The sequence below is a fragment of the Sciurus carolinensis genome, chromosome 19 (genome assembly GCF_902686445.1).
Source record: "Sciurus carolinensis chromosome 19, mSciCar1.2, whole genome shotgun sequence".
Taxonomy (NCBI): Eukaryota; Metazoa; Chordata; class Mammalia; order Rodentia; family Sciuridae; genus Sciurus; species Sciurus carolinensis.
In genome coordinates, this window is record NC_062231.1 from 19492800 (window position 1) to 19564888 (window position 72089).

A 72089-nucleotide genomic window follows, 5' to 3' on the forward strand; every position below is an offset into this window, starting at 1 on the left:
CAAGAAGTGTGCTGGCCCTGAGTCAGGTTCCCTCTTCCAAGAACTCCCTGGACCCCTGGGGACATCTCTTGTGACAAAACCATTTCTCATGTAACTGTCATGAGAGCAGTATTGATTTATTTTGTTTTATAGTGTAGACAATAATATATTGGCAAAGGGGTCAAATGCTTTACCCTGAAAAGGTGCCTTTGTGGGAAAATCGGGTTTGGTATTTAAAATATTTTCAATCTCAACAGAATTTGGTAAATAGGCATGTCTTCAAATTTTAGTTTACAAGTATTTTAGTTTGATTTTTAAAACTGTTAGAAAATGCTTTTCTAGCTTCTGCCATTTAAAAGTCCTAAATCTTTTCTATCGTGACAGTTTGCAAGATGTAGCAAACCTCCCCCCAACAGAAAGGAATCACAAAAAACAACTCTGTGAATATTTTAAAAGTTTATTTCTATTTTAACTAGCCCACAGACCCAACTCTTTGAGGGCTGAGTTGATTTCTTTCTAGCACATGGTCCATGGACCCTCTTGATGGTCATTTTCTTTCCACCTCCTTCCAAAGATGTCTGCATCTTTCATCAAGATGCACATTTTACACTGAAATTGCCAATACAACCCTCAAAATGCAAGTTTATTGAATAAAGCTGAGAAGAGCAGTAAACCGACGAAAAATGCATCCACCTAAATAAAAAAAAAAAATCTGTATTTACAAAGTTCCATAACTGTTAAGTTTTCACATGCAGAGATTATGCACAGGAAAATGTTGGTAGTAGTCTTGTGATGTCTTGAAATGCTAAAAGCAATGAACAGACACACAAACACATTAAGGTTTAGCTATAGGTTCATGAACAAACCTATGCAGATCCCACATAGTCGCACATTCTAGTTCCAATTTCTTTTAGGCACAAGCAAGTTGTCACATTGTTTGAAATGGTTCACAGTGACCATTAATGATGTCGAACTACAGTAGCAAATTTGTCCCTTCCTTTACAGAACCACCCATCCCATCTCGGAAGTATGCAACATGCCTTAAAGAATAAGAAGAGAACTTTAAAAGCCTAAATTCTCATTTAAAATGTGAATGTAGAAAAACAAATAGCATGTGTGCAACACAGTGCAGTATTTTGTACAGAATTTTCTTAAGGCCATGGCAGTCTACAAATTAAAACTGATATTCATGGAAAGAACTGACTGTTGACTACACTCTCGTGCTCAACACATCCGGAAAGCACTATCTATGTAAGTGCTGCTTAACAGAAGAAACAAAGTCACACACAGTGTGAGGCAACACAGAGGCAAGTGTAGCACAGAGCTTTATCCACTACAGCAATCTCAATAAGTAACGATTTACAAGTGAACCAGTATTAATATGTCCCTTTATGTATATGGAGATCACTAAACTACAAAACATGTTCGTTTTCAGTTTTTATACATTTCTGTATCACAGAAGCGAACAATAGACAGCCTCAATTCCTCAGTTCTGTGTGATTATTAAACAACCTGTAGACATTGTGTGTTGATTACATTAGATAAAGCAGGCAGGTCTAGAGTTGTCACAATAACCAAGATGTCTAATGGCACCAGACAAAAGAGTGCCAAACCTTACACTGGTAAGAGAAAAATAAGAATTTATTTGTTTATAAGCATCTTTTGTGCTGAAAGTCAGCGTTATGACTGGATATAAAAAGTCAATAGTTACAGTGTCATGCAGCAGCACTGATTCAATGACTAGAGATAGAAAGAACAAACAGGTGTTTGAACAAGTCTGACATTCTTAACAGATTTTATTATATTGGTTGGAATGCTCTAAATTCATGAAAGCTTTTGAGAAAATCTTCAATTCCCAACCCCTTAAAAAAGTGTGTTAAAAGGAAAAAAAATAGTAATGATCTGGACAGATACAAAACAGCATGCTCATCTCTTCCCACATCCCCACTGCCATCTGCTGATAAAAGATTCTCAGAAAGCAGAATGTTCTTAAAATTCATCAGGTAGGATGTCTCCAATATAAAGAACCAACATTGATCTGGTGCCTCTGCTTATTCTTTGCAGACCATTTTTAAATTTCTAAGGTGTAGTTATACATTTCACATGCATTTGTGAGACATATAAACATTATGTTTATATCTCACATAAGTCAGGCTTAAAGTTTCTCTAAATACTGTGTGTGGCACTAGAAATTTCATGCTGTATCAAGTCCATATCAGTATTAAGCTACTGGACTCTATAATGAAATATTATAGATATTTACTGAAAACCAATATAAAACACTGGCCCAGAAAGACCAGTCTGGAAATATGCAATTTTCTTGATTTTAAGATGGCCGTGTGTGTGTATGTATGTGTGTGTGTATGTGTGTGTGTGTGTGTGTGTGTGTGTTTAAAAAGCTCTACACACTGTTTAAGACAATTATGTGTGAGAAGCCTTTTCATGTATGCCGACTTTATCATGACAACTCTAGCTGATTCTTTATGAAGGATTAGGGATACACATCTTCAGCAGTGCACATGAGAAATAAACTCTGAAAAAGGCAATTTCTTGGGTTTAGGAAGGACCGTATTCTGGGAAGTACTTCAGAGGAACGGACAATAATTCTAGGATTATAGCCAAGAAGGACTGGAAGACTTCGGGAGATTTTTCAGCTTCTTCTAGATTTTGAATGTTGAATAAGCCACTGAAGTGTGATATCTAGAGACAGGAGGAAAAGTGAAAGTGTTAAGATACCAAAATTAAAAAACGAAATGTCAAACAGAGATAATACTTAACATGCAGCCAGTTAAAGATACATACTGGTCTCTTCTGCTTTTCTGTAGCTGTACTCTATTACCTGAGTTTCATGAGGATAATATGAAAAATTAGCAGAGACTGAAGAGTCTGCTCATTTACAAATTAAATTGTGTACAGGACAGCTGGAGCCATCTTTTACTCACTGCCTATAAGATCAGGAATTGCATGAAAATTGACAGGAATGCAAAGATGTGAGAAAGTCCTCTATAGTCCCAAATATTTAAGTATGATAGATGAGAGAAATCATTTGGGTTGGGAGATACCTCATAGAAGGTCAGCAAAGAGACTGCAAAAGTCAAAGAGGGCAACTAGGATGGGCTCTGAGTGACGATGTGGCTAAAGCACAGGTCTGGGGAGGGCGGTCACTACAGCACAGGCCAGAGCAGGGGTGCCACAGCCTTACCCTTTTGATACTTTAAGCTGTATAATTTTTCCTGTGTTGCAGGGTGAGCCTTTCCTGTGCTCTGTAGAATGTTTTGCAGCATCCGTGGACTTAACCACTACAATTCCATTATCACCCCTCCCCCACCATGACATCTAAAAACATCTCCAGGCATTGCCAAATGTATTCTGGGGAGCAAATTCATCCTGTGTTGAAATCTACTAGACTAGAGAGGGACAGATAACTTTGTATGCCATTCTTAGATACTAAAAAAGATTCTATTCTTAGGTCAATAGGAAGTCACTGGAGAATTATCAGCAGAGAAGGTTTATCAGTTTATTTTATTTAGTAGGCTAGCAATGTCAACAGAAGGACAATGTGGAGGTTTGCCAAGATGGAGGCTGAGTATTCCAACTGGAACAGGAAAGATATAAAGGCCTGAAGGAAGCCAAGCACTGTATGGATGGGGTAGAATAAATTGAAGAACAGATTGAGGTAGAGAATTTAGAGACCTGGTAAATGACTACATGTATTAAGTGAGAAAGAATCTTCTGAACTGAATGAATATGTCAGTCATGTCCCTGCTAAGTAAGGCAGTTGCTCAAAAACAGCTACGACACAAAAGGATAAAGAATGCAGTTACAGGCACATCAAGTCTGATGGGGGGACCGAGTACCACATGTCAAGGTGTCCAACAGGTGCAGTAGCTCTGAAGATGTGAGAAGACATGGAGACTAGCAAGGTCTCATCACATAGGTGGCAGATAAAGCTACAGCAGCTGACATCAGTGAGGACAAGAACACTGACTGAGGAGAAAAGGCAACAAAGTCAGGATGAATTATTGTTCTGTGTTCTTTAAAATATGTTCTCCAAGACTGAAGCAATAAGATTAAAAGTTCAAGGTCAGCCTGAGTAACTTAGCAAGACCCTGCCTCAAAGTAAAACAATAAAGGGGTAGGAGCCTGGGTATGATACAGCTCAGTGATAAAGCACTTTCCTGGAAAGTGCAAAGCTCTGGGTTCAATCCCCAGCACCACAAGAATAAATAAATAAATAATAAAGGAGGGCTGGGGAGATAGCTCAGTTGGTAAAGTGCTTGCCTTGCAAGCACAGGGCCCTGGGTTCGATTCCCAGCACCGCCAAAAAAAATACAATAAAAATAAAAATAAATAAAGGGGGGATGTCACCCACCTAAAGGATATGAGAATCTATCAGAAGCAGATAGATTCTCTTAGGCCCCCAGACTAGGAGAAAAGTTTAAATCCCATCTTCCCATTTCCCAACTAATGCATTCGAGAAAACTTAAGTGGGACACTATAAAGAACAGCCTAAAGCTGAGATCTGCACAAACATGACCTGCTCACAGGAACAGAACTGTTTCAACACAACTGTTGAAACAGGTCCTTTACATCCCTGTCACAGCAGTGTGTAATAAGAGGGAAAGGTAACTCTGAAGTGAACAAGTATAAATGTTTAAGAAATTCACTAAAAACCTAACACTGGACAGACAGTAATGCCCTAAAGATAAAAGGCAGAAAAGAAGTGTTCTCTGTAGGTGGAGATTCATCTTGGGGGGGTTGGGGGGGGTGTCACAGTATAAAGGGTCCTTGCAAAGAATCTGTCCCCATGAGATCTGAGGACATTCCAAATGAAACTGAGGTACTTCATATGCGACATGAGATGTTGCAAATGTACAACCATGTGCACTGAAATAACTTGTGGAGCAATGCAGATAATTCAAAACCCTTTGAACCAGAAATGCCATAAAAGCAGAAATCAAAAGGAATATCCTGCCTGATAACCCAAAAAATCTAATGTGGCTGTTAGTTGTATTTCTTCTTCAAAAAAAAGAAAGAAAAGAAAAAAGCATTCTGATTTACAAACTACTCACTTTGATTCTAATTTCCTTAGACTTGGTAACACTTTAAGTGAATCAAGAGTTCTGAAATTACAAATCTGGTGACTACTGACCCATCTAACAAACTATGAAGACTGGCCTCAAACAGCAGAAGTTCTCACAGCTCTGCTGTATCTCTTGCTTTGAGTTCAAGAGATCCCTCCCACCCCTCAGGTAAGTATTTGGCTAGTTTGGACATTGGTAAAATAAAAGATCATTTTCCTCCCTTCAAAAGTTTTTTTTTTTTTTTTTCTATTTTAGGAAATATTTGAGAAAATAAAAGTGAATAATGGCTTTACAGTATAGCAATGATGTACTAAAAATTAGTTAATATAGAGCAAGGTTTCTTACCCTTGCAACTACTGATGTTTTAGGCTGGTTAATTCTCTGCTCAAGTTAGCAAATCTTTGATCTCTACTCACTAGCCAGAATCACTTCCCTATACATGACAACCAATTAAAAAAAAAAAAAACCCAGACACGGTCACATGTCTCCTAAGAGGAAAATTCCCCATTAACAAACGAGGCGCAGAACAAACGTTCCCAAGGGAGCATACCTTAAAATTTAACAAGAGTTTTCTCCACTCACACAAACCACATAATATTTTTAAACATAAACACTAACTTTGTTTTCAATTAGCAATCATCACGCCTGGGCTAAACCTCATTGGCTACTATACTGCCACTGCAAAGCTAGTCTAAGTACTTGCAAAGGCTTTGTAGTGTCTGTTCTCAAATTGAATGTTCTGATATAACAAGTCACTCATTCTATCCACTTAATAAAGGAAAATTTGTGTCCATCAGTAGAATTACCAGGGATTACACTGCTTTTAGGTAATCTTTAAAGGAAATGGCCAGAACAGCTATCAATACAGAACTCATTAGAACATGTCTTGGAAGTGGGATGAGGGGGTCGGGTAGGGGAGTAGAGGACAGACTGGAATTAACCTGAAAAAAATGCTGTGATGAGAACCAAGACATACTGAATTACAGTTTAAGAAAACAATTAGAATTATTTTTAAATGTACTGCTTATATACTATTTATTACATTTATTTGAATACATATTTGTTTAAATAATAGTCCCTCATCAAATTAGTTAAGAGACTGAAGTTGAGCCATAAGTATATATGTATGCATGTACGTAAGCAGGTAGGTACATGACCCAAGGCCTTGAGGACACAGCACTAAACTGAAGAGTGCCCTCCTAAAAGTTCATGTCTACCTAGAATCTCAGAATGTGACTTTATTTGGAAATAGAGTCTCTGCAGAAGTAGTTAGTTAAGATGAGATCACACTGGGTTAGGTGGGTCCTAATCCAACAACTTGTGTCCTTTAAAGAAGATGTCATCACGCATTATGGAAAAAGCCATGTAAAGCATGACCATGAGGCAGAGACAGGTGCAATACATCTATAAGCTGAGGGTTGGCGAGCACTGTAAGCATCCAACACAAGCTAGTGAAAGGCAAGGCTGGATCCTCCCTGAGCCTTCAGGTAGTGCATGAACCTGCCAACAACTGTGATTTTGAACTTCTGGTCCTCTGAGCATGAGAAAGTAACTTTCTGTTGTTAGAAACCAAATACTTTGTTTTGATAGTTCTAAGAAATTACTATAGATATTTTTTAGATAAAGAATATTGTTGGCTTATGCTTCTAGTAGAGTGCTAACATGTTACAGTAATATACTGGCTCAATAACTGAAAAATTGTTACAATGCCTATAGAACAATTTTTGTAAAGTCTTATTTCAGAACTGTCGTTTTGTTGTAAAGCACTGCTGGATACTAGCTCTATGAAAATTAATATAATTAATTGGTATCATATAATGTTTAACCTCATGACTTCACTGCATTTATTTAAATAGCACAGAGAAGATTTAGGATATTATATCTGTTGTCAAAACATATAATGTCTAAGTTTTTTTCTTGAGGCAAGAAAAAGTCAAACAAATAGAGAAAATGAACAGCAATAAGCATTATATATTCCTTCCAGTGATACCCATTTCTTCCAAAAACACTAGTCATTTCTTACCTATATTATCCTTTTCTTTGCAAGAAATTGAATAGCAGCAAATTTCTCTATCCTGAATAGCAGACAGATTCCTATAAGAAACAGAAATCAGAGAATAAATGTGTACTTAGAACAGCTGTCATACTGACCACTCTGCTCAATTTTACTTGTTATTTTCATTAGTACACTGAAGAAATTATTTTACTACTACTAAATTTTAGGGATTCACTTCCCTGGTGTGCCAAGTTTATTTACCTAAAAATCAGGACTATAATAATTCCTGAATATGCTAAACAATACAGTGGGCAAAATACCTAATTTGGAACCAAATTTTTTTAAAAATATTACTCATTCATAAGACTTACATTTTTTCAATTAGCTGTTTCTCATCCAAGGCATTTGGAAGATCTCTCTTGTTTCCAAGTACTAGTACCTTTAAAATGAAAAGATATGAAAAGATATTAAGGATAAACTTTTATTCATGAAAATATTACAGAAGCATATTATTTTGATATCTGAAGATGTAAAAGTTAATGTTAACACATGCCTCAATAATAAGGCATATTTGCATGACTGGTGGCCTATCTCATTCAATTATTCATATTTGGTATTCACTTAATACCTACCCACATAGATGCCTCTAATTCAGTATGCAACTGCCAAGTTCTATTTAAAATATTCTAAGTTTTGGGCTGGGAGTGTAGCTCAGTGTTAGAGCTCACACATGTGTACAAAGCCCTAAAAGAAACTTCTAAGTTTATGTTGTACATTGTTGTTTCTTAATAAACCATAACTAAAATGAGAATATAATCTTATAACCAAAAGTAGAAAGCCTTTTTTTTAAAATCTGTCAATCATTCTTCATTTAAACATGTAAACAGGATTTTAATAATTCAGGATCCTGGAGCTGGGGGTTTAACTCAATGGTAGAATACATGCTTAACATGTACAAGTTCCTAGGTTCAATCTGTAGCGCCTACATAAATAATAAAATAAAATTTCAGGGTCCACTCTATAGAATATACTTACAGTGTATACTTATACACTTAAAAATACTCTAAAACAATGGATAAGTATAGACATCAGGAATAAATACAGTAGTTATATACTCCATTATAATGACTGTTAAATAAACATGCTTTCAAAGACAGCAGAGACAATGTTCTCAATTACCATTCTATCTTTCCCCAATACCCTTAAATCATTCAGTCCTTCATCGCTTTGTGGTACTGGGGACTGAATCTGGGGCCTCACACATGCAAAGTGCATGTAGCTCTACCACAGTTACATCTCCAGAAGCCCCCAAACACACCTCATTTTTGAGTCAGGGTATCACTAAGTAGCCCGGGCTGTCCTTGAACTTGCAACTTTCGTTCCTGGGCCTCCTGAGTCACTGGGATTACAGGTGTGCGTGGCCATCACACCCAACCTTAAATCAGTTTTCTATTGCTTGAAACTAAGAACACTTAGTTCTTAGATGACCAAAATAAAAATGACTTTTTATTTGTCATATACACAATCAGTATTTAATAAAGAAGAAAAAGAATAAGATCTGAAGTCAGATTCAAACCTGGCCTTGTGATCTCAAACATCCAACAACTGCTATGCAGAAGGGATAATAACACTAACCTCAATATGTTTCGAGGAGGATTAACCGATTCAGAGTGACGTAATCAAACCCTAAACCTGATTCTCGCAAACACTTCAATGGTTTCCCACAGTCCTGCCCAGTGCGGCCTCTAGTGTCCCAGCTGCAGCATGGCAGCCTGTACATAATACCCTGCCCTCCCGACTCTGCTGAGGTCTAGAGCCTACTTCCTACCACCAAAAGGCCTTCCTTGGCCTGCAATTCTCTTCCCCTCCAGCTGTCACACCCCACACACTCCTACATATCCTTCAGATCTCAATTCCCACATGACTTCCTCAGACTCCTTCCTCTGACCCTAAAACTAGATAAACTCTCCCCTCTAAATTTCATCACAGTAATTATCAGAGCTGCATTATTTAGCTGTTTCCAGATCATGTACCTTTCCCACTAAGCCGCAAGCTCCATGAGAGCATGCAGTATGTTTCTGCTGACTTCTGTGCACCACCATATCCCCCGAGCACTACTCCTGCTGCACAGGAGTTTAGCAGACACCTGATTAAGATGTTCATAAATAGGGCTGGGGAGATAGCTCAGTTGATAGAGTACTTACCTTGTAAGCACAAGGCCCTGGGTTCAATCCCCAGCACCACAAAAAAAAGAGAAAAAAAAAAAAAAAAAAAAGATGTTCATAATAACAATGCCTAGGATATGGCAGATACTCAGGAAATGTAAGCCTTTCAGACCTTTAGAAAGAACACATTTTACTAATTTCAATCATAAGACACAGTCAGGCCTCCACATCCACAGGTTTGACATCCATAGATTCAAACAAATGGGGATCAAAACTTTTTTTTTTTAAAAAGTCAATCTCAAAAAACAAAAGGCCGAATGTTTTCTCTGATATGCAGATGCGAATTCACAATGCTAATTATAACAAATTAAAAAATGATTTAAAAAAAAGTGAAACTACTGAACATGTACAGACTGTTTTCTAGTCATCAACACTAAACATTGTTAACTATTTATATAGCATTTATAATGTATTAGGTATTATAAGTTATCTGGAGTAGACTTAAATAACATGGGAAGATGTGTGTAGAGTACATGCAAAATAATAGGTACTTTTACAGAAGGACTTGCTGGAAATGGTGTAACACACCTGTAATCCCAGCAACTCAGGAGGCTGAAGCAGGAGGCTTGTAAGTTCAAAGCCGGCCTCAGCAATTTAGCAAGGCCCTAAGCAACTAGCAAGACTGTCTCTAAATAAAATATAAAAAAGGGCTGGGGATGTGACTAGTTGTTAAGCACCCCTGGGTTCAATCCCTGGTACCAAAATATTACTACTACTACTAATAATAATAGGCCATTTTATGTAAGGACTTGAGACTCCTCCAAGTCTGTAACCACGGAAGCCCTTGGAAACGATCTCTGTGGATCCTTAGTGACAATTATTATCCTAAAATTATAAATGTACTCCATACTTACTGGAATTCCTTGTAACTGTGGTTTATCTAGAAGATTATGTAGTTCATTTCGAGAGGCTTCTATCTTATCACGATCTGCAGCATCTATCATGTAACTATTAAAACAAAAGGAAATGATCCCAATATGCCTTTTCCATGTGCATTGATGATGACTAGGATATAGATTTTTAATTTTCTCAAGATTTATGCTATTGAAATTGTTAAAGTCCTAGATAAAGAAAAGCTCAGCATTTATAAATACTTTCAGCAAGAGTGCTGGTAGAGGCTAATGCAGGCTCTGTACAGTCCTGTACCTGTTAGCTGCACAAACAAACAAAAAGCTTTCATTCCACAGTTAATTTTTTTTAACTCTCATTTTAATGAAATTACACTAAGAAATTAGACAATAAAAATTGCCTGACATAAAAGACCTAGACTTTGGAAGTATTAAACAGCCTTCTCCTCAGAAGCCTAAACTGACATAAATTTTTAACAAGGCTTACACAATGGCGTTGACTCCTCTGCAATACCGTTCCCACATGCTCCGGAATCGGGGTTGTCCTCCTATGTCCCAGATCTTTAAATCAAGACAAAATAATTCTCAATAAAGGTATTTCAAATACTTTACTGAAGGAAGAATAGGAGAAAGATTAGGAAGATATATTTAATCTCACAGTGTGTCAAAGTGCTCCTAAAACTCAAGATGAAACAAGCTCAATCTGGGAATTCTTGGGGTCACTTCTACCTTTGAAGTCCATATTTAATATACTAACATTAGATCTAAAACTCTGCTTGAGCAAAGACTTGGTTTATGTGCAATAATTTCTTTCTTTGCCTGTTAACTAATACATTTCTAATACTGAAAATGTATCTAACAATTTCAAGATCTATAGAACCATGCATCAGCCAGATTTCAAAGCCAAAACAGAAAACAACAGTTTAGAATCTATTATAAAGTTCAACTGTCTGACTTACATTAATGCCCAATTTTTTAAAGATACCCTGTGAACAATACAGCCAGCATTCCTACCTAGGTGTTTTTCAGAGAACTATTAAGCGTACTCTGTATGGCACCATGCTGGTCACTGAACTACATAAAACTCTTGGTACTTACTTTCAAGAGGTTTCCAACTTAGCCAGAAACTGGTAAAATGTATAAAGAGTAAATTAGGACTAAATTAGGAGCTTCATCAGAAAAGCCACAGAATTTAATGAACAGATTCTGCAAACCACAAGAATTAGGCAAAACAGTCATTATGGTTCAGGTCATTTTTAGAAATAAACGTCCATGAAAGACTGAATCAAAGCATCAAAAGTAACCCCAACAAAAATACTAAAATATTATCTCTAATAATGGTCCAGGATTTAAGCCTATCAAATTCATTCTAAAAAGATAATCATGTTAAAGAACTTTTTCCTATTTTATAGTTTCAATTTTAGGCTTAGTAGTAAAGGAAGAAAAACTGAGTCATGGTATCTGCTGCCACAGATATACCGAATTATCATTATTATAAATAATTAATTTCCTTTTGATATCAAATATTATCTTTATTTCTTAGGAGTACCAAGATCCCAAATATCACTTCTTCTAACCCATATGCTAAGTTTTTATGGGCACTTAACATTTCAACTCTTACACATTCTCTATGAAGAAACAAAAATGATTACATGCCCATTCATTATGTAGTAACTGCAAAATACTCAAGTAAAACTGGAGAAACAGAAAATTCTTAGCTGTGTATGCTAACCATGGAGTATGTAAAGAAACGACTTACCTTTATTGTGACGTTACCTTTAGTCACTTTCCTCATGTTGAAGCCCACTGTGGGTATCATATCTTCACTGAATTGACCTGACTAAACAAACAAAACATTTGAAGTTAGATGAATCAGTATTTATAAAAACCCACAACACTGCAGTCTGGTAGCATCAACACTGCATTTGTACCCATTTTAGTAAATAACTCATCATTTTGTGGAGCTAACAAAGTACTTTGAGAAAATGTTCCTCATAGCCCCCATTCTTAAAGAAGTATATTACTTTGCTCATATAAAAACATATTCTTCCATTAAAAAGACACTTTGGAAACAAGGCATTTTACATTACAAAAACATACAAAAATTTATAAATTCTCCCACATATATTTTCCACAAAGAAAAACTTGTTTTTTATTTTCATTATTTAAATTATTTTGACAATAAGTGTTAACATTCACTGAGTAGTTTTTGAGTTTGTCTTATAATAACAAGGCTTATAAAATATTGTCATATAGCAGTTCTTCCTTTTATATAATCAACCGTTCTTTTTTGGCTTATATTCTTAATGTCATAACGCTAAAACTAAATATATATGTGTTTAAAACTAAATATATATGTGTTTAAAACTAAATACACACACACATATGTATATACACATATATATTTTTTTCTTTTTTCTTTCTTTTTTTTTTGGGGGGGGGCAGTGCTGGGGATTGAACTGAGGGCCTTATGCATGCTAGGTAAGCACTCTACCAACTAAGCTATATCCCTAGCCAAAACTAAATATTTTGTAATAGTATTCACATGATTTTTTCATATTTGAAATATTCATCAATTTGGAACTTATTATATACTTAAAGGAAGATTCTATTTCCAAATGACTAACCTATAATCATCCCACCATTAATTTAAAAATCCATCCTTTCATTTTGTAATACAGAAACTAGGTGCTTCATGTAAAAACTTAAGGATAAACTATATTATCCAATTTTCCAATTTACTTCTTGAATCTCTTGATATTTACCACTTCATTGTAAAATCACTATTGAACTCACTGATCTACTGATCAACCCTTGTAGTGTGTTTATAAATACTTTTCCTGGGTTCTTACAGGTTGATGTGAGTAATAGGTACCTATTTAGCACAACTAAGAGCAAGTGATTTGTTCTGAAGCCATTCCTAGGTATTAAAACATAATATTTCATGTTTTCCATTTGGGTGAGGCATGCATACCTACCTTATAAAAAAGGTACCTAAAGAAAAATGGACAATTTATGATAAACATTTTTACTAAATGTTTTGTTGAGGAAAACACTACTTTGCCCAACTAGTTAAGAATGATATGCTAAATACCATATACAGAAAGGTGGCAATTTCAAGTTTCATCAGTCTATTATTCCTGAGGAAACACTAAGTTTTAGCAGATCAAGAATTTAGAGCATTTTCAAATTGTCTTGATGCATCTCCCACTTTCCAAGTAAACTTTAGAAATTAATTATTTTAACCTATCAGCTGGAATTCTAAATGTATTAATTTAAGAAGAACAGTCCTTTATCAACTCTTAATATCTAACCATTATCTGGTCTCAGGCATATGGTTTCTCTACTAAGACATTCCAATCTTACACCTTTCAGAAAAGTACCAAAATTTGCATAATTTCTTACACATCTCTTGCCATATTCTTTCACAGCTACTGTGAAAGACATCTTAATGACCCATAGTAAATACTTATTTATGTATTTATATTCCAGCTGCTTTCACAAGTATTAATGAATTAACCTTTTTAGGTAAGTAGACTAAGATAAGAGTAATGAGTATCTCAACACCTGAATGGTAAAACAAATAAGACTAGTTTCGAGGACTGGTAAAATAAATATGACAATCTTTATTTTCAAGGCCCTAACACTAGTCAATTGTTTATGTACCTTAAGGTAGCCACACATGAATGCCTTCCATGAATGCAGGTCCTGAGCAAACCAAACTCCAATTGTATAAAACTCCAAAAGTTTGTTCATTCTTTATTTCTTTCCTATTCAGAGGTGTTTTGGATGAGTTCAGAAAAAATGTTAACAAAACTAATCACTACTTTCACTTATATTAGACATTAATTCTCAGAATTTTCATGAGTTCTATGTGAAAATCTAGTCATGATATCAAACCTAGATATATCAAAACTAATCATAAGAGAAGATATAGATATAGCCAAATAAGCACATGAAAACATGTTCAATGTCACTAATCATTTCGGAAAAACAAATTGAAACCACTTCCCACCCTTAAGATGGCTACTAAAAAAAATAAATAAATAAACAAAAGGGTGGGTGCAAGTGGCACATGCCTATAATCCCAGCATCTCAGGAGCCTGAGGCAGGAGGATCACAAGTTGTAAACCAGCCTCAGTAACTTACCAAGACCCTGTCTCAAAATCAAAAATAAAAAGGCCTGGGTATACAGCTCAGTCAGTGGTAGAGCACTCTAGCATGCAGGAGGCCCTGCTTTAATCCTGGGGTGGGGGGGGGATAGTTTAAATATACCAGAAGGTTCCCTGTGCACTCCCCATTCCTAGTTAACAAAATGTCACAAGAAGTAACTGCCCAAAAAGTATAAAGCAGAGACTGGCCAGAGGCACAGACCTTCAAACTACATGACTCTGAACAATTACATTTTCTCAGGGTCGTAAGTACCTGAGAAACTAGGTAATCTCCAGACCAAGACACTAGGTTATCTCCAGACCAAGACAGTTGCTCACAACCCACATTCCAGAACCGGTCATCTCTCAAGACAAACCACCATGGCACCAACCTGCCCGAGACTTGAGATGAGACACTTCCACAGAAGATTTGATAAAAACCTTCTTGCTCCTGGCAAGGTGGGCAGAGGCAGAGCCTCCTAACTCCCAACATGTAGGCTTGTCGCTAATGAAATCTTCCTCTCAAGGTCTCTCAAGTTATTGGCTCTCTTGGGTGGCAGCAGAACCAAACCTTTCACATTTAAAGTTACCAAGCCTCAGGTATTTCATTACAGTAATAGAACAGACTAAACCATAAGACCCAGCAATTCTGTTTCGGTACATATCCCAAAGAATTGAAAGCAGAGATTCAAAGATATTTTGTATACCCAAGTTTATAGCACCATTATTCACAACAGCCAAAAGAGGGTAGCAACCCAAATGTCTATGAGGAAAAATAAACAAAATGTGATACATACACTCCATAGAATATTATTTGGTCTTAAAAGGGAAAGAAATTCTGACACATGCTACAGCATGGATGACTCCAGTCTCTCTCTTTCTCTGTCTCTCTCTCTCTCTCTCTCTCTCACACACACACACACACACACACACACAAATAGTCAAACACTATCTGATTTCACTTACACAAGGTGCCTAAAAGGATCCAAATCCATAGAAACAGAAAGATTGGTGGGGGCTAGACATGTTCCTAGCACGCATCAAAACCTGAGTTCAATTCCAGCACCACAGAAAAAGAAACCACAATGAAGGTTCCCAAAAACTGGGGGAGAAGACACTGAGGAATTCCAATTTAGTGAGCACAGAGATTAAAAAACAAACTTCTAGAGAGAGACAGTGGTGATGGTTACACAACAACATAAGTGTACTTAATGCTATGGAACCGCACACCTAAAAATGGTCAAGGGGCCAGGTACCCAAGCACACGTCTGTAATCCCAGCAACTCAGGAAGCAAGAGGATGGCAAGTTCAAGGTTAGCTTGGGTAACTCAGCAAGACCTCTTCTCAAAACATAGTAAAAAGGGCCAGGAATGTAGGGCAGCGTTAGCAAAGTTGGTATTTTCTTATTTTACCACAATTAAAAAAAAAAAAAAAAAAAAGTCATGACAAAGGAAGAGGCAAATCACCACCATTTTATAGAAAAAACAAATAGATTTCCAAGTACCTTCGGGACAGTAACAATTTGTAACTGCAAACATCAATTACAATGCAGTATTCTGGGGTACTCATCTCTTTCTTCATTACTTCTCAAACAAATTACTGGCAGGTGCTAACAATAACTTTCCTAAATTTAGTTACTACTGATAATATGCAACAACTAAAAATTGGGTAATCAAGTACTTGAGTTTTTATTCCAAAATATCTTATATTCAATAAGATGTCCATAAATATCTGTTGAACAAAGTAACAATTCTTATGCTACACAGGAGGAAAACACTGGAACTCTTTCATCAATAAAGTACTTAAAGGGTTAGGGATGTAGCTCACTGGTGCAGCACATGCCTCATGGGCACAGGTTGGGCAAAATAAACCGGTGAAGAGACCATTCTCAAAGTAAGGGACTCAATAAGTCAAGTGACCCACTTTGAAATTCAGCTTCCATGTCACGAAGGAATTGGAACAGTATCTCCAAAGTCAATTCAGTTCTGGACATTAATGGTTTTATGTTGTATCAGAGGCCTTTCACTGAAAATACAGTTAAGCTATAGCAGTGGAAAAAGCAGTCAACTACACCATGCAGAACTTAGCTAAATTTACTAGAGATCTCAGAAGTGAGACAGATGTAAAAGTGTAAAAAAAACTTAAAAGGAAGAGAGAAACCAAGGTAAAGTCAACACCAGGAAAGCATAAGACAAAAGGCAATGAACCTATTTTAGTAAAAGAATTTCACCAAAGACAATCCAAAACCATCTGGATGGGGGAGGCACCTTTCTTTGTGTTTCAGCGTAGCAGAGATGTGCTGTGCTTTGACTGCGTATAAACTGTGGTTTCTGACCCTGCTGAGAATAGAATGAAATCCCAGCACATTTCAGTCTTTTAAAGTAGAATCATTCTAAATGGATAGGTTAGATTTTGCAATTATTCTTTTAAATGAACTAATTCAGAAAGCATGCTATTAACAACAACGTGGGAAAAGAAGTTTCTCTTTGACCTGTCCATCTACAGTAGCAATCAAATATAATAAACTTACAAAGACAGTGGAAAAATACTTTCTCTGATAAACAACTCATAGTTTTGTTCCTCCAAGAACTTGTTTAAGGTACTGGTTATCAAGCTGCTTTATAAAAATAGAATGAGATAGAGTACCACAAAAATTTCTATTAAATTTCTCCTTTTAGCCTGAAAAAAACTCCTTTTCATGTGCCAAGTACAGGGGTCGTATTTTGGGGGCGGGAGTTGTTTTGTTTTTTGGGTTTTTTAAAATTTTTAGTTGTCAATGGACCTTTATTTATTTACATGTGGTGCTGAGAATCAAACCCAGTGCCTCACACATGCTAGGCACTCAACCACTGAGCTACAATCCCAGCCCTTGCTGTTGTTGTTGTTTTTTAATGAAAATATTAATGTTATAAAAAAATAAAGGTTATAGAAGATTTCACAGAGAAGGAAGCTAGAGAGACACAACAACCAAATGAAGTATTTGACCCTAGACTGGATTCTATACCAGAGGGCAAAAAATGCTATAAAATCATGGGGTTCATCAACAAAACGTTAAGATAAAATCAGTGAGGTAGCAGGCAGGTATGGTATTGCACACCTGTAATCCCAGTGACTTGGGAGGCTGAGGCAAGAAGCCCGAACGTTCAAGGCCAGCCTCAGCAATTTATTAAAACCCTCAGCAACTTAGCAAGACCCTGTCTCAAATTCAAAGAAAATTAAAAATTAAAAAACAGCAAAATGTTGATAGTAGTTTGATTCTGGTAAAAGGCATATGGGTATTTCTCACAATGCTTTTATTCCCACAACTTTTCTATAAATTTGCAATAATTTTCTAATAAAACATTTTAAATAATTTTAAAAATAGGAATAATCAAACACCACCTTACTTTATATTATATCAAGTGCATATGGAATTAGAATACAGGGAAAACCTTTTTTAAAGACTTGATATAAAGAAAAGGTCTTGGCTTTAAAATTGCAATTATAATTTGTTTTCCTCTTAAAGATTATAAGCTCCTTTAACGTTTTAATATTTATAAACTAGAAAGTTAATTTTACACATTACATTTTCCAAAGACTAAGCTCCCCTTAGTTTTGGGGAAATCTTTAACATATTTTTACATATTTTCTTCTTCTTTACATTAGTTACAGTTACAAACACATACATCATATTCCAATGTGATATCCCCCCAAATGCACTTTTTTTTCTTTTTGCAGTACTGGAGATTGGACCCACGGGTGCTCTACCACTGAACACCACCAACAACTCCTTCTATTTTTTTTTTTTTTTTTTAGTTTGAGACAAGGTCCTGGTAAATTACTCAGGCTGGTCTCAAACTTGTGATCCTTCCCCAGTCTTCCAAGACACTGGGATCACAGGAATGTGCTACCACATCTGACTGTGCTTGTTGAGGAGCTAGAAAATATGTTCATGATCATTCAATAACATGATCATACTACAAAATTTCAAACATCATATTGCATTCATTTCTCTTAATTTCAGAACACAGTAGACAACTGTCCCTTAAATCCTTATAAGACAATGACCTATTCTCAGTTTTCTGAATAAATCTGGATTTACTACCAAATGCAGACATAATTTTCCCCCACAGAACACAGTTTTTAAAAGCATGTTAAAAAATTCATTTGGTGGGCTGGGGCTTGTGGCTCAGTGACAGAGGGCTTGCCTGGCACATGCAAGGCACTGGGTTTAATTCTCAGCACCACATATAAATAAAGTTCCACTGCCAACTTTAAAAAAATTTTTTTAAATTTATTTTTATTGCAAACAAATGGGATACATGTTGTTTCTGTTTGTACATGGAGTAACCGCATACCATTTGCATAATCATACATTTACATAGGGTAATGATATTTGATTCATTCTGTTATTTTTTCCTCCGCCCCACCCCTCCCACCCCTCTATACAGTCCCTCCTTCGTCCATTCTTGCTCCCCTCCCCATCCCCCATTATGTGTCATCATCTGCTTATCAGTGAGATCATTTGTCTTTTGGATTTTTGAGATTGGCTTATCTCACGTAACAGGATATTCTCCAATTTCTTCCATTTGCCTGCAAATGCCATAATTTTATTATTCTTTATAGCTGAGTAATATTCCATTGTATATATATGCCACAGTTTCTTTATCCATTCATCAATTGAAGGGCATCTAGGTTGGTTCCACAGTCTGGCTATTGTGAATTGAGCAGCTATGAACACTGATGTGGCTGTATCTCTGTAGTATGCTGATTTTAAGTCCTTCGGGTATAGGCCAAGGAGTGGGATAGCTGGGTCAAATGGTGATTCCATTCCAAGTTTTCTAAGGAATCTCCACACTGCTTTCCAGAGTGGCTGCACTAATTTCCAACCCCACCAGCAACATATGAGTGTACCTTTTTCTCCACATTCTCGCCAACACTTATTGTTGCTTGTATTCTTGATAATCGCCATTCTAACTGGGGTGAGATAAAATCTTAGGGTAGTTTTGATTTGCATTTCCCTTATTACTAGAGATGTGGAACATTTTTTCATATATCTGTTGACTGCTTGTAGATCTTCTTCTGTGAAGTTTCAGTTCATTTCCCTAGCCCATTTGTTGATTGGGTTATTCATATTCTTGGTGTAGAGTTTTTTGAGTTCTTTATAGATTCTGGATATTAGTGCTCTATCTGAAGTATGAGTGGCAAAGATTTTCTCCCACTCTGTAGGCTCTCTCTTCACATTGCTGATAGTTTCCTTTGCTGAGAGAAAGCTATTGAGTTTGAATCTGTCCCAGTTATTGATTCTTGCTTTTATTTCTTGTTGTATGGGAGTCCTGTTAAGGAAGTCTGATCCTAAGCCAACAAGTTGAAGATTTGGACCTACTTTTTCTTCTATAAGATGCAGGGTCTCTGGTCTGATTTCAAGGTCCTTGGTCCATTGTGAGTTGATTTTTGTGCAGGGTGAGAGATAGGGGTTTAGTTTCATTCTGTTGCATATGGATTTCCAGTTTTCCCAGCACCATTTGTTGAACAGACCATCTTTTCTCCATTGCATATTTTTGGCACCTTTGTCTAGTATGAGAAAATTGTATTTATTTGGGTTTGTGTCCATTTCCTCTATTCTGTACCATTGATCTACCTATTTTGGTGCCAATATTAAAAAAATTTTTTAATAAAATAATACAATAAAAAAATTCATTTGGACAGTTAAATCTTATCACAAACTAAAGTGCCTCAAAATTGTAATGGGCTGTTGTTTAAAGGAAGAATTCTCCTCCGTATTTACTTTAAATTAAGTAGCATGCAAAACTTTTAGATAACTTCTCATTCCTAAGGGTTATAAACCAATTAAAGTCTCTTTGGGTTTTATTGTTTTGTTTTGTTTGTGGTGGTGTTGTCTTGTTTTGGTACTGGGGATTGAACTCACGGACACTTTACCACCTAGTTACACCCCAGCCCTTTTACTTTTTGAGACAGGGTTTCACTTAGTTGCAGAGACTAATCTTGAACTTGCTAACCTCCTGCCTCAGTCTCCAAAGAGGCTGGGATTACAGGCCTGGCCCAGCAAGGCCTCCTTACTTTGAATGGCTCAAATTCAAAGTAATGAGAAAAACCATTACTTCAGATAAACCTACTCAGAAATGTACTCTCTAAAGCAAACCAAAACTTTCTGCAACAGTCATAACATTCCAAGATGATCTTTTAAAACTGGAATAATGTTCAATAATATGAATTCAACAACCATCATCTAACTTCAAAAAACACCAGCCAGAAAAGTAGTGAAGGCGATTTTAAATTCCTGCCACAGACAGCCCCCCTATGCAGACTATGGTCTGGATGTCCACTTCTCATGTAGTATACCAACGCAAACCAGTGGCAGTGGCTTCAAACGGGGCAAAATGAGTGATGGGTTCTCTCATCTGGGGGTTTCTGTACAAAGGAGAAGCAGCTAAACATGTTCATGCTAAACATCTATGAATTGTCACCTGGGTGATCTAAGGTAGGCAGGTCAATTTAAGACTGCCAGAGATGATCAGCAGCTAATCCACACCTCTACCTTTGTGTACCTGTGACAGCATACACAGATATTGAATCTGTGCCATTCTTAAGTATAAATACCTACTGCTCTTCATTCTATCCTCAGTGGCCTTATAAACCTATAAAGCTACTTTAATTCTCCCTTTATGTATTCACTTAGTCACTAACTCAGTTTTCAACAGAAGGACAAGAGAAATTTAGAAACAAACAAAAACACTGTTCAATATGTGCTATGTAAAACAAGGCAATCAGGTGATAACTGGGTGTCTAGTAAGTTCTCTCTGAAGTCACAACATTTAAGCCCTTAAAGATACTTTAAAATCATATGGACTGTATATAATGATAACGTACTATATATTTTAAAAAGCTAGCAGAATCTGGGTGCAGTGGCATACCCTGTAATCCCAGTGGCTCAGGAGGTTGAGGCAGGAGGATCTTGATTGAGTTCAAAAGCCTCAGCAATTTAGCAAGACCCTAAGCAACTTAGCAAGATTCTGTCTCTAAATAAAATATAAAAATGGCTAGGGATGTGGCTCAATGATTAAGTATGCCTGGGTTCCATCCCTTGTGCCCCCCCCAAACAAAAAAAGCTACAAGAGTTTGAATGTTTTCACCATAGAGAAACAATAAATGAAGAGTCAGGTTTACCCTAATTTAAACATTACAAAATGCATACATGTATTCAAACATGAAATATTACTTAAATACAAATACTTTTTATGTAATTTATTATATATAATACATATAATATTTATCAGTTTAAAATAATTTTTAAAAGGAAATTTAAAACCGGACAAGACAATGCCAACAGAACACCTACCTGCCTATTGTGCTGCTTAAAAATGAGTCAGGGTATCTAAGTATCTGCTCAGCTATGTCACTAACAGAGAATTCTAACAAATCTTCTAAGAATGCAAGGGTGTTCTTTCTCCTCTTCCTCCTGGCTGCCTCTCTTAAGTTCCTACAAACAGTTAATCTTCAACACCTCAAATGTTTACTGTTCTCTTCCCTCAGCTTTTCTTCTCCTTCTTCTTATACTGAGGATTAAACCCGCAGACACTTTACCAAAGTCACATCCCTTTTATTTTGAGAAAGGGTCTTGCTAAATAGGACTGGCCAAAAACTTGTGATGCTTCTGTCTCAGCAACCCACACAGCTGGGATTACAGGCGTGCGCAACCATACCCACACCTCTGCTTTTCTTCTTTCCCAAGTCACCAGAGAAAGAAATCTCTGCTCCCGAACATCTGGCCTTTAACACAACAGTGCATTCCTTTCATCTATGAGACAAAATGACCCACTCAAAACTGCTGTAATATTTAACTCTTAACTGCTATGTTGTCCCACACAAACCACTTAAGCACTGCTTCTCTGCAAAATCAAAGGGAACTCTTGATACACTTCTGATCTGAGGGTCACTCCTAAAACCTAAGGATTCCAGAAAGCAAGTCTTCGTGTTTTAGCCTTAAAAATGTGAGGTGTTTTGTTGTTTTTTTACAGTACCAGGATTAAACCCAGGAGTGCACTACTACTGAGCTACATTCCCAGTCCCTTTTATATTATTTGAAGACAAAGTCTTGCTAAACCGCCCAAGCTGGCCTCAAACTTTCACCCTCCTGCCTCAGTGTCCCGAGTCTGGGATTACAGGCATGTACAAGGCTGCTGTGCTTTTTTGATGTTATGTTTATGGTCATTTAACGAGTAATTAGGTTTGCATTGGAAAACAGGGGCTGGATGGTTTACTTTTCTAGTGCTAAGTTTTATTTATAATGTCAGGATATAGAACATTCCAAATAGCAGCAATGTGGATCTCAAATATTTCTTTTTTAATAGGGCAATTAAAACTGAGTGAAAAATTCACTGTGTTTTCTTTAGCATTTGGCTATGAAAAATAAATACATCAACCAGGCATGGTGGTGCACACCTGTAATCCCAATGACTTGACACTGAGGCAGGAAGATCACAAACCGAAAGCCAAACTCACCAACTTAGTCAGACACCACACACATACAACACACACACACACACACACAAAATCAAGTTTTTGAAAAATGAATATACCAGACAAGAATTCTCTAGATAACAACTTTTTTATGAAACATAAATGTAAGCCAGGCATGATGGTGCACAACTGTAATCCCAGCAACTCATGAAGTTAATGCAGGAGGACGACTGCCTCAGCAACTTAATGAGGCCCTAAGCAACTTACTGAAAACCTGTCTTAAAAAATAAAAAAGGCTGGGGATGTGACTCAATGGTAAAGCACCTCTGGGTTCAACCCCAATTTCCAGGGGAAAAAGAAAAGGACAGTAGCTGGGGAGGTAGCTCAGTGACAGAGCACTTGCCTAGCATGTGTGAGGCCCTGGGTCTGATCCCTGGCACTGCAAAAATAAAACAAAACAAAACATAATGGAATAGTAACTCTCCAACTAATTAAATTCTTTACTGTCAATCAAGTTCTGACTCATTTGAAACAACTAATTAATACTAACTGCCTGCTAATATCAACGGAACTACTTTGCAGTAACCTCCTTTACAAAGGCAACTCTTGAGGATTAAAATGTTCTTCAAAACACAGTTTCAATTAGAAGTCTGAAGAATCTCATTCTTGCTACTTCTACTCCTGAAGAACATTCATTTCAAAAGGTCTCAAACGACTATTTCCTATATTCACTATACCTTTCTTTAACAGCACCCTAATAATGATTCTACTAAATCCATACCACAAAACCTGAAGCAAATTTTAACTTGGTGGTCTGTGAATTAATTTACATGAGAAGATTTTTTGTCTTAAAACAAAAAATTTCAGAAAAAAAAAAAAAGGGCTGGGTATGTAGGTTAGTGGTAAAGTGGGTTCATCCCCAATAAAGAAAAAAAAAAAAACCTTAAAGTAAGAAATCTTAGTGCTAGAGAGTTCTAGCAAATACAGTACTGGTTACCCTGTCAATCACTGAAGTATACAGACATATTTCCCACGCACATTAAAGGTTCACTATAATCTTTACTAAACATCTGTATCTTTACATGCTTAAAAAAATGCTGTTGAGATTTAGGCTGCAGCAGGTTCTAAAGTCAGAAGCATGGGTATCAGGGGAGTTAGCAATTCAGGTTCACATTTTAAGGTCTAAATTTTATTCTACTAGTTGGTCTCTAACGTTTGCTGATTTTACTTTTCTTTCTAACAAATATTTCCAGTGATACAGCACTTGCCTAGCATATAGTAGGCCTTGCATGCAACATCCAGCACCACAAAAAAAAAAAAAAAAAAACCACTTTTAAAGTAACTTGATTTAAAAATGTCTTTCCCTCCTGAGGAGAACTGAGAATTTAGGGTAGTATTAAGTAGACTTATTTTCACTGTATGACTTTCTATATATGCATATGCTACCTGTCCAAAAAATAAAATATTAAAAAAAGAAAGTCTCCTTTCAAATCCCTTCCTAGACTTCTATTAGTGAACTTAAAAAGAGGAATTCCTAGAATAACCCCAATGATCCAAATTAGCAAAATATGTAACATAAATTCTCTTATCCTAAGAGAAACAAAGAACCCCCTATGGAAAGGCTTCAGCATGAACTACAAATTTTTAACCTACAAACAGTAAAGTGAATTTCATATTCATTAAAACAAAATTTTTAAAAGTTTAGTCTTTATCAAGACCTATTAAAGTAAGGTAGAATCAGAATAATAAAACTTTGCCCATTCTAAAAATGTAAAGTCAAATATATAACCATTTCGGCATACTATTCATTTATTTGTTTTTGATTCTGGGATTGAACCCACTTACCAACTGAGCCTTTATATTTTTTATTTTGAGATAGGGCCTCACTAAGTTGCTGAGGCTGGCCTCAAATTGCGACCCTCCTGTATCAGCTCCCCAAACTGCTGGGATCACAGGTGTGATCCACCACACCCACACCACTTTAGTACACAGTTCTGGTAACCGTGGAATTACTCTGAGAGGTCTCATTCATCTCTCAGGTAAAAGACACGAAGTGTCTACCTGTAATCCCAGCTACTCAGGAGGCTGAGGCAGGAGGATTTCAAGTTCAAAGAAAGCCAAACTGGACAACTCAGTGAATCTGCTCAAAAAGAATAAAAGAAAGGGGCTAGAGATGTAGCTCAGTGGTACAGTGATTACTTAGCATGTGCAAGGCCCTGGGTATACCCCTGTACAGCAGAAAGAAAAAGAGAAGTCAGGAAATGAGCAAAACAAATCTAAACCAAGCAGAAGGAAACAATAAATGTAGGAATTGGTAATACTGAAAACAGAAAAACAATGGAAGCAAATAAATGAAAACAAAAACTTTTTCTCTAAAAAGAGAAATAAAATGGATGAACTGACAATGGAAAGCAGGAGATGAAAACTGTCAGTACCAACAACCAAAAAAGGGCATTACTATAGACCCACAGACATTAAAGAGATAATAAGGAAACCCTATAAATGTTATGCTCAGAAATTCAACAAGTTCAAAGAAACAGACCTATTTCTTTAAAGTCACAACCTTCCAAACCTCCCCAGAAAAGAAAACTTGAATAGCTCTCTTCTTATTAAAGAAATGAACTTATTAGCAATCTCAACTCTTCTTAAAAAGAAATCAGCCCAGGTGGTTTCCTTGGAGAATTCTACTGAATATATATAAACAAGAAATCACATGAATTCTACATAAACCTTTCCCCAAAACAGGAAGAGGCAGGAACATTTCCCAACTCATATTATGAGTCCAGCATTATCCTGCTACCAAAAAGCAGTTCACATATTCAGACAAGATTGCACGTTTAGGGTGGTATGGGCAGGTTCACAATATTCAGTAGAATGATCCATGGTCCTAAAACATATACAAAGATACAACCTAGTAAGAGCAGCAAGAGGGATAACATGAAGCTAGAGTATTCAAGTCAACTCATGGTAAACTTCCATAAACGGAATGGATTTTCGTGATAGATCAACAGTCCCTGAATGAGAGTTATCTGGGCTGGTGATGTAGCTCAGCAAAAGAACACTTGTCTAGCACAACTGAGGCCCTGGGTATGTATGATTCCCAGAATTAGAAAGAGAGGGAGAAGAGGAGAGAAAGAAAACTCTCTACACTGTCATTGTCACAAAATGTTGGTGGGGCACTGGAATGCACTAACCTCCCACCAGGAGGTTACTAGGGGTAAAACATTAGCTCTCAGAACCATTATTCCAGCCTAGAATTTTCAGGATATGAGAAATCACAGCTCCACATATACAACTGCTTCCCTCAGAGTATCATTTCCCTTTTGATCGTACTTCTGATTCCATTTTCTGTTGTTGTTTGGGCTTTTGTTTTTGTTGTTTGTGATACTCGTGAGAACCCGGGGCCTTACATATGCTAGGCAAGCAATCTACCACTAAGCTACATCTCCAGTCCTTTTTAAATTTTATTTTCAAATGGGATCTTGATAAATTGCTCAGTCTGGCTTGGAACAGAGCTCCTTCAGCCTCAGGCTTCTGAATAGCTCAGGTTACAGACACAAAAACTGGAAACCTGCTCCAACATTCACTAAATAAAGAATTAAGGACAATATTAATGCATTGGAATTTAGCCCTCCACCTTCCAGGAGTTCATTCTTTTTTAAATTTTTTAAAGTTGTTCATGGACCTTTATTTTATTTATTTATATGTGGTGCTTAGAATCAAAACCAGTGCCTCACAAGCTAGGCAAGTGCTCTACCACAGAGCAACAACTCCAGCCCCACTCCCCAGAGGGAGTTCATTCTTGATGAACTAATAAGAAAGCACTACTTTTTAAAATGGCCACATAGGTGCTGAGGATCTAATTCAGTGCCTCCTGCATGGTAGGCGGGCATAATACCACTGAGCAACAATCCCAGTCCATCAATTCATTTTTGTTGTTTGTGTGTGTGGTACTGGCAATTGAACCCAGAGTCTTGCCAATGCTACTGACCTACATTCCCAGTCCCTTTTGTATTATTTTGAGACAGAAGCTCCTTTACTTGCCTACACTGGCCTTGAAATTTGTGATCCTCCTGCTTTAGCCTCCTAAGTAGCTGAGATTTCAGGCTTGTGCCATCATGCTTAGTTTGGTAACTTTATTTTTAATTTTTTGAGGAACCTCTATACTATTCCATTGGTACAATGGTGGGGTGGCTCCTGTACCATTTTACATTCCCATCAACAGTGCACAAAGATTCAAAAATTTCCATATCCTTTCCATCTTACTTTTTAAAAAAATTCTATTCCTTTTTAAAATAATTTTTAAGATGTAGATGGACATAATACCTTTATTTTATTTATTTTTATGTGGTGCTGAGGATCGAACCCAGTGCCTCACAGGTGTGAGGCAAGCACTCTACCACTGAACTACAACCCCAGCTCATAACTTTGTTTTTTAAAAACACTATTTTATTATTGAGACTGGGTCTCACTAAACGGCTGAGACTGGCCTTAAGTTTGCAATCCTTCTGCCTTAGCCTTCTCAGTTGCTGGGATTACAGACATGTGTGACACCATGCCTGGTTTACTTTGTTTTTCTGATAGTAACTACCTTAAAGAGTGTGAGGTGGTATCTCGTGATTTTGATTTGCCTTCCTCCTAGATATGGAAAATGAAAAAATCCCAAAGATAATGTGGCCTGGGAAAAGGTAGTGAAAAAGAAGGCCATGCCCTGACAGCCTTCATTTCCCAAGACAGATGTTTTCCAGGTGCTGGCTGCAGTTGGGGAGGAGGGGTTTTAACACCCCTAAAGTAACAGTCTCTAGGAGGTGCTAATCTCCTCCAAAGTAAATCCTCTCCAGACACTGCCCACAGACCCCTGACCCCCAAGACCCCCCAAAATTCAAATTCCAGAGTGCCTAAGGAAACTGATATGTTCACTAGACCACCCTTCAAAATAACTTATATAAATCCAGTCCCTTTCTTTGTACAGTGGCCATTTTCCACCAGGAAAGTGGGTCCACTGGTGCCATTCCATTTCTGTATCCCCTGTTTTGGTGTGAAACTTTGTTCCTGAATAAACAGCTGAGATGATTCATGAAAATTAAAAAAAAAAAAAAAAAAAAAAGGCCACATAGTCCCCAAAGTGAGGAATACAAACCAACCATATCTCGCCTACGAAGAGGCTATACTAACCATCACTACCACTGAAAGAACATAACTAGAAAGACCACTGGGAGTCCTTCAAGTCTTAAATCACATAGTGCCCTAATTTCTTTGAGACAGGACAACTGCAGAATTGAACTGACTCATTCACAATTCCCAGGTCCAATATCATCCATTAACTACTTCTGCTTCCTGTTCAGCTCTATTTCTTCAAGGGAAATTATACAGGAGTTGTTCTGAGTTGCGAAGAAATTTAACTGGTGACAAGCACTTTATAAATATTCTAAGTCTGCCTCATTCTACTTGCAGGAAAATAAACTTCACTGCTTACTGAAACTGCAATATCCATTAGTGGCTACTTATGTCTGCAATTAAAGGAATGTCAGACACATTACTGAGAAGTTACCCAGAAACAGTCTCCTAGGTTACAATTTAACCCATAATTCCTACTGACACTCAGAATCTTTAAAAACTAAAATAAGTTACTTGGAAGGCTGAGGCAAGAAGACTGTGAGTTCAAGGCCAACCTAGGCAATACATCAAGACCCTATTCCCCCCACCTCCAAAGTAGAGAGATCAGAAAAATATAAAGTTGAAGTTAAAGTAAGCATATTATGAACCAATATTATTAAAAAAAAAAAAATCAGGCTGAGGTCATAACTGAGTAGTAAGAGTAATTGATTACCTAACATACATGAGGACTCTGGGTTCAATCCAGTACCACATTTTAAAAAACAAAAAAGAATGAAAAATCGTCCAAATGTGACCAAGAATTACAGTATATCATGCCAGATAACAGGACCTGCATGATCCCTTGTCAGTTCTCTTTTTTCTACATGATAGATAAACGAAGTCACTAAAATCCTACTATCTCTATCTTTATCTATATGTATCTATAGATATTTATGTATATATCATAAAATAAGTAGGCAATCCCTTCCTTTAAGGACTAACACAGGCATTCTTTTTTTTTCAATCTAGGGGTGCTTAACCACTAAGCCACGTCTCCAGTTTTTTTTGGTTTTGTTTTTGTTTTTGCGACAGGATCTCACTAAATTTCTTAGGGCCTCACTAAGTTGCCCAGGCTGATTCTGAACTTGCGATCCTCCTGTCTCAGTCTCCTGAGATGCTGGAATTACAGGCGTGCACCACCACACCAGGCCAGCACACATATTCTTGACACCAAGAATGTAAAAGAAACAAGAAAATGTTGATAAACATTATTTTGCCCGTCAGACTCTCAGGTTTGCTCATGGAGAAGCAAACCATGGCACTTTTACCAAGATACATTAAAACCTGGATTTGGTTGGACACAGTGGGGCACACCTGTTATCCCAGCCACTAGGGAGGCTGAGGCCGGCAGATTCCAAGTTCAGGGTCAGCCTTAGTTAACTTAGTAAGACCCTCCTCAGCAACTTATTGAAACCCTGTCTCAAAATTGAAAAATAAAAAGGACTGGGGATGTACTCCAGTGGTAAAGGACCCACAGGGTTCAAGTCCCAGTAACAAAAACAAACAAATAAAAACAAGCCACTCGAGATTTTAACTGATTAATCCTTTATTGCCTACTTTTAAATTTTTTTTTGGCCTTTTGAATTTATAATGGTATCTCCTCCACTAATAGTATCATATGAGTTAAGCACTGTTTTCTCCCCACTGTAAAAATTATTAGTAACATCATTTATTTTTAAAATATCAGTTCCTAATTTGCCAAGAATATTCTCAACTAAAAAGCATCAAACCTTTGGCTATCTCTTTGCTTATATTTCATTAAGACATCTCTGCATCCAGTTTCTCTGGCAGTATGTGACATGTCCACAGAAAAAGCCATGGACTGAATACATTCCCTTTCAACACTCTTTTTCACTGTCTAGCTCTCTCTGGTGTCCCTAAAGAAACACTAAGCACTATAACACCACTCCATTAGCCCAGTCCATGTTATCAGCATTGTTTCACAATGAAACTCAGCTCTTAAATAAAATACTGAGTCATCGCACACTGCTCAGGTTGCAAATTGCAGTGTCTTCTAGATACTAACATTATTTATTCAGTAGCTGTCTATAATCCCACTTACTACCATTAGGGTGGGAGACAGGCAGGGAATTACAAACGCAGAAGGAAGGTGGGGTAACTGATATCTTCCAGTTACACATGATTTCTGTATGAAGAATACATCACTGTTACTAGCTAGGATACCAATCACTGGCTAACTCCATTAATAAATATAACAGTGATGACAATAGCAGCACACTATTCACTTTCTGGCCTCATTTTACAGAAAAGGAAATTTGACATCAAGGTCAAAAACAAAGCTAAGTAGGGGCAAAATGGAATTTAACCCAAAGCTAAACTTAAAAGCCCTAAAGTTACTTTCTACTTAAGTATAATGCCTCAGGCATTTGAGGCTTATCTGCAGACAGATAAGCAAGAGTCTACTTGTACAGAAGTATGAAGTCAATGTTAGGTGAACAACAACAACAAAAAAAAAACTCAATGGTCAATGGAGAGATTGTAAATAGATAACTGCTAGTTTTCTACTTTGAATAGTAAAAAAAAAAATTCAACTTGGAGCAAGCAGAAACTCTTCTACCAAATCCAAACTTATTAACAAGAAGACAAACCAGACTAATAAATTTTTCAGCTGGATATCCCTAATATCCTAGCACATCTATAGTGGGTTTTGGGAAAGGACTATTATTTTAGTTTCTCCCTTTTTCAGATTGACAGAAGACTTTCAAGAATCAGACATTGAACTGAGCCAGACATGGTGGCACAAATCTGTAATCTCAGCTATTCAGGAGGCTTAAGTAGGAGGATGGCAAGCTCAGAGGCCAGCTTTGGCAACTTAGTGAGACTGTGTCACAGTAATAAAAAGGATCAATCCAATCCAGTGGTAAAGCACCCCTGATTCAAACCCCATTAAAAAAAAAAAAAAACCTGAGCTATTAATTTAGAATACTAAGAATAATAAATGCTGGTAAGGATATGAGGGAAAAGAAATGCTCATACACTACTGGCTGGATTGTAAGTTAGTACAACCAATCAGTACAGAAGTTCTTCAAAAGACTAGGAATGGAAACACATGATCCAGTTACACCACTCCTCAGTATTTATTGTATTTATCGTAAAGAATTGAAGTCAGTATACTACAGTGATAAATGCATACTATACTGATAAATGCATACCCATACTTACAGAAACATAATTCACAACAACCAAGTCTATGAAACTGACCTAGGTGTCCATAAATAGATAAATGGATAAATAAAGAAAACGTGGTATACACACAATGGTGTTTTACTCAGCCATAAAGAAAAATGAAATTATGGCATCTGCAGGAAAAAGGAGTTGTACAATATCATGCTAAATGAGATAAGCCAGACTCAGAAAAGTCAAGGGTCCTATGCAAAAGCTAGAGAGAGGGGAAAAAATGGAAATAAAAAGGACCTTATGAAAATAGAAGTGAGACCAGTAGAGAAAGGTTGTGAGGGGAAGGGAACGCACAGGGGCAAGGAAGAGACCAAATGATGCTGTGTGTATATGAATATATCACAATGAATTCCACTATTATGTATAATTAGAATGTGTCAATTAAAAATTAATAATTTTAAACAGTCAAACACACTGGCACACACCTGTAATCTCACCTACTCAGGAGGCTGAGGCAGGATGATGGTAAATTCCAAGCCAGCATGAGAAAGTTAGCAAGACCCTGTATCAAAATAAAATTAAAGAGGCTAGGGATGTAACTCAGGGGTAGAGTGCCTGTCTAGGGTTCAGGAAGCTCTGGTTCAATTCCCAGTACCACATTTTTTAAAATATCCATTCCAAGAAATCAGAAATTGATCCTTTGTGCCCAGTATATCTCCATCCTGAATCCTCTAAACTGAGTCCCTAACTCAGAACTCACCTGAGGAGCAAGGAGTTCCATTTTATCTTCCATGTAAGTGGAGCACATGCCCCTGCCTACCCGACAAATAACACATCCCATGATAATTGACAACTAAAAAGCATTCATCCTATACCAAGTACTGTGCTGATTGGGGAGCTCACCATGAGCCCACAGGGCAACAATTTTTATTCCCATATCACCAATGAGGAAGGTAAACTAGAGGGGCCACAGAACTCAGGTACTTAGCACAAAGAAATTCAATTGGGGGCTTGCACTATAAAAACAAAAGAAGGAGCAATTAACTTTGACTAGAAGAGTTGGAGCAGAGCTTCAAAGATCTGGGACCTAAACAGTAAGTAAGACTAAGCCATCTAATGGAAAAGGAACACCAGACCAAGAAGAGCAAAAGGGCCACTCTCCATTATCAGTCAAACATGTATTTCAAATGCCTACTTCCTCCATCCTCCCCACACCCATTTTGCTAATTTTCACTGGCAAATTTAATCCCTTCTTCCAAAAGCTTCCAAAATAAGTACTGAAAGTACAAGGGTTCCTGGAAGGATAATAGAGGCATGCACTAAAGAGCCAGGAAAGCGGACTTAACATGTGACATTTAACAACAAAAAGCCAAAGAAAGCAAAAAATGAATTTGGAACATTAAAGAGGTCATATCCAATTTCCAAACAAGTCTCAGTCTCAATACTTGGAAGAGTTGTACTTATCAAGTTGCAAAGCAAGATTCTCAGGGATTTTTTAAGTATGGAGCTCAGATTCATCACCTAAAAGGAGTTGGAGCTGAACTCCAGACTCATTTGACAACTGTGTCATTTAACCAATCTTTACCTTACATAAGCCAATGAACATCTACTTAACAAGGAGAACAAAAAGGGAACACAATATATTATGTGAAAACATTTTATAAAATAGTCCACTGCTTCATTAACTAAATAAAAGAAGGAATTTTTATTGAATGCACCCTGTGTTAAGCAAGAGTAGGATATTTAGGAACAGTCTGTGCTACCCCAAAGAATGACACAGCAAAGGTGATTTTCCTAACTTGTTTTATGGCAATGTTTACACATTCCAAAATGAACTGGTATCTCTGAGCCCTTCTAAGCATTATAAATCCAGCTACTGGGGAGGCTGAGGCAAGTGGATCTCACGTTTGAGGTCAGTCTAAGGAACTTAATCTCAAAATGAAAGCCTAAAAGTGATGGTATTGTAGGTCAGTTAGTAGAACACTTGGCTAGCATGCATGAAGCCCTGATTTAATCCACAATCCTGCAAATTAAAAAAGTGAAAAAATAATAGCTATAATCCAGAGATTCACATATTAAGGCCTACAATATTTATTTGATTCAATATTTTCAAAAAATGAATAGGGACTGGGAATAAAGCTCAGTAATACAGCGCTTCCTCGCAGGTGTGAGGTCCTGGGTATGTTCTTCAGAACCAGAAAAGAAATGGGCAGATGTTGAGCCCTTGGATTAGGGGAGGAAGGGATCAAGAGTTCCATTTTGTACATAACTGAATCTGTTTGCCTATTAGCCATCAAAGAGAATAAATTAAGTAGACCATAAGATCACTTTCTATGTATACCAATAGTCTGTCACCAAGAAAACATATTTGCAAATATAAAAGCATTCAAAAAACTCAAAGAATAAACAACTAAACAGTGATAAATATATCTTAATAAAAAATATTTTTTGTGTATCTATACTTTCTGTATTTAAAACAAAATTGAGGGCTGGGGAGAGAGCTCAGTTGGTAGAGTGCTTGCCTTGCAAGCACAAGGCCCTGGGTTTGATCCCCAGCACCACAAAAAAAAAAAAAAAAAAAAAAAAAATTGATTTTTTTCTCCCTTTGGTACTGCGAGGTGAGGGGTAGTCTATGACCAAGCTATAGCCCCAGCCCTTTATATTTTTTGAGATAGGATCTTGCTAAATTGCCCAGGTTGACTTCAAACTCATGGTCCTCCTGCCTTGGCCTCACAAGTCACTGAAACTATAAGAATGCACCACCATGCCCGGCCCGATTGTTTTTAAAAACACAGATTTTTTTATTTCTTAATTCAGTCACTGTACAAATAAATGAGATCAAAATAAGGAAGTCCCAAAAATAGTGGAATGAAACAGCTCAATTATGGATGGAAAACATGAGTTTCCTTTGGGCTGGGGCTATACCTCAGTGGCAGAGTACTTGCCTAGCAGGTCTTGAAGCATGGGATCAGTCTTTAGCACTACTAAAGAAAAAAGGGCGTTGCCTACTTTTCCTATTTTTTCCTCAAATTAGAACTATTTAGAAATTATGAAGTCCATATACTGGCATTAAAAAATCTACAGACAAAATGAGCTTTCAAGAAGACAGTAAAGAAAAAAGAAAGCATTAGCTGGATGTGGTGACACATGACTGTAATCCCTGCTACTTGGGAGAGTGAGGCAGCCTGGGTAAGAAAGTGAGACTCCCTCAAACAGAAGGAAAGAGAGAGAAGAGAAGGCGTAGTCATCAGACACTAAACCCCTTTCAACTCTTGGAGGCAAGTCTGCATGCAGACTCCAAAGAAGTCACTTGTCACCTAGAAGAGAACGAGTTAACCCAAACATAGCAGAGTACCTGCTGGGAGTTACAAACTTGCAGCCATCAACAAAAAGCCCACTCTAATCTTCAATCCTGGTTAAAATTTAAAATTACACCCTAAGCACACACTTGCACAGAGCACTAGAGGGCATATACTATTGCCAAGGGCTGTTCTTCCTGTTGGGGTCAATCTATCATTCCATATCCCTGCCATAAAGCTGCAAGACAGTTTTTTTCTTCTTCCATGAGACTGAAATTTCATTAACCAGCATCTAATGTTGGAGACTTTACACTTTTATTTAACTCTCTGATCTATACCTAAGAGTTCTAGGTGTAAGAAAACACCTCACTCTCAAGAAACAAGAATCAAGTTCTCTGAATGATTATTCACTCCTCATAAACATCAAAACTGAAGAACAGAAATTGAGTTGTATGTGATTCTGACATTACTCAATGGTCAGGCAAAAAATAATACAAGTCATACTTCCAAATCTCTGTTTAGAATTGTTTCTATAATAAAAACTACAATTTTACTCTGATCAAGAAATAGATCAGATCCAATGTCACCTCTTAAAAGGTAGAACTACGTAACTAGGTTCATCAAAAATCACTAGCCTAGGCAGCTTCGCCCTGTGTGACCTATGGCAATGGCAGCACTGATGCACAAGGTGCAGGTTGTAGGCACTGACAAGAACATGAGGAAGATCCTCAGGAGCAAAACACTTCAACAGAAAGAGTACGAACTTCTAAGGGAGATTCACCCTCCCAGAAGGCACGCCAGTGTGGCATGTTTGGTCAGGTCTCACAAGCCATGTTATAGCTGAGTGAGAACCAAGAACAAATCCTGCAAACAAAACAAGGTACATGTGCTTTTTGGTTCATGACAGCTGGGTACAGTGGTGCACACCTGCAATCCTAGCAACCTGGGAAGCTGAGGCAGGAGGATCTCAAGTTGGAGACCAACCTTAGCAACTTACTAATACCCTCAGCAATTTAGTGAGATCCTGTCTCAAAATTTAAAAATTAAGGACTAGGATGTAGTTTAGTAGTAAAGAGCCCCTGAGTTCAATCCCCAGTACCAAAAACAAATAAAAACAAAAAATACTACTCCAGGATTATGAACAAAATTAAGATGCCCACTCTCCACACCTGAATTCAATATTGTACTGATGTTTCTGTCGAGGTAATAAGCAAGAAAATGAAAATTTACTAGCCTATCTAGAAGATAAGAACAGTTCCTCTGTTATCAAATTCAGCAAGATAAATTACGACATTCCAAAATTTTCCAATGATTAAACAAAAGAAAAATAACAACCTTCCTAAATACAAGCAACTACTATTTAAAATATAAATGAGTGAAATCTAGTAACTAATTGAATAAGCAAGATTCAGTGGAGCATGTCTTTAATCCTGGCAACTCAGGAGGCTGAGGCAGGAAGATGGCAAGTTCAGGGCCAACCTGAGCAAACGAGGGAGATCCTATTTCAAATTAAATAAAAAGGATGGGGACGTAGGTCAGTGATAGAACATCCCTGAGTATAATACCCAGTACCAATAATAATGATGATGACGATAATATAAAATAAAAAGGAATTGATCATAAAAGCTAATAATTACATCTAATACTACTACTAATAAATAAGTCACCATTTATTGAATTCATTCTATGTGCCAGCACGGTGCTAAAAACTTTGCATATGTTAATTATTTATTTCTCACTACTTATTTCTCACTACTCTTGAACAGTTTGGTGATCACCTCCATCTTACAGAAGTAAAAAATGAAGCAGAGACTATTTATCTAAGTGATATATAGCCAAATCAATACTCAAGTCTGTTGGCCTCCAGAACACCCATACTTACCAATATGCTATGCTTTGCATGATGAAGTATGAACATGAGTTCATAAACCCACTTTTTGCTTAATTTTATATTTTGAATAGTATTTATCCGTATGAACACATATTTGAGTACCCAGTACATGCCAGGCTCGGTTTCAGGTGTTTGGAACCCATCAGTGAAAGGACAGAAATGCCCACCCTTAATGAGATTACACTATAGTAACCTAGTAGCTAATGTTTGAGGCACTTTCAATGGACTGGTTTGAACACTGTTCAAAGTGTTTTACACATATTAACTTGTAACAATTTTGTAAGATAGTACTTTATTCCTACTTTACACAGAAGAAAACACACTGAAGGGTTAAATAATTGCCAAAGGTAACACAATTTGGAGAAGTCCGGCTCTCAATTCTTAACCTCTATGCCATTCTAACACTTATAGTCATTTAATTTAAACATACTCCAAATAACCATACCATATTCATACGTCAATAAATTTTAGCTCAAAATATCTTCTCATACTACTACTACTTCGGTAGATCCTAAAGTAATTGCTACCATGTAAGTGAATACAAAAAAACATTGTTAGTATCATTTTGCCAATTATAATCCAAGTTCTTCACAACAAATAATCACCTTTCTAACCCAGTTTAGGAGAAAAGGTCTCCATATCCAAGCAGAAACGACATCACTTCTTACATATCTAAAATCTTATTTTGTCAGTATAATTACCACAGAATATATATTCTTAGAGATGATTTTTAAGGAAACCCTAAACTGCTTTGGGTGGATTTTTTTGTTTTGTTTTGCAGTGAAGGAGGTTAAATCCAGGGCCCTACACGTGCTAGGCAAGTGCTCAACCATTGAGCTACATCCCGGCCCTTTATATTTTGTTTTTCAACAGGTCTCACTAAGTTGCCCAGGCTGGCCTCAAACTTGTAATTCTGTCTCAGTCTCAAGAGCAACTGCAATTACAGGTATGCACCTGTATGCCCAGCTCTGATAATTTTTAAAAATATTTTTAGTTGCAGATGGACACGATATCATTATTTATGCTGTGCTGAGAACTAAACCCAATGCCTCACACATGGTAGGCAAACACTCCATCATGAGCCACAACCCCAGCCCTGAAATTTTTCTTTTTTAAATTTTCAGGGCTGGGGATATAGCTCAGTTGGTAGAGTGCTTGCCTCGCAAGCACAAGGCCCTGGGCTCAATCCCCAGCACTGAAAAAAAAAAAAAAAAAAAAAATTTTCCTTTTATGATATAAGAATGTCATTCTGGTGTGTAAAACCAAGCAAACTATGAAACTGGATCCAAATACAAGACCTAATATCTAATTTAAGAAACAGCCTAATCTTAAAAAAAAAATAGCACAACAGAAGGTATGGCTTGTGGTTTTGACTTTGAAGAAACTACTCCATTAGAGATTTTGGCTTTCTCACATCATAGAAAAACTAAATGCTTTAAATTATTACCTGATGTTCAGATACTAAGTGAACAGTGTGTGAAGCCCTCAGTTTGACCCCCAGCACTGAAAAAGCTCAGTGACACAGCATGCCGAGGTTCAATCCTTAGTACACACAGGAGGGACAAGTGGTCTACTTGGCAAACTTTCTTAAACTTTGGCTCAGAAAAGATAATTGGTAACAAAAAGAGGGGGGAGCAGGCAGCATCCCACTATAATTGGACCAAGGGATTAATGAGAATTACATAGAAACATGTCAGAATTCTGGAATATGTAATTCACCAGTAAGCTTATAACAAACTAGAATCATGAAAGTAAAACAGAATAAACTGAATTTCCATTAATATGACTTGCTCGCAGAGTTCAATAAAAAGATAAGGAAAAAAGAATTGTTTTCTACAGTATCAGTTCTGGAACATCAAGTAGGAGTTTTTTAAAACATTTTACACAGAAACTGAGTAATATTTAACAGAATAGTTTAAAAGTACTGCTAGTTTAAGCCAGGCAGGGTGGTGCACACCTGTAATCACAGTAACACAGGAGACTGAGGCAAGAGGATCACAAGTTCAAGGTCAGCCTCAGCAATTAAGCAAAGCTCTAAGAACCTAGCAAGGCCCTGTCTCTAAATAAATACTGGGACTGCGGGTGTGGCTCAGCAGTGAAGCACTTGCCTTGTACGTGTAAGGCACTGGGTTCCATCCTCAGCACCACATAAAAAATACATAAAATAAAGGTATTGTGTCCATTTGCAACTAAAAACATTTTTAAAAAATTTTATAAACAAAATAAATAAATACATAAAAAGGGCTGGAGATGTGGTTCAGTGCTTAAGCATCCCTGGGTTCAATCCTTAGCAACCCGTCCCCAAAAAATATTGCTAGTTTATCTCAACAAAACTGAATGTTTTGCTCTACAGATACCAAAAAGGATGGAGTATTTAGCTAATGTTCAACTTTATATAAGAAAATTGTTCAGAATACCTTCTCAGTGGGAGTACATACTTTCTAGAAAGCAATTTGGCCATTTGACACAAAATATTTTCAAATGTTTTAATCTAATGATGCCAACTCTGGAACTCATCCTCAGGAAATGCAGATCAAATAAACTGATGTACAACAGCAACACCCTGGAAACCATTCAAATGTCCAATAATGAGGAAATAACCAAATATATAAACTATGGTAAGACGCAATGGCACACACCTGTAATCCCAGCTACTAGGGAGGTTGAGGCAGGATAACTAAATTCTAGGTCCTGGGAAACCTCACAAGACCCTGTCCCAAAAATAAAAAAATAAATGGCTAGGGATGTAGCTCATTAGCAGAGCTTACCTAGTACTCAAGTTATTGGGTTCAATTCCCAGTACCATACATACACACACACACACACACACACACACAAAGACCTTTAAAGTAACCATCATTGGTAGGATGTCTCATGTTCCACCACTCTGAATCTATATTCCAAGACCATGTCACATGAAGACTACCTTCCAAAGCTTCAGATTTGTTAAACATGGATAATTGAACCACATCATATTTTCCTTAAAAATGATTTTTGCCATTCTTACCCCAAAATAATTAAATAAATCATGTTATAAAAACTTAAATTAGGGCTGGGGATAGAGCTCAATGATAGAGTACTTGCTCAACACATGCAAGGCCCTGGGTTTGCCCCCCAGCACCACAAAATACACAAATAAACACATTTATTTATTTTTATATATTAAAAGTAGTCCAGTCGGGTGCAGTGGCACTTGCCTATAATCCCAGTGGCTTGGGAGGCTGAGGCAAGAATCAGCAACTTAGCAAAACCCTAAGCAACTCATCAGGACCTTGTCTCTAAATAAAATATTTTTTAAAAGGGCTGCAGATGTGGCTCAGTGGTTAAGCACCCCTGGATTCAATCCCCAGCACTTAACTCAACAATGCCTATTAACCAGTTATGTAAATGTGTGAATACAATTTTCCACTCCTCCTCCTTTCCACTGGTTATTATTCACTTCTTTTCCTAATATCCATATATAATACATATAAACACACACACACACACACACACACACGCTTCAAGTCCTTATGTGTAATAGTTTGCAAACATGCATGCTTAAAATGCCTAAATGTGCTGGGTGTGGTGGTGCAGGCCTGTAATCCCAGTGACTTGGGAGGCTAAGGCAGGAGGATAGTAGTTCAAAGCCAGCCTCAGCAAAAGCAAGGCGCTAGGCAACTCAGTGAGACCCTGTCTCTAAATAAAATACAAAATAGAACTGGGGATGTGGCTCAGTGATTGTGTGCCCCTGCGTTCAATCCCTGGTACCCCAACCCCCGACCCCCGCTGCCAAAAAAAAGATGCCTAATAGTAGCCAGGTACAGTGCATAGGCCTATAAGTCCACTACATAGGAGACTGAGGCAGGGGCATGGAAAGTGTGAGACCAGCCTGGGCAACTTCGCAAGACCTGTCTCAAAGTTAAAAGGGCTGAGGATGTAGCTCAGTGGCAGGGTGCCAGGGGTTCAATACCCAGTATAGAAGAAAAGAGCCTGAATATAAAAATGCCATACAAATTTAGAGGTCTGGAGGTATACCTCATTGGTAGAGCACTTGCCAAGCATGTGTGAGGCCCTGAGTTTGCTCCCCAGCTCTGCTAAATAGATTAAAAATAAAAAATAAAAAAATAAATGCTATTCACATTCAAAAAAGGAGCACATTATATATGAGAAAGTTTTTTGTGCTGAAGATTAAACCCAGGACCTTACATACTTAGTCAAGTGCTTTAACACTGCACTACATCAGTAGCCCACAAAAATGATCTTTAAAGAATTAAAATCTTCCAAGTGGAAGCTCTCAAATGGAAAAAAAGAGGCAGGTAGAAAATGAAGAAAGTGCACTTGCCCTGGGATCTAACTCTACCCCTGCTATTTCCTAGTGCTGCTGCCTTTGGAATTTCACTTGCTGTCTCTGGACTTTCTGGCCACATCTTTGAAACAAGGGTAAAGTTAGAATATGGAAGGATGTTTTAAAAGAAGTCTTTTTCAAAAGACTCTAGATTCGAACTTCTACAATCTTCCCACACACCTTTTCTTAATTCTCAGTAGTAATTAACTTCCATGGAGTAACCCACCTGATTAGCAGAATCTGCAAAAGTGTAGACAAATTTTCACGACAATATCCATTTTAACAGTGCACATTTATAAAAATCTGTTTTATAATGTTTTGGCAAATTCTACTCAATATTTCTTAATAACTATACTATAAACTATAAGTGTCCCAAAGATTACACAATAGTCACTACATATAACACACATGACTGATTATGCAATAACTGCCAGAATAGTTAGCAACGGGCATTATTTCATTCCCTAACACAAACATAAAATTAAAGTCTAGGGGTGTTTCTTTTTATAATGTCCAAAACAAAAGAGACCATTATGTAAATCAAATGTCTCTTCATAAAATAATAGAAAAAATAAGGTATCATTTCAGTTTCAAAACCCTGGGGGTGGGAGGGGTGGGGGGAAGGGAAAAAAATAACAGAATGAATCAAACATTACCCTATGTAAATTTATGATTACACAAATGGTATGCCTTTACGCCATGTACAAATAGAGAAACAACATGTATCCCATTTGTGTACAATAAAAAAAAAAAACCTGTATTTTAAGACTGAACATCTCTGTAACATTATCTTTTAGAAATGAACCAAAACCTACTTTTAAGTAATTCAGCATCACAAACCTTTTGAGTAAGATAAATCATCTATTTAATCTGTCACACCTTTTAAGATAGATGCAATGATATTTAAATTTGATGAAACTATATTTGATTAATTAATTTATATTTAATGCATTAAAAAAAAAAGCTTGATTTTTGGAAAAAGAAAACTAGCTTCACTTGTAGTTTTCCCTACCACGGAAGTTTCCTGTTGAATGTAAATAGCAACTTTCTAAAGTGACACACAGTGCTCAACACATCTGTGTTTCTGATTCTACAAGTCAAATATTTTATACAAAATACAAAGAATTAGCTGGGATGTGGCTCTGTGGTAAAGCACTTGCCTAACAAGCATGAGGCCCTCAGTTCAATCCCCAACACTAAACAATAGAAAACAAAAACAACATAAAACACCCCTATAAAGACACAAGGGAAAAAAGCAATAAATTATAAAAAGCTAAAAAGAAAAAAAAAATTAAAATACAAAGAATTATACAGTTGTTTTTTTTTTAAAATGAGGTCCTCAATTTAGTACTTTAGATACATCATTTTTATCTAAAAATCTTCTAATCACTAACCTTTTTCTCACCCTCAATATATTCTATAAGAACCATTATGCCCAGTCAGTATTGTTAAAATTTTAAGGTATCAGGCTGGGGTTGTAGCTCAGTGGCAGAGTGTTGCCTAAAACACCACATAAAAATCCTCAGCACTACATAAAAATAAATAAAATAAAGGCATGCTGTCCATCTACAACTATTTAAAAAATTCAAAAATACAACAGTTTAAAAAAGAAAAATCACAGACAAGTCTTTACTTTTTTTTTTAGCATTTTGAAGTTTTTTAAAGCATATTTTCAGCATTTTGAAGGCCACCATCAATTATAGTACAAGTTTTTCCTTTTCTAAAATTAATATTTTTAATTAACAAATTATGATTGTTTTGATGAATTATATGATACAGAATGATTGCATCAAGTTAATTAACACATCTTATCATTTTTGTGGTGACAGATTTTCTTAACAGAGCCTCTCCACGCCATTATAACTCAAAGAGAATAGTCCAAAATAAACAGTTGGAACCACTGGGTCACTGTGTATTCAACAGCTCTGCAGAAATTTTGCTGTTAACTAAAATTAACTTGAAAGGAGAGGGCATGACCAAACTTCACAACAGCCTTAAATCTATACTGTAGCCCACATTTAGGTTCAACCTGAGAGTCAAAGGAAACAATTGCTGTCAAGTGCCTTCTCAAAATTTTTCATTGTTTCTGCATTTAATGGAGCCACTACAAATAATAACAATAGTTACCATTTAGCTACCCCTTAGATGGGCAGGCATAGTGCTAGTCACTGAACATTTTTCATTCCATTTAATCTTCAGAGCAATGCTGTAAGAAACACATCATTATCTGCTTTTAATAGATGAGAAGCAAGGACTCAAAGAAGCTGTGGTGAATCCAGATTTCAAATCCAGGGTTCCTTGATATCAAAGTTCAAGCTTATAATATTAAGCTATAGTGTCTACTGAAGACAGAAGCACTAAAATCAACAAGTCTCTCAAATATTCACTCAACTGTTTTATTTTTCCATGCATAATTTCTTTTCTGCAACACATACAGTTGATTGTACTAATTCACCTATCTACACTATAAATTAAATCAACTTTGTCAAAGGGATGGGATTTAGAAGGTGACTACAATTCTTAAGTTAATATCAGAAAATTACAGTACTCAGGCTAAAGCCTCACCTTTTTCATATCATATTTAAGTTTTAATATGAATACATGGCCTAAAGTTTCCATCTCCTTATTTAGTCACGCCAGATATTTATTTTAAAAAGTCATTCTACGAAAAATAACATTAGGAAAGGAGTAAAACAAGTCGGCAAATTCTCTATACTTATACGCAACATTCTACAAAAGACGTTTGGATTTCTACTAATCTTTTTTTCCTCCAAGTCTTACTCACCCCTGTTGCTCTATTATTGCAAGGACTAAGAGTCACAAGCTACCTATTTTCTCCAACAAGGCAGCCGCGTTTGAATCATTCCTGTAACCAAACCAGTTGGACGGCCAGTTAAATAAAGATTTCAACAGTCATCTAAGAGGTGAAAGAACTGCTGCAATCTCTCTTCAGAACAGTTCTAAAGCTCATCCCTGGCAAGTCCAAGCCCCTATCAGATAAGACTGAGTTACTGCAACTTTGGGGGTGTGGGGGGGGAGGGGAGTCGAAGTAAAGACAGGCGAGAAATCTTTCATTCCTATTCCTTCCCCAGCCAAAAACGCACAACCGAATAACCATCCTACTTAATCACTACTGAATAAACACCACAGTGAATGTAAGTTCTCGGAGCAAATTCCCTCCCGGTCACCCATTCCCGGGGCCTGGCGTAAGTTACGCTCCTGGCAGTCCCTACTCTGGTGAGAGGCACCCGCAGACGACAAGCCCCCTTTTGCAAGACAGTTAACGTGACGCTGGTGGCAGAAGATCCATCTTACCCACTCGCCTAAAAAGACAATTAGCGCTGGAAAACACCCACACCCGACTCCTTGGCTCAATAAAAACAGGGCTACGGTGGGACTCGGTGGAACTGTCCCTCCCCTCTGCCGTGGGCTGGATCTTCGACCCTCGGAGGACCAGTGGAGACCAGTAAGGGAATTCAGAGAGGAAGCGGCCCTGAGAATTCTGCAAGGCGCCCACACTGCTCTCCTGCCCCCAACAATGGGCCACTTGGTCCCAAGCAGCAACTTGGAGGAAAAAAGAAAAAAAAAAAAAAAAAAAAAAAAAAGGACTCTTCATTCTTCACGCTCTCTCGATAAGGACGGACTGGCCAAATCCCACCCCACAGGGAGAGTGTCGGGCGGAGTTTAACCCCTGAGCTGCCCCCACACCCAGCCAAGCCCAGGGGCTCCGCACGCCGTCCCCGCCCCACAACAACAGCACTTTAAACAACGTGACAAGCTCCGGGCGACCCAGTCCCCGGGCCTCCGCGTTGAAAGGCACGGCTCTTCCAAGGAGACCAAACGCGATTAACCCCGCCGCTGCCGACCTCGGCCGCCGACGCGCGCCAAAAGCCGCCCCCTGACCCCCGGGAGAGGACGGCCCGGCCCCAGGCCCCCGCCCGGCTCGCCGCGCCCAGAGGGGGCGGCCTGACCCCGGCCCCAGGGGAGGAGCCGGTCGACCCGCAGCGGCCGAGCCCGGACGGACACTCACCGCGATGACATTGACGAAGGTGGTCTTGCCCGAGTACTGCAGCCCCACCAGCGTCAGCTCCATCTCCTCCTTCCAGAACAGCGAGCGGAACCAGTCCAGCAGGCGGGAGATGAGCGCCAGCATGATGACGGCGCGGAGCGAGGGCGGACGGGAGGGCGGGCGGCAACGGCGGCGAAGACTCCCACACGAGCGGTCCTCAGCCCGGACCCCCCCAACGGCTCCTCGGGGCCCCGGCGCGACACGGACGGACACGGGCGGGCGGCGGCGGCCGGAGCCAGGAAGCCAAGCGGGTCATATGACTCGCCCTACCCCCCACGCCGGGCCCCGCGCCGCGGTCGACGCGCACGACAAGAGCGGCTCCACCAGTCTGGCCGGGCGCGCCCGCCGCCTGCAGCGCCACCTGGCGGGATCCTACCGCAGCACAGCGGCACAGCAGCACAGGAGCACAGCACACCACACCAGCGGGCTGAGCTGTTCAGTACCCTGCATCCTGCAGGCCTCCTTGGCCGGCTCATAGTTGGTTCATTCGCCCTTCACTCGTCATGCAGCTGTTCACTTGTTCATTCACTGACTCGTTTATCGAGTATTCAAGTTTTCTTTAAGTGTTCATGGACAACGTACTCAGCGGAAGACTTCAAGATTTGTGGGGTCAATTATATGGTTGTATTTGAGTGCACGTATTAATATGTAACAACCAATGTAGAACTATATTGCACCAATAAAAAATATGGGGAAAAAGAGATTGTGGGGAGTGGGGAGGTTAGCATAGAATTAAAAACTGAGCTGGGTGTGGTGGCACAGTCCTGTAATCCCAGCAACTCGGGAAGCCGAGGCAGGAGGATTCAAAGTTCAAGGACAGCCTCAGTAATTTAGCCAGAACCTAAGCAACTTAATGAGACCCTGTCTCAAAAGAAAACATAAAAAGGACTGGGGATGTGACTTGGCAGTTAAGCGCCTCTGGGTCAATCCCTGGTACAAAAAAAAAAAGAAAAGAAAGAAAAAAAACAATAAAAAATAAATTTAAAACTCTGGCCTACATTTTTGGTAATAGCAAAAGATGAGAAACATCAAATGTTTAAATCATGTGGCCAAGCATGTTGGTCTATACCTGTAATCCCAGCAACTCAGGAGGCCTAGGCAGGAGGACCACAAGTTCAAGGTCAACCTCAGCAATTTAGTGAGGCCCTAAGCAACTTAGCAAGACTCTGTCTCAAAAAATGAAAAAGGGCCAAGATGTGGCTCAGTAGTAAAGCACCCCTGGGTTCTATTCACACTAGCAAAAAATTAAAAAATAAAATAAATATGATGCATCTTCTGGGTATAGGGGGGGTACTATATACCTGTAAAGGAAAAAAAAGAAGAAAGGTCTCTTTAAACCATTGGAATGATGTCCAGGAAATACTTTCAAGAAACAGAAACTCAAGGTTCTGACTGTGTATGTAATAATATCTTTGGTGTAAGAGGAGAAAATAATATATATATGTAAATATATGCATATATGGTATTTTGGGTGTAAGGCAGGAAAATATGAATATATATGGAAATATGTGCTGTTTGCATAATGAAATCCAGGGAGAATAATGAAAACATTTTCCTGTCGGTACAGGAAACTACACAGAGTGCAAGAATGGAATCAAGACTTCTCCAGGAACCTTTTTATACCATTTTCACTTTTCAGTCACCTAAGTGGGTTGCCTGTTCAAAATGTAACTTAAACTGGGTGCAGTGGTACTCGCCTGTAATCCCAGTGGCTCAGGAGGCTGAGGCAGGAGGATTATGAGTTCAAAGCCAGCCTCAGCAAAAGCGAGGCCCTAAGCAATTCAGTGAGACCCTGTCTCTAAATAAAATACAAAATAGGGCTGGGGATGTGGCTCAGTGGTCAAGTTCCCCTGGGTTCAAACCCTGGTATGCCCCTCCAAAAAAAAAGGGCAGGGGGCTGGGGATATAACTCAGTGGTAAAACATCCTTGGGTTCAATCTCCAGCACCAAAAAATAAGTAATTTAAGCAAGGCTGGTGGCACATGCCTGTAATCTCAGCTACTTAAAGGCTAAAGTAGGAGGATCAAAATTTAAGGCCTCAGCATCTTAGTGAGATTGTCTCAGAAAAAAAGAATAAAACCAACTGGGAAGTAGAGCATCCCGGGGTTCAATCCCCAGGACCAAAAAAAAAAAAAAAAAAAAAAAAGGCGGTGGGGGAGGCTTGGGGGAGAGGAACTTAATTAAAATATCTGCAAGGATTTTGAATTTATTAAAAATCCCCTTGGGCTGAGTGAGGTGGCATACCTGTAATCCCATCAACTGGGGAGGCTGAGGCAGGAGGATCTCAAGTCCAAGGTCAGCCTGGGTAATTTAGTGAAACCCTGTCTGAAAATAAAAAATAAAAGGAGCTGAGGGTGTGGCTCAGTGGTAGAGCACCCTAGGGTTCAGGCATGGGAGTGCCCCAGGGCTGAGGATATAACTTAGTCATAGAATGTTTGCCTAGAACGGGTGAATGTTTGCCTTGATCTCCAGTGGCCAGAGAGTAGGGGCAGCCCTCGTGGAATTTACTTCCTAGTGGAGGAGACAAAGTATAATAAACAAATCAACATGGAATAGAAGGACACACAATTCTGAACATTAGAGAAAACTGAACAGGAACAGAGAATGGGCAGGAGTGAACTCTGTTCTCATTAGGGTCCGGTGGCCCTGGTAGGGAAGATTTGGAGGAAGCAAGAACGAGAGACCAGGCAGATATCTGGGAGAAGCACATTCTAGGAAGAAGGAAGAGCAAAGTCCTGAAGGGGAAGGAGCCTGGAATGTTCTGGGCATAGAAAGCCAGTGTGCCTGGCATAGAGTAGGAAAGCCAGGTTGGAAAGAGGTGGGTAGAGAAAGAGGCAGGGACCAGATGGACTATGGAATGGGGATTCTAGTATGGATGTTGTTCCATGTGATAAGGAAACCAGGAGAGAGATGAAATTAATTTTAAAAGTTCATTCAAGGGGCTGGGGTTGTGGCTCAGTGGCAGAGCACTTGCCTAGCACTCGCAAGGCTCTGGGTTCGAGCCTCTGCACCACATGAAAAATAAATCCTTAAAAAAAATAGGGACTGGGGATGGAGCTCAATGTTAAAGTGCCCCTGGGTTCAATCCCCAGTACAAAAAATTTTAAAAAATTTAAGTCCTGTCTCCTACTGGGTGTGCACAGTGGCACACACTTGTAACCCCAGTAGATCAGGAATCTGAGGAAGGATGATCGCAAGTTCAAGGCCAGCCTCAGCAAGTTTAGAGAGCTCCTCAGCAACTTAGTGAGACCTTGCCTCAAAATAAAAAAAACTGGGGACACAGCTCGGTGGTGGAGCACTTGCCTCGCATGCAAGAGGCCCTGTGCTCCATCCCCAGCACATCCTCACTCAAAAAAAGGAACAGGACCATTTTTGGAGATAGAGGATCCTGCTGGAATTGGGTGATAGTCTATGACTATCTGGATCAGAGGAGAAGAGGTCACACAAGGGAAGAAGGTCACATGACAAGAAAGACAGGGATCAAAATGTGGCACCTGTAAGCCCAGGAACACCAAACACCAGCGGCTGAGAGAGATGAAGGATTCTCCCCTAGAGGCTTCCGAGAGACCCTGTGACCCTGTGGTTAAAGACAGAACTGTGACGATTCCCTCCAGAACTCCAGACGGCTAGCCTCCAGAACCGTGAGACCTTTGTGAGGTTTTAAGCCACCCCGTTCATGGCACTGCCTAATGGCAACCCTAGCAAACTAAGACAGAGGGCAAGAGCAGAAGCAGGCTACGGCTGGGATGCTGGAGGCATGTAGGGGTCGGTTATCACACAACCTCCGTTCTAGGGGGAGAGACCATGAACAAGTGAAGAAAAAGATAAGCTGATTTCATTTATTTTGTTTTTTATTTATTTTGATGCTGGCTACAAAACTCAGCGCTCTGTCCTTTTAGGTAAGCACTCTCCCCCTGAGTTATAGCCCCAGCCCAAGCTAATTTTAAAATGAGGAATTGAACAGTCTACAGCCTGCAGTTCTTGGTAATTCTTTCCACTTCTAACATCATTAGTCAAGAGAAAAACCACTCGCTCAACTGCGGAATTTGAGCTCCCATTTTAAAAACACTACAAATTATTTTTTTTTATCATGAAAGCAAATGGTTTATTTAAAAAAATAATAATAATTAAAAAAAAAAAAAAAAAAAACAGGCAGGCACAGTGGTGCACAATTGTAATCCCAGCAACTCCGGAGGCTGAGGCAGGTGAACTGCAAGTTCAAGGCCAGCCTGGGCAACTTAGCAAGGCCTTCAGCAATTTAGCCAGACTCTACCTCAAAATAAATGAAATCAGGGGGAAAAAAAGGACTAGAGATATAGCTCAGTGGTAAAGGGCCCCTAGGTTCAGTCCCCTGTGTTAAACAAATAAATAAAACAATAGAGAAGAATAAGACAAAAGTAAACCATCTTAGAGCATTTTTAACCCTGCATCTCTGAAGTGATCAGTTTTTGTGTGTTTGTTTTTGTCTGTTTTTTGTTTTGGTCCTGGGACTTGAACCCAGCTGGGACTCTACCACTGAGCTACAGGCCTTTTTATTATATTTTGAGGCAGGATCTCTCTAAATTGCCCTGGCTGACCTCAAATTTGTGATCCTCCTCCCTCATCCTCCCGCTTAACTGGGATTACACAAATGCCCCCCCACCGCCCCACCCCATTCTTAAACATTGTTTTATTTACAAAAATGGGAACATCTTGCAAACATTACTGTATAACTTCGTTAATTAACATATAGTTAAATACATTTCATTAACAACAAAGACAAAACTGAGTGCAGTGGCACAGGCCTGTAATCCCAGCGCCTCTGGAGGCTGAGGGAGGAGGTCAGCCTCAGCAATTCAGCAAGGCCCCAAGCAATTTAGCCAGATTCTGTCAAAAAATAAAAACACAAAAAGGGCTGGGGATGTTGCTCAGTGGTAGAGCACCCCTGGGTTCAATTCCCAGTACCAAAAAAAAAAAAGGAGAGGGGGGGAAAGCAGGTGATATAGTTTCTGAGCACAGCCTACATAGTTAGATGGCTGATTCCAATACCAGCGCCTCCACCAATCAGCTGGGTGAACTGCACAAGCCAGCTTGGTTTCTCTGGACCTCCATGTGCTATAAAGGCAGATAAGGACTATTCAAAGGAGTGAATGAATGACTCCTCATAAAGCTCTCACAGCCAGGCAAGGCATCGACACCCACTAAATGCTAGCTATCATTTCTGAAGAATAGTGACTCAGGACAATCACTTCACAATTCAGGGGCTCAGTTTCTCATCTAAAAAATAGGGATAAGGGCTGGGGAGATAGCTCAGCTGGTAGAGTGCTTGCCTCACAAGCACAAGGCCCTGAGTTTAATCCCCAGCACCGCAAAAAAAAAAAAAAAAAAAAAAAAAAAAAAATATAGGGATAAGGATGTGACCCTTATTTGATGTCTTCAATTAGGAGGTTTTTGTTTTTTTGTTTTTTTTTTTTTTTTCCCTTTTGCAACACTGGGAAGTAAACCCAAGGGCACTTTACCACTGAGCTACATCCCCAGCCCTTTTTATTTTTTATTTTGAGACAGGTTCAAAGTTGCCCAGGTTGACCTAGAATTTGTGATCCTCCTGCCTCAGCCTCCCATCTGCCTCTCAAGGTGCTGGGATCACAGGTATATGCCACTGCTCCCAGCAGGAAGCATCTTCTATTGAAGTCACTTCTGTAGCGTACAAAGTCCTAGAGATACACTGTCCCCTCCGAACTTTGTCTAGACTTGAGCTGGAAGAGTGGGAATTCAAAGTCAGGTGCTCAGATACCCATTCGTGTTTTGTAAATGAGTGTATGTTAAGAGTTGGGGATCCCAGAGTCAAGGGAATGTGGACACCAAAGGACAGGGCAAGAGATACAGAACTGTTATATAAGAACAGTGACGTTCTCCGACATCAGAGCTGGACAAATCCCTGAGTACCATTCGAGTTTCACCTATCAGAAAACAGGGCTGAGTGTGGAAGTGCACACCGGTAATCTGAGCTATTCCAGAGGCTGAGGCAGGAGGATTGCAAGTGTGAGACCAGCCTCAGCAACTCAGCAAGGCCATGTCTCAAAATAAAAGATAAAAATGGCTAGGGATGTGGTTGGATGGCTAAGCAACTCCTGGGTTCAATCCCTGCTGCTGCTGCTACTATTACTACTAATACTAATAATACAATGACATTTTGAGTCAAGGAGTCAGTCAGTATGGAAACTCTTGAAGTCTCATCTTTCAGGCTTCTGTTTTATCAGCTTTGCATTTGTCTAAGGCAATTAAAGTCTAGGCCAAAGAATAAGATGGGTACAACACATTGCATAGGTTGCCACTAGCCCAATTATCACCGTGGTAGCATCTGAAAGTGACAGCACATGAGCCTTAGCCACAGGACATTCTTGCATTTGGATGGGTCATTCAAGGAGCCAGAATTTCTGAGGCAGGAGGGTCGCAAATTCCAGATCAGCCTCAGCAACTTAGCAAGTCCCTTAAGTATAATTTAGTGAGACCCTGTCTCAAAATAACAAATATAAAGGACTGGGGATGTGGCTCAGTGGTAAAGTGCCCCTGAGTTCAATCCCCTGTACAATGCTCCCAAAAATTCAGAATTTTTCATCAGCCTTACATATCACTGCAGATCAACATCTACGAGGGGAAAAAAAATGCTATCTCCATCTTTTTAAAGAAGAGTGTAGGTCTTCTCTTTATTATTATTACTATTACTATTATTATTATTTTGGTACCAGGGATTGAACCACCGAGCCACATTTCCAACCCCTTTTATTTTTTATATTGAGTCAGGGTCTTGCCAAGTTGCTGAGGCTGGCTTTGAACTTGCCATCCTCCTGCCTCAGCTTCCTGAGCCTCTGGAACAGTTATGTGCCATCACACTCAGCAACCATCTTCGTCTTGCTGGAGAGTGAACCCAGGAACTCTTGCCAAGTGCTGTACCACTGAGCCACACCCCAGCCTGCTCAGTTCTCTTTAGAAGAAACACCCTCACTCTAAAACTGGAGCGAGCCCACCCCATTTTAAGAAAAATCACTCAGATGAGAATTCCAAAGGGAGAAAACAGATACTCAAGGTAACTTGCAATGTGAAAAGGTTACTCTCTGGGAATGAGAAAAGTATGTGGCAAGGAATGGAAAGCTTTACCTTGAATTTAAAAGTTCTTATCTTGAGCCAGACATGGTGGGGCATAGCTCTAATGCTAGGTCCTGAAAGGCTAGGGCAGAAGGATCAAAAATTCAGCCTGGGCAAGTTAGAGAGACCCTGTTGCAAAATTAAATGAAAAGGCCTGGGGGTGTAGCTCAGAAGTAGATAAATTGCTTATCAGGTGCAAAGCCCTAGGTCCATACCCCCAGCACTCAAAAAAAAAAAAAAAAAAAAAAAATTTTGTCTTTGAAAACTAAATAGCTATGTTGCCTTGAGCAAGTAACGTTCCCTCTTTGGACTTCAGTTTCCTTATCTATGAAGGGTTTATTTTTCATTTATTTATTTATTTACTTATTTTGGTAGTAGCGATTGAACCCAGGGGCACTTTTCCACTGAGATCCAGCCCCAACCCCACCCCCACATTTTTTTTTTTTTTTAATTTTAAGTCAGGGTCTTGCTAAATTGCTTAGGTCTGCGAAAAAATCAGATAAGAAGCTCTTATTTCAGCTGGTTATGGTGCTACAGGTCTATAAACCCAGGAGGCTGAGGCAGGAGGATTGAAATTCCGAGGCCAGCTTCAGCAACTTAGTGGATGCTGTCTCAAAATAAAAAGGACTGGGGATGTGCTTCAGTGGTTAAGCACCCCTGAGTTCAATTCCTTGAATCAAAAACAAACAACAACAGCAACAATGACAACAAAAAAAGCCTATATCCAAAGGGATATGAATGTAGTTCAGTGGCAGAGCCCTTGGGTTAAATCCCCAGTAACAAAACAAAACTACCTATTAGTATCTATGAGTTCCAAAATCTTATCATTGTAGCAGCCCGAAAGTTTCAGGAATAGAGTCCTGCATGGTGAAGGAGGTAATTCTACTTATGTACGTTTATGTTGGTATTTATTTATCAGTACTGGGGATGCAACCCAGCAGTGCTTTGTCACTGAGCCACATCCCCAGCCCTTTTGACTTTTTATTTTGAGACAGGATTTTGCTAAGTTGCCCAAGCTGGATTCCAACTTACAATTCTCCTGCCTCAAATCCCAAGTTACTGGGATTACATACGTGTACTACCAATCATGGCAGGTGATTCTCTTTACAAAAAAAAAAAAAAATTTTTTTTTGGAGGATTTCGAAAATTGTGCTGATGGTACAGAATTCCCACATACCCATTGAACAAATGCTGTTATATTTTTAACTCCATAGTTCACTTTGGGGTTCACCCCTCATGATGTACATACAGTCTGTGGGTTTGAGCAACTGCAAAATATCCCAAGTATCTACCATTGCAATATATACTGACCTGGAAATTCCCTGTACTCCAATAGCTTGTTCCTGAGATAACTCTCTTTCACCTTTGTAGTCTAGTGACCCAGCTCCCTGGCTGCCAAACCACGCAGTTGGCCTTCTGGTTCCTGCAAGGGGAGGCCGCGGAGGGGCAGGCAGCCAGGGTTGGAGCGCGGGTGGCCAGGGTAGGCTGCAGCCCCTGGAGCCCGCCACACATGCACAGCGGACCTGAGACGCGGCCAGCCAGCGCCAAGGCGAGCCAAGGCACACAGACCTGTCACCTTCAGCAGCCAGGCCTGGGCACCTCACGAACACCTGCTGCAGAAGCAGCATCCAGGGTCTCAGCCTTCAGGCTAGCTGAAGAAAATGAAGTGGGGCACACCCAATGGACCGCGGACTGAGAACTGACCTTCAGTGTTAGTGTGTTTCGATTTGGACCAATAGCATTCATGCATTTCCAAACCCTAATTATCATAAGTTTGGACCAATAGCATGGGTACTTTTTTCAAACCTTGATTAGCAAAACGTTTGAACCAATAGAGTGATCGGAGTACTATATAAACCACACGTTGCCGTGACTTTCCTTCTTAGACTTCAAGAGTTATGGTCCTCTTTCTATTTTTTTTTTTTTTTCCCTTGGTACTTGAGCTAGAATTCAGGGTTGTTAACCATTAAGCCACAACCCAGCCCTTTTTCGATATTTTATTTAGAGACAAGGTCTGGCTGAGGAGGACTTCGTTAAGTTGCTGAGGCTGGCCTTGATCTTGCATGCGCCCTCCCGTCCCCAGCGCTAGTCTTTAATAAGTCCTACTCTTAAACTCATTCATCCTGGTCTGTGGGTTTTATTCTTCCAATTCACGAGGTAAGAATCCTGAAAGAGGGGGCTGGGGTTGTGGCTCAGTGGCAGAGGGCTTGCCGGGCACATGTGAGGCACTGGGTTAGATCCTTAGCACCACATAAAACTAACAAACTAAATAGATAGATAAATATAAAGGTATTGTGTCCATCTACAACTAAATATATATAGTTTTTTATCCTGAAAGAGGAAATTGATGGTAGGCTGCAACACTTCTGGGCTGCAGAGGCCTGCAGCTGATATAGACCCCACCTGCTCGCAGATGCAGTGAATCAAGTTTCATCTCCAAACTCTAGTTTCACGGTGATATTAAATATTTACAAGAAATAGAGTCATCGCCAGGCATGTGTGTAGCCCACACCTGTAATACCAGCAACTTGGGAGGCTGAGGCAGGAGGATTGCAGGTTTGAGGCCAGCCTGGGCAACTTAGCAAGACCCTGTTTGAAAACAAAAAGGACTGGGGATCCACGCATGTAGGAGTTTCTCAAAATAAACACAACTGTGTATAACCATAAAGCTCAAACTAAATAAATACATCCGGAATGTAGCTCTGTGGTAAAGCCCCCCTGAATTCAATCCCTAGTATTGGAAGGAGGAGAAGGAGAGGGAGGTAGGAGGAAAGGAGGAATGGGAAGAGAGAGGTAGGAGGAAGCAGGAGAAAGGAATGAGGAGATCAGATTCCCACAACCTGAGCCCTGTTAGCATTTAGGACCAGGACGTGGAGTTCTCCAAAGAAGCTGCATCTCTATTAAACACCTTACAGGCTTGACCTTGACTGACTAGAACATCAGGATTGTGGGGAGATGGAAAGTTGAAGGACAAGAGCCAAAATTATCTTAGGCTACCTTAGACTCTAATAGCCATTTGGTAACTAGTAGATAAACATCTTAGACTATATCACTAAGCTTAGCTGAACCCTAGCTTGGAGTTCTGTAAGAGAACATCTAAAACCTATGAAGGAGTTTCTTAGTCACTTGGGATCCTTAAGCATGCAAAAGCTTTGAATAGGCGGGTCCACAAAAGAACCTGTGTTGTCTTATGGACAAAATTCAGTCTTTAGGTGCACATGACATGAATGACAGTCTTTTTTAAAATTTTGATTCATATGACTTTTGTCTTGTGGTCATACAAGTTCAAGTAAACTCTTCTGTGATGAAATGACACAAGGTATCTTGAGTCCATGCTCCATCGAAACCAAAGTTTTGAGAAGAACCTTCATTCCTTGCTTCTGCTGGTAGGTGAGACTGGAGTTTCTCTGCATTTGCTGGCGGGTGGAGTCTGCATACAGTTACAGGCCTGTGCTGCAGAGAAGGGTCCTAACTCTTAAGGGCAGCCATACCCTCCAGTATTGCCACAGACCCAAGGAACTCACATCAACTACTTCCCACAGACCAGGATGAGTGAATTTAAGAGAATTTATTGACAAATAGAAGTTCACAAAAAAAGATCCAATAGCATGTTTTCTCTGGCCAAATGTGCTGGTTTAGGGGTTTATATAGCACTTGGCTCGCAGTTGTTGGTCCACACTTATGCTAATTAGGGTTTGGAAATGTACTAACGCAATTGGTCAGCTCTGGAGTCCCGAATTCCCTTCCGGTCCGCCGCTCTTCCATTTCCTCGCCTCAGTTCAGGAAGCAGGAGGTTGAGGTCAGGAGGTTGCAGCCTCCAGGTGCTCTGTGCTCACAGTTTCTGGGCTGCAGCACTATGTGGAGTGGCTCCCCTGCAGGAGTCAGTACGGTGCCTGGGCCTGGTCCCCAAAGGTTGACAGGTGGGTACACCTTGCAGTGCCTCAGGCCTGGCTTCCACAGGGCTGGAGGTCACCAGGTTCAAGGCCACCAGGGCCACTGTTGTGTTAGGGCTTCTCCACAGGGACCAGTAGGCCAGTTGCCTGGCAGCCAAGGAACCATGTCTCTGGGGCCATGGTCCCTCATATTTGGCCCAGAGTAAACCATTTTCTTTATAGTTACTTGATGCTGATAGTGTAACAGTGTCCACTTTATGCTTTGAATATAGCCCTTGGTGCTCTGCCACTACAACTTACTTTTAAAATGGACATGTTTCTTTCTCTTCCTCTCTCCCTGCCTTCCTAATCTCAGGGAAACAGGATTACCTTTCTTCTCCATCCTAGGCAGAGTTACCTGTCCCTGAGTACACACCCACCACAGGAAGGAAGTCATCCAGACTTTGGGGATGGTACCAGAAGATCTCAGAAGTGACTATCTCCCAAATTAACAAATGAATTGCAACGCCAGACAGAGAACATGTAGAATGAGCCTTTGAGTCACCTCTTTAAAAGTCTCCTGGTTCCTGCTGATGGGCAGAATCATAGCCATTGAGACAGGAGTCCCCTGTGCTTCTCCTTTGCTGGCAAAGCAATAAAACTTTTTTTTTTTCCTTTTTCTCAAAACCATGTCCTCATTATTGGTTTGGCATCAGGGACAAGGACCAAGCCTTCAGCAACAATCCCACCTCATCTCCTGGGGCAACCACAAAAAATGTTTCTGAGCCAGACATAATGGCACTCACTTGTGATCCCAGCTACTCAGAAGAATGAGGCAGGAGGATCACAAGGGTGAGACCTGCCTTGGCTACTTAGCCAAATCCTGCCTCAAAGTTAAATTTTTTTTTTTTTTTTTTTTAAAGACTGGGATGTAGCTCAGTGGCAGATCATTCTCGTTTTCAATCCCCAGTACCACAAAATAAATAAAATGTTTCCAGCTATTGTCAAGCTATGGGGGAGAGGGCAAAATTGCCCCCAGTTGAACAATGCTTGATTAGAAAATTTGGTTTGGGGGTGCTTTATTTAAACGTTTTTATTTCATCTTATTTTATTTTTATTTTATTTTACTGGGGACTGAACCCAGGGGCCCTCTACCACTAAGCCGCGTCCCCAGCCCTTTTTCTTTTTTGTTTTGAGATAGGTGCTCACTAAATTGCCGGGGCTGGCCTGGAACTTTGAATCCTCCTGTCTTCAGAGATACTGGGATTAGATGCATCATCACCACATTACTGGCAGGAGTCCGGATGGGGTTCGAGTTCCCCAGAGTTGAAGTAGGAACACCAGAACAGCACAGAGGTAAGCCAGCATGCAGGCATTTTATTAAAAAGGAAAGTGAGAGAAAGATTCAGAACTCCCAGCAGCAGCCTACCTGGGAGGGTAAGAGTGCTGTTTGAATCTTACGGTGTTCCTTTTAAAGGCATCTGAGGAGAAATTGATAAGCTCCTCTTGATTGGGTTTTAGCATTTCAATTGTCCCAAGAGGGGTTTATGGATTCCAGATTACGGATTATGCAGTCACTTTCCGTGGGATGGAAATTTTCACCCTTTCTGGGAAACAGGAACTGTTTTATAACGTGTCAGGGCCTGTCAGGATGGCTGTCCTGTGTTTGCCCTCTTGACTTTTCCTGTCCTTTCCCTAGTCTGCATTCCCCTGTCTGATAAGGAAACCCTTACTGCTGTGAGGGAAATTGGGTGATGACTTCTCTAGCTGCTTCTAACTGAAAGGCGGTGATGAGGGGTAAGCCATTTGATTTTCCTATCAGGTCAGTGGAAGAGGGGTCCGTGGTAGAAGTCATCTGTAATGCTCACAGGGGAACTCATCTCCACTACCATCTGCAGCTTAATGGCTTCCAGCTTGTTTAAACAGGAACTTAAGATTTCCAGTTGATTCACAGGTGTAGGGAGGAGATTTCTCTGGTGGGGGTTTGAAGTCACCTAGTCCAGTTTTAGAGTTGGATATCCACCGCTTAACTCTGGAGTGGTGGATCCAATTTCCTTGTCCAAATACTTTTACTGCAGAGGGGATGGGGGAAAAAAATCACAGAAAAAAGTCCCCTCCAGATCAGGTCTAGTTTAGAGGAATTTGACAGTATTGATTTTGAACATTACTATGAGACATAGAAAGTCCATTTTCAGAATACAGTATTTAACTTTAAATGTAAAATGACTTGGGATGTATGAAAGTCAGCTGGACAGAAGAACAGAATGGAAAGTTACAGTTAACAACAGAGTGTAAAAATCCACAACCCCTTAACAAACAAGGTGAGGAGGAAGTCCCCCTCCACCCAACAGAGATAAAGTGTAGGTCCCAAATGGCTTTCAATCCAAGGGGAATTTCCCCACCACAGAGATCAAAGGGAGGTAGAGACAATTAAAGGCTATCTTTCTTTAAATAACCCCATAGGCGATAGTGAAGTCCACCAATAAGTAGTGGTCAAGTACCCTCTTTCCCTAATAGCTTGTACCAAATTTGGTGAGATTATCCCTGACCAATGGCAACAACCTGTGAGCAATAACCCATGGGCAATGACCAGGTACCCTTGCATCTGTGATAGACTGAGTGCACCTGCTTTGGTATTGATTGCTATGCCCCTTTCTGCGTTTGGAAGTGAAATTTCAAGTTCTAATGCTCCTGGGGTGTTTCTGATTCTGAGCAGGGTTAGAGGCTTCCTCAAATGCCTCTGTAGACTATCATTAGCCTTCTCTGCCTCCCCCCATAACTGAGGTCTCCAGGCACAATCAAGACGATATTCTGTGCCTAAGGCTTTTGATATTCCCTGATTGACCGCTACCTTGAAAGCTGCTCTATTATCACTCTGAAGGCTATGGGACAGTGCAAATCCAGGAACAATTTCTTGTAGTAAAACCTTTAGCACTTCTCCTGCTTGCTTAGTTCTGGGAGGGGAAAACCTCAACCCACCCTGTAAAGGCATCTATCATGACTAACAGATTCTGGAACCCACTACTCTTACGCATGAGTGAAACCAAGTTGCCAATCTTCTCCCGGGAATTTTCCTGCTCTCTGCAGTCCTGGAATGCTTTGGGGAAAGTGGGTTATTTCTTCAGCATGTTTGCCTCGACTACCTGAGGAACAGTTTTGGGTGTGCCTTTTCCTTCAAATAGCTCTTGAGTTAGCTTGAGAGTATTTTCTACTCCCAAATGGAAAGATTGATATAGGGTATGTAGAATTTTCCATTGAGAGTTAGCCCTAAGCAAAATTTATTATTTTCTGTCTGTATCCATCTGAAGGGCAGGGGAGTTCCTCCTCTAGATAAAGCATAGTGTAGTTCCTCCTAAGTACTTTGGGGGGGGGGTGTCATATCTAGGGGAGGTCCTGTCCAAAGTAAAGGAACTGAGTTTGATGGCCGTCATAGTTCTCCCTTTGTAACCTCCCTGTCTTATTGGTCACCTGTTACCTTCTGATATTTCATGTATTCCCTTTTAGTGTCCCCAGCAGTAACTTTAAGATCTGCTTATAGTGTTACCAAAATCTTGGTCCTTGTCCCCGATGCCAATCCAATAATGAGGACATGGTTTTGAGAAAAAAGGAAAAAGAAGTTTTATTGCTTTGCTAGCAAAAGAGAAGCACAGGGGACTTTTGTCCCAGAAGTTATGATTCTGCCCATTAAGAGGAGCAGAGGGGGCTTTTAAAGAGGTGACTCAAAGGCTGCATTCCACATGTTCTCAGGCTGGAGTTGCAATTCACTTGTTAATTTGGAAGACAGTCATTTCTGAGATCTTCTGGTGCCATCCCCGAAGTCTGGATGACTTGGTTCCTGTGGTGGATGTGTACTCAGGGACAGATAACTCTGCCTAGGATGGGGAAGAAAGGTAATCCTGTTTGTTCTGAGACTAGGGAGGGGAGGAGATTAGGGAGGAGCAGAGAGAGGAAGAGAAAGAAACATGTCCATTTTAAAAATCAGTTGCAGCAGTACAGCAACCAGGGCTATATTCAAAGCATAAAGTGGACCACTGTTAAAATAATTCCTTACAGAAGTACCTCCAGCTGTTTGAAATTCCCTTTTCCTCCAGATTGCCACATGTGCATACAGGATTCAATAAGCATACTTGGAATCAGTGTAGATGTGAGACTTTATTGTTCCCCTAATTCAGGTTCTCTAGGTAGGACCATCAACTCCACAAGTTGCACACTCGTACCTGGGAGCAAAGACTGTGCCTCTGAAGTGTCATATAAAGTTACCACGACATACCCAGCTTTGTGTTCCCCTTGTTCTGTAAAGGAATTTCCATCTGTATGCATAGTAAGATCTGGATCAGACAGGGGGAAACTTTGGAGATCTCCCAGGGTTGAGTAATCTATGCCTGCAGCTTGTTGACAATCATATTCGGGGTTTCCTTCTAATGATTCAAAAAGAAAGGTCACGGGGTTTAAAATTGAACAAGTGTTTATTTGAGCCACTGATCCTTCTAGGAGCAGGACCTGGTGTTTTAGAAGGCCATAATCACCCTTCAGTATTCAGAATTCCTGAAGGGTCCTGAGAAGTGGATATAGTGAGATCCCCTCCTAGGGTTCTCTTAATTGCTCAAAGACCAACAAAGCTTCTGCAGCCACCACTCATAGGCAAAAGGGCCATCCTTGAGGTACCATGCCTGTAAGGAATCCCATGAAAACCACGCCGGACACGGGAAATCACATAAGGGAGTTTATTAAGCAAACAGAGTGTCTCCCTGCAGGGTAAGAGAGAAAATGAGAGAGGAGAAAGGGCGCATGCTAGAGAGAGTAGAAAGCAAAGAGGAGAAAGAAAGCAAGTCAGGGGGAGAGAAAAGCAAGAGAGAAAAGATGGTGGTGAAGCTATCGTTAAGAATCCCGCTGGGCTAACAGGGGACCAATAACAGAGAAGGATACTTGCAAGCTGACTGATGAACCAATAGCTAGCTAGGATGTTCACAGACTGACAGTAGTTGGGAGGCGGGGAAAATGGCTGCACCGGAAAGGGCGGGGGAGCAGCTTTTTATTAGGACACCAAGTTCTTTGCTGTGGAGCTGCTCCCTCTTTTGTGTGACCACCGCTAAGGCCATTCCTCCTCTTTGGGTCACAAACAGGTTAAACTTTTGCTCTCAGAGCAGGAGCTTGAAGTACATACAACTCTTCAGGGCTTTGAAAGCTTTAAGACACTCTGATTCCCATATGTGCCCTGGAGTTGGGCTTCCTTGGGGAGTCAATAGAGGGGTCTTCCTCTCTCTCCATACCTGAATCCAAAGCCTGCAGTATCCAGTTATTCCCCAGAAACTCTCCGAGTTGCCACGTGGTCTGGGGTAGAGGGTATTGTCCCATAGGGACAATCCTCTCTTCCCCTAGCCTTCAGATTCCTCGAGACAGCTGTAATCCCAGACATTGAACCTGCGGTTGGCATAGCGCGTCTTTCTTTTTCAAGACCTTATACCTTCTATCAGCTAGGTCATTCAGGAGCTCTACAGTGGCCCTTTGACCTTCCTCCTGGGCAGTAGCACATAGGAGGATGTCACCCACATCTCCAGAGTGTCCATATTTGGAGGACAGTTACAGATGACCTGCCTTTGAATTCAGCTAGGTCCTTGGAGGGGACCAGCTCATACAAGTGGGGACCATCACTGAATCCTTGAGGTAAACCCATCCAGATGAACTGAGATCCACTGCCTGGTTCCTCAAAAGCAAACAACTATTGTGACTGATTGTCTAGGGGTCTACAGACAAAGGCAGCCTTCAAATCTAATACAGTAAACCAAGCAGCGGCGACTGGGATCTCGGATAGTAAAGTGTAAGTGTTGGGCATCAGAGGTTGGAATGGGTTGGCTGCTTCATCAATGATGAGATCTTGGACTTGTCTTCATTCCCCATTTGGGTTTTGTACCCCTAAATGGGTGCATAGAAGGGGCTATTGCTAGGCCCCAAAAGTCCCTGTCATTTCAGATTTTGAATGATCCCTAGTAAACCTCTCTTTGCCCCTCGGCACAAGGAGTACTCTCGGTGTGGGAAGACAGAGAGGCCCTTCAAAGTCATTTTAACTGGAACTACACTCTTTGCTCACCCAGTTCGCCCTCAGTGGCCCCCACTTCAGGGTTTATATTACATTCTAATAGAGGTTGACATGATGGGCCAAATTCACCGTGATGAAGGCCTAAAGTTTTGAGATGATATCTCTTCCCAATAAAGGAATAGCGCACTCTGGGACTATCAGGAATGCGTGAGAATACATCACCCCATCTCATTCATAGCTTAACAGGGAGAAAAATATCAAGTGATGGGCCATCTAGACACTCTCACACCATCACAGTGTCGGAGGAAAAGGGTCCAGAGTAAGAGACAGGTACAGAGGAGTTGGCAGCGGGTGACCAACTCGCTCCATATTGAGAAGCATATCTGGGGTTCATGTGTAGTAATGGAAGTCACGGGAGCCATTAAGATTGACCCTGGGCCCCTTCAGGCCTGGCTGCAGGAATGGGCCCCGGGAGCCTCTGCTCCTGGAGACATTCGTTCCTCCAGTGATGGCCTTGACAGACAGGACCTGGCCTTGGTCATGGTTGCTTCACCTGTTGGTCTTCCTGTTGGTAATGTCCCTCTTCCCACAGTGGAAACAAGTTCCTTATGTGGCTTGAGATCCATTCCATTTACCTCCTTTAACATCCCAAAAGCTTCTCCCTACAGGCCGTGACTAGTACGGCAGCCTTCCTTCTATCTCTAAGTTCCCTTTCCTTCTCTCCTCCTGATATCTGTTATAAAAGACAGATGTTACAAGTCAGAGTATGTCATCTAAGGATTGATCAGGGTCCTTTGCCAGTTTTTGTAACTTCTTGCTAATGCCTGGGTTTGACTGGATCATAAATCTAACCTTTAAAACCATGTGGCTCTCTGTGGATCCAGGATCCACTGTGGTGTGTTTTCTCAATGTCTCCCTGAGTTTCTCCAGAAAGGTCACAGGGCCTTGATGGATTACAGATATCTTAGAGTAATTGATAGGCTTCTGCCTTGACCTTCTGAGATCTTCAAGGACCAGAGCCTGAAAATGTCTAATTTTCCTATCATCCTGTTCGTCCATTGGATTCCATTTGGGATTGTTCCAAGGAACTGCCTGGGCCTAGATGGATAATTAGATTTACTCCTAGACTGTGCTGCAGGGGCGTGGCTGAGACGCAGATCATCTCCAGAATGTCCAGCTGCCCTTAAGACGGTCTCTTTTCATTAGAGGTTAAAGTTTAGTTAATCAGTAATGTTGCCAAAAGCTCGGTCCTTGTCCCCAATGCCTATCCGATAACGAGGACATGATTTTCAGAAAAAGGAAAAAGAAGGCTTATTGATTCACTAGCAAAGGAGAAACACAGGGGACTCCTGTCCAAATGACTGTGATTCTACCCATGAGCAAGAACAGAAACTTTTAAAGAGGTGTCTCAAAACTACATTCCACGTGTTCTCTGTCTGGAGTTGTAATTCACTTGTGAATTTGGGAGATGACCATTTCTGAGACCTTCTGGTACCATCCTCAAAATGTGGATGACTTCCTTCCTCTCGTGGATGTGTGCTCAGGGACAGATAACTCTGCCTAAAATGGGGAAGAAAGGTAATCCTGTTTCCCCTGAGATTAGGGAGGAGCAGGGAGAGAGGAAGAGAAAGAAATGTGTCCATTTTAAGAACCAGTTGTGGTGGCAGAGCAGCCAGGGCTATATTCAAAGCATGAAGTGGACTGCGGTTACAGCAACATCATATGCTTCCAGGTAAGACTGAACAGCTGACATAAGTTTGGAACACCTCAATGTATTTATCTGGGTCCTCTCAGAACTTCCCAAAGTCCATCTCTATTTGCCTCAGGGCCTGAAGGGAAAAAGGAGCATGAACCTTGGCTGTCCCCAGTTCCCCTCCTGGCATTTCCTGAAATATGTTTTGCCCTCTAGGGGTGGATGATGGGGGCCCCGGGCAGGGTCCTAGGGGTTGGGAATCCTTGAGATTTCCCTGCAGGTGTCTCCTTAGCCTTCTTGTCCACCATGGCAGGAGTCCTAGCTGGGGCTAGCTTACACTGCTGACATAATTTGGGGTTCTCCCTTACAGCAAAAAAAAGAGACTAATATAGGGGACCTCAGACTGTTTTCCTTCCTTCTTACAAAAGAAACTAAGCTGCAAACAGTAACAAAGCTGGTACTTCCCTCTGGCAGCCGTGGTTCTCTGTCAGTTTGGATTGAGGCCACACCTGACAGCAGAAGGAAATCAGGAGCCTTTCCCTGAGTGTCTGTGGATCCACCTTGTCCCAGTTTTTCAGCAGGCAGGCTAGCGTTGAGCCTGGCACTACCTTTGAGACTGACGCTCCCAGCTGGATAAAAGAAAGCAGAACTCAGGCGCCACACCAGAGGAGCCGCCCACTCTCAGAGGGACGTGTCCCTGGAGGGCTTCTCCGAGGAGGACAGCAGTCCTGCCCCTCCAACCCTACAAGACTAGCTGGATTTACTACTGCTTACTTTTTTTTTTTTTTTTTGGTACTGGGGATTGAGCCCTTTGAACTTGTCATCCTCCTGCCTCTGCCACCTGAGCTGCTGGGATTACTGTAAGAAAACCCACGAAAACCACGCTGGACACGGGAATTCACATAAGGGAGTTTATCAAGCAAACAGAGTGTCTCCCTGCAGGGTAAGAGAGGAAAAGAGAAAGGGCGTGCGCTAGAGAGAGTGGAAAAGCGAGGAGGAGAGAGAAAGAAAGTGAGCAGCAGAGAGAAAGCAAGAGAAAAGATGGGGGGTAGCTATCCTGAAGCAGTTGAATTCCACCGAGCTAACAGGGGACCAATAACGGAGAAGGATACTTGCAAGCTGATTGATGAACCAGTAGCTAGCTAGGATGTTCACAGACTGACAAGTATTTGGGAGGTGGGGACAGTGCCTCCCCTTACCTTACAGGCAAAGAAATTAGAGAGACACATGGGGGCACAGAAACAACAGTGGGGGTGTTTGGGGCAAGTCCGCAGCCCTTCAGTATGTGAGAAGAGGGAGCCCCAGCCCACCCCTAAGCCAGGTAGACTGACACACACCTGTAATCCCAGTGGCTCAGGAGGCTGAGGCAGGAGGATCTCCGGTTCAAAGCCAGCCCCAGCAATTTAGCGAGACCCTCAGGGAAGGGCAAGAGTGGCTATTAAGTCTGACAGCGCTCCTTTTAAAGGCACATTAGGAGAGGTTAATAAGCTCCTCTCAGCTGGTTTATGATATTTCAGTTTTCCGGCAGGCTGGATTATGGATTATGCAGTTGCTTTCCGTGAGGTGGAGACTTACTCCCTCTCTGAGAAACAGGAACCGTCATAGCACCTTGGGGCCTGTGAGGGTGGCCGTCCTTGTGCTGGTCCTCCTGTCCCCGCTCTCCACTGCGCCACCTTTTCTTTCTCAGCCGACCACCGGATCTGGCTTCATGCCTGTCTGTTCTTTCAGGCCTCCCTGGAGCGATGGCATATCACGCAGGTGGGAGCCGTAGGAGAGGACCCCAGGTAGGGAAGGGGTGTTTTCATCGCTGGCCTTGTTCAGTACTCTCAGCAAAGGCACTTCCTACTGCAGCTGCTCCACCCCTGGGCATGGCCCCGTCCCTGTGTTGATTCTTCCCTGCCCCTGGTCACTCTTAGGTAACAAAACATGCTACTGTCACTTTAAGTCACTGACTTCATTTCAAGTTCAGTAGCAAATATGTCTCGCCTTCAGAACTTGAAAAAACAAAATTATTTTTTTCCTTTTTTTTTTTTTTAATTAACTTGTTTTGTTTTGTTTTGTTTTGTTTTCATGGTGCTGGTGATTGAACCCAGAGCCTTATGCATGCAAGGCATGCACACTACCAACTGAGCTATATCCCTGGCCCCAGAATTAATTTAAAGTAAAAATTTTTTGGGTCCCAGTCAGGTACAGTGGCCCCTGCCTGTCATCCCAGCTCCTTGGGAGGCTGAGACAGGAGGATTGCAAGTTCAAAGCCAGCCTGGGCCACTTAGTGAGACTCAGTCTCAAAATAAAAACCAAAAGGGCACAGGATGTAGCTCAGTGGTAGAACACTCTGGGGTTCCATCCCCAGTCCTGAAAAAAAAAATTTCTCCTGGTCCCCAGTTGCAGAGTTGCAGACTAGATGACCAGGAAGGGGCAAAGGACAAGATTGGCTGCTTCCATTTCCTGCTATTCTATTTTCTTAGGGCTATTTTAATGATGGACCATGACAAATGTAACATGTCCCAATTGTGTAAGTTAGAAGTTAAAGATCAGGGTGTCAGTGGTGTTGGATCCTTTCCAGGGCTGTGAGGAAGCACCTGTCCCACGCCTTTCTGTTGGCTCATGGAAGTTCGCTGGTGATCTCTGGCATTGCTTGACCTATAGATGCATCATACCATCTCTGCCTTCATCTTAATATGTGTTTCTGTGCCCAAATTTCCCTTTTTATAAAGACACCATCATAATGGGGAGGGCCCATTCTAACCATATATATGGTTATGCAAATATATATATATGGTTATGCAAATATATATTTTGTACTGGGGACTGAACCCAGGGGAATTTACTACTGAGCTACATCCTCTGCCTTCTTATTTTGAGACAAGTTCTTGCTTGACCACTACAGATCTCACTAAGTTGTGGAGGCTGGTCTTGAACTTGCAATCCTCTTGTCTCAGCCTCCTGAGTTGCTGGGATTATAGCTGTATGATGCCCTGTTTTAGTCAGCTTTTTTATTGCTGTGATCAAATGACCTGACAAGAAAAACATAGAGGAAGAAAAGTTTGTTTTGACTCATGTTTTCAGAGGTTTAGTCCGTGGTTGGCTGACTCCATTGATCTGGACCCAAGTTGGGTAGAACATCATGGCAGAAGGGCATGGTACAGGAAAGCACCTCAGGACATGGCAGTCAGGAAGCAGAGAGAGCACCACTCACCAGAAGCAAAATATATACCCCAAAGACACACCCCCAATGACTTACCTCCTCCAGCTACAGTTATCACCCAATTAATTCATATCAGTGAATTAAGCACTGGTCAGGTTTAAAAGCGCTCATCATCTAATCATTTCACCTCTGAAAATTCTTCTATCATCTACACATGACCTTCTGGGACATACTTCACATCTAAACCATAACACTCTTGGCTGGCTTGACTTGACTCTACAAACACCCAGTGGAAGCCTCATTTTAGCCAGGCACAGTGGCGCATGCCTTTAATCACAGCAACTTGGGAGTCTGAGGCAGAAGGATCATAAGTTTGAGGCCAACTTTGAGGCCAAGTTTGAGTAACTCAGTGAGGCCCTAAACAACTTAGCAAAGACCCTGTCTGTAAACAAAATTTAAAAAGTAAGGGGATGTTGGGGTTGTGGCTCAGTAGTAAAGCCCTGGATTCAATCCCCAGTACCCAAAAAAAAAAAAAAAAAAAAAAAAAAAAAAAAAAAACTATTTTAAATAAGGCTACATTCCAAGGCACTGAAAATTAGGACTATGGCATACCATTTTGGGGGATCGCAATCCAATCCATAACACCTACCTAACTGGCTAGTGCTACTCGGGAGGATGAACATGTAATTTATCATTCCAAATGGGACCCCTTTGAGTGTGTAAGTGAGACGGTTAATAATTATGTCAGAGCCAGGCATGGCGGTGCCTGTCTGTTCTGACACACATTTTAGATTATTCAGGCAGGAGTCCACTGCACCCCCTATCTCCTCTAACTGGCCTTTTTAAAAAAAAATTTTTTTTTTTTAGTTGTTAGTGGACATTTATTTTATTTATTTATATGCAGTGTTCAGAATCGAACCCACTGCCTCACATATGCTTTGCAAGCACTTTACCACTGAGCCACAACCTCAGCCCTCTGACTGGTCTTTTATACACACACACACACTCTCTTCTCACCAGGGGTAAGAGAGAGAAGATATTTAATTAGCAACTCCCTCCAGATTGTTTTCCTTTAATTCCCTTTTTGACCTCTTTCTTTCTTTCCTTTGTGTGTGTGTGTGTGTGTGTATGGATTGAACCCAGGACCTCATGCATGCTGGGCTAAGCCACATCCCCAGCCTCTTTCTTACCCCTCCTTGCAGGTGAAACCATCTCAAAACCATCTCTTCTAGCCCTGCTTGGTGATCGCCTGCATTTCATTGACATGTGACATTTACTGTCTTGGTGCTTAAGGCCAAAGCAGAACAAAATGGTTTTATTTTAACCCTCTTGAACTACATTATTATTTAAACTGCGGCCCTCTGAAGGCATGGTTAGCTGAGTGTGGTGGTGCATGCCTGTAATCCCAGAGGCTCAGGATTACAGGAGGGCGAGGCCGGAAGGATGGCAAGTTCGAGGCCAGCTTCGGTAATTTAGTGAGGCTCTAAACCATTTAGTGTGACCCTGTCTCAAAATAAAAACTAAGAAGGGTTGGGCATGTGGCTCAGTGCTTAAGCGCCCCTTGGGGACAATCCCTGGTACTACTACTACTAATAATAATACTAATAAAAATAATGAGGAGGAGGAGGAGGTGACGGCAGCGGTGGCCTTATTCTACTTGGCATTCCCAGCATCGCTGATCCGACCCCTGGCAGGGAGTCTGTAAATGTCCAGAGAATGAAGGAATGATCCGTTTCCAATCTTCTCAACATCTGGTTTCCTCTTCAGTGACAATGTCTCCGTTTGATTTTATTCGACCCTTAAAGGAACCGTTAATAATGGAATGAAGAGACAGGCCGAGAAAAGTGAAACATAAGTGCACCTCTGCTTCTGAAAAGATGCTCTAGTTGCTCGCAGGTTGCCTGGTGCAGGCAGCGAGTTGGAAAGGATGTGCGCAAACCTTCCGGGCCTCCCGCCGTCTCCGAGCCTGCGCCGCTGCGTTTTAGCGCCAGCTGGTGGCTGCAGGGTGCACTGCAGGGTCTTCTCAGGCCCGCAGGAGGCAGGACCAGCTTTCCAACACCCCGCGGTTTTCCCCACCCACAGCTCTGGAGGTTTTCATCCACTGCCAAGTCAAGTTCAAAGCTTTCAGAATAAATGCATCCATGCAAAATACCCTCCCCGTTGACAAGGCCTAGGCAGGTGGTCTGTTGTGCTGATGTGCTGGGGAAGACAGATTCAGGGCGTCCCAGGAAAATGTTATTAATAATACTGGGTTCTTCATGCTGCTCCAAAGTAAAAATATGCTATGGAACCGAGGCAATGGTTTTTTAAAAAATAAAAGAATTCTTTTTTTTTTTTTTAATGAATGCATGTAGGAGAAGATAAAGGGATTTAGGGAAATAGATTTTTAAAATAAATAATTTATGTACTATAAATAATAGAACTACAGTCTGATGGGCAAAAGTACTTAGAACAGTCCAGATGCACATAAAGGTGAAAATACAGCCCAGTGTGGTGGCACACCTGAGCAATTTAGCCAGACCCTGTCTCAACATAACATTTAAAAAGAGACTGATGTAGCTCAGTGGTAGAGAGATTTGCCTAGCATGCCTGAGGCCCTAATATGGGTTTAATCTCTATTACTGCAAAAAGAAGAGAGGAGGGGGACGAAAGTTTAATGCCAACCTCAGCAACTTGGCAAGGCCCTAAGCAACTTAGACCCTGTCTCAAAATCAAAAATAAAAATGGATGGGAATGTAGCTTAGTGGTCAAATGCCCCTGGATTCAATCCCCAGTACCAAAATATAAATAAATAAATAAATAAATAAATAACAAAATAATAGTGATAATAATAATAACAGTAATAACGAAAAAATATATCAAGTATTCCCCAGTCCCATTTTGTATTTTATTTTCAGATAGGGTCTCACTGAGTTGCTTAGTTCCTCGCTTTTGGCTGAGATTGACTTTGAACTCACGATCCTCCTTTCTCAGTCTCCCAAGCTGCGGGGATTACAGGTGTGAGCCACCTTACCCAGCTCAAGTATGCATTTTTGTGTCAGGCATTGTGCCAACTGCTTTATACAGACCACTTCATTGATTGTTTTAAAAAATTTTAAACCCAGTTCATGCTTGCTAGGCAAGTGCTTTACCACTGAGTCACCTCCCTAGCTTCCTCCTTACCTTTTCTGTGTGATGGATATTTTGAATATTCCTGTTAAAACAACCAGAGAGAAATTCTCCAAAGAATGAGGATCAGGGGGAGGAGCATAGCATTGCCATGAGAACATTCACGGTGCTGCAAACTACGACATATTAAAAGATCTTGAGGCAAGGGAAGTGCTGTAAACACAAAAACGAGGAGGATTACATCCAATACGATGAAACAATAATCTTTAGTCACAATACTTAGCAGTGTCTTCAGCCCGAGGTTGAACAGACAGTTGCTAGTTAGATATCCTGTGGTACTGGGAATTGAGTCCAGGGTACCCTACCACTGAGCTTTGTCCCCAGCCTTTATGATTTTAAGACAGAGTGTGGCTAAATTGCCAGCCTCAAGCTTGCAATCCTCCTGCCTCAGCTTCCCCGTTAGCTGTGATTACAGGTATAGGCCACTGTGCCCAGTTCCTGAAGTATTTTTTGTATAAGGTTGTGGTGGTCTCTGTCCAAGTTTGTGGTTTTGGCAGAATCTTTTGTGATCCTTGCTATCAGGCAATAATGCCTAAGAACCCTTTCTTTGTAACCTTCTTTATTTGCTGCTCCTTCCTTCCCCCCCACCCCGCCCCCATAGGGTTGACACGTGACTCCAATTTTCATTCTGACATTCTTTCTTTCTTTCTTTCTTTCTGCCTTTCTTTCTTTCTTTCTTTCTTTCTTTCTTTCTTTCTTTCTTTCTTTCTTTCTTTCTTTCTTTCTTTCTTTCCCCTTCCTTCCTTCCTCCCTTCCTCCCTCCCTTCCTTCCTTCCTTCTTTCCTTCCTTCCTTCCTTCCTGTCTGTATTGGAGATTGAACCAGGGGTGCTTTACTACTGAGCCACATCCCCAGTCCTTTTTATTTTTTATCTTGAGACAGGGCCATTCTAAGTTGCTGAGGGCCTCACTAAATTGCTGAGACTGGCCTTGAACTTGTGATCTGCCTGCCTCAGCCTCCTGAGTCTCTGGGACTACAGGTGTGCACCGCCATGCCCAGTTATTCTGACAACGTTCCATTCTTCCTCCTCCTCTCCTCCTCCTCCTTCTCCTCCTCCTCCTCCTCCTCTTCCTTTTTACTGGAGATTGAACCCAGGGCCTTTAGCATGTGATGCCTCAGCACTGAGCTGCACTGACAGCCAACTTTCAGTTTTGTTGTAGTTGTAGTTGTAGATGGGCAGCATCCACATTTTGTTTATTTTTGTGTGGTGCTGAGGATCCAACCCAGTGCCTCAGACGTGCTAGGCAAGCGCTCCACCACTGAGCCACAACCCCAGACCCGACTTTCACTTTAAATCAAGGTCTTGAGAAGGTTGTATGGTTTCCACACATTTTCTCCCATATTTACAGACATACGTTATGTATTGGGGTTCTCTAGAGGAACAGAACCAACAGAACGTAGCACAAGAGGAGATTCACTAGATTGGCTTACACAGCCAGAGGCTGGCTAGTCCCGCAATGGTTACCTGCAGGTTAGCCAGCTGGGGAAATCAGTAGCTGCTCAGTTCAAAAACCTGGGAGCCTCACAAGAGGGACCCATTCGAGGCTGAGAGAGGGAAAGCTTCCTGGAGGATCACCAGTGCACATACACATTCAAGGGCTGCAGACCCTCGCCAGCCTGATGACGGTGGGCGAGGACAGCAGCAGGACACACCCCCGCTCAAGCCGGCAGCCTTGCAAGCTTCTCCCTTGCCTCCCTTCTGGCTCCGCCCAGGTTCACGGGCGGGCCCCGCCCATGTTCAGGGCTGGTCTTCCCCAGCTCCTTTTGCAGACCCACACAACCAGCGGTCTCTGGAAACACCTTCACGGACACACCCACAAGGCTTTTGTTTTGTTTACCAATTTTCTAGGCATGTCCCGATCCAGTTGAGCTGACAACCGAGATTACATATGAGTACATATGTATGTACTTTTTGGGGTGATACCTGGGATTGAACCCAGGGGTGCTTAAACCACTGTGCCACATCCGCAGGCCTTTTTATTTTTTTATTTTGAGGTAGGGTCTTGCCAAGGGCCTCGATAAATTGCTGAGGCTGACTTTGAACGTGTGATCCTCCTTCCTCGGCCTCTAGAGTCACTGGAGTTACCACACCCAGCTATGCTTTTTTTTTTTTTTTAGTGTTGGAAATGAACACAGAGCCAGGGCATCGTGCGTGCTAAGCAAGTGTTCTACCACTAAGCTAAACCCCCAGCATATACTTTCTATTGATGATATTTTCTAAAGTGAAATTAAATGTTATCATATACCTTGCTTTTTTTGCATCGAGCATAGCATTGGCAGCTTTATATCAAGATTTATGATTCTGAGCTGGGCATAGTGGCACACATCTGTAATGCCAGCTACTCAGAAGTCTGAGGCAGGAGGATTGCAAATTCAAGTCCAATCTGGGCACTTTAGCAAGACCTTGTCTCAAAATAAATAAT

The 72089-nt window shown here is 40.5% G+C and overlaps 1 protein-coding gene across 1 annotated transcript; it reads right to left on the reverse strand.

Moving 5' to 3' along the window:
- Positions 1–420: 420 nt before the first annotated feature.
- Positions 421–44888, reverse strand: Arl8b (ADP ribosylation factor like GTPase 8B). Its single transcript, XM_047534745.1, has 7 exons — positions 44586–44888; positions 11892–11972; positions 10620–10693; positions 10139–10232; positions 7431–7498; positions 7087–7157; positions 421–2679 (listed from the first exon to the last, which is right to left on the reverse strand). The coding sequence occupies exons 1-7, from the start codon at positions 44706–44708 to the stop codon at positions 2630–2632; spliced, it is 561 nt and encodes a 186-aa protein (XP_047390701.1). The 5' UTR covers positions 44709–44888; the 3' UTR covers positions 421–2629.
- Positions 44889–72089: the final 27201 nt, after the last annotated feature.

Bases quoted from the DNA above. Each gene is read 5' to 3' on its own strand.
- Arl8b (XM_047534745.1), bottom strand. From the start codon at position 44,708: ATGCTGGCGCTCATCTCCCGCCTGCTGGACTGGTTCCGCTCGCTGTTC. The intron at 7,499-10,138 runs GTAAGTATGGAG...TTCATTTTAAAG, and splicing joins CACAGTTACAAGGAATTCCA to GTACTAGTACTTGGAAACAA. The intron at 2,680-7,086 runs GTAAGAAATGAC...TCCTGTCTCTAG, and splicing joins CAAAGAAAAGGATAATATAG to ATATCACACTTCAGTGGCTT.